Source organism: Porites lutea, chromosome 2 (assembly GCF_958299795.1).
Source record: "Porites lutea chromosome 2, jaPorLute2.1, whole genome shotgun sequence".
Classification (NCBI taxonomy): domain Eukaryota; kingdom Metazoa; phylum Cnidaria; class Anthozoa; order Scleractinia; family Poritidae; genus Porites; species Porites lutea.
In genome coordinates this window covers 10,971,446-11,043,534 of record NC_133202.1, presented here as the reverse complement: position 1 = coordinate 11,043,534, position 72,089 = coordinate 10,971,446, and the positions used below count along the sequence as shown (strand labels likewise).

The following is a 72,089-nucleotide window of genomic DNA, read 5'->3' as shown; positions in this document are numbered from 1 at the left end:
ACGCTATCCAGAGTGGAGACTTTTGAAAATGCCGTTTTGCTGTACACGAGTGGATGAATGAAAACAGAGGTTTTTTAATACGATTACGCCACGGGCTCAGATACAGGTAAATACGCATGCTCAAATCAAAGATGGTTCCGTTTTCAGCCACCATTGCGTTTTCGTGCGGACGGGCTAAAACGATTCAAAATCGTAACGCGAGGACGCGAATTTTTTGAAAACGGAGCAAAAGATCTCCGTTTTCAAACAGAAACGGATACGTATAGACGGCACCCGAGTTCAAGGCATGGCTAATTATTATCGCTGTGCGAATGATGGACTATTTTAGACAATAGGTAGTTTTATTTTCTGACATCAGAGATAACGTATCTTTCGAAAAAACTCTCTGAATATACTGAACGGTGGATGCGGCGATCAAACAGCCGATAAAAGGATCTCAAAAACAAACTGACATAGCATTCACCTGATTTCAGCTTCTAATTTGGCATTGTTACCTTCCAGCAACTTTACTTCATTTCGATGAATTTCCACTTCCTGTAAAAAAAAAAATCTTGTCATCATTTTTGACAGAAGAAAAAGTACTTAAAATGTCCCTTACAATTCAAATAACGATTATGCGCCGATCGACTCGAAACTTATCCCTCCGGGTAAACCCCGGGCATTTGACTATCACTTGTGCCAGGGGAGTCGGGAACCATGGGAATTTGAACAGGCCTGTCTTAAAAAGTTCAAATGCCCGAGGGGAGTGGAGGGGGTGGGGGAGACTTGCCCGGGGAATGTTGACGTTTCATATTGATCGGCGCATTAAATAATTCCATTTCACAAAATCCGGCAAGGAGAACAGAGGAGATCATGACGCATAACTCCACTCTCGCGATAGACTGCGAGCAGTCTCTTATTTTTCTCTGCAAAGTTACTGCACGCGAAACCCAAGCACGCGAGCCGCGATAAACGAGGTCCCAATCCCTTATTGTAACATGACGCCGTGGTTTGCAATCGCACTGGCTGAGATAAGAACTACACAGATTTTTTAAGAGAAAAGGCGGACTGTAGGAAGTGTATTCTCGGAAGTACCTACCTTTTTCATGATCATATTTTGCAAAGCCATCTCTTTAATATCATCCCCCATGGCATTTATTGTATCCTAGAAAAATCGAGAATGGAATATGCAAAGAAATTATGAGGATTACATATCATATAGTCAATGGAGAGATTTAGTATCACGTTTTAGGCAAACGACCAGCGTCAATCCGTAGCACCTGGCTAACTTTTCCCTTTAACTTTCGTTTCCTGTTTACTGTTTATTATATCTACAAAAAATTAGTAGCTTCACGCCGTAGTATTATAAAAAGGTTAGGGATTGTATGAAGTTTGGTATCTTTGGGACCAAGATGAGAGGAGTTCATATCAGAGGTATCTGTACGGATAGGTTCGAATATACTGCTCAGACCGGTAAAACAGTAAAATTTTTAAAAAAGTAAAATTAGTAAAATTGCGAGAATTCTCACCTGTGAAATTTTATTAGTATGACAGAGTGTTAACTAAAAAGCTAAGCATCTTTGCAACAACTTAGGATCAATTCCAATTCAAGTTTCATTTTCTTTCAAGTCCCACTTCATTTTGAACAAGACGCTACGGAGCGTACACTTCGGCGTCGTGGTTGTGGAACTAATTAATTGTAAATGCGGAGGAATAGTAAGAAATCAAATATGGTAAGAGTAAGGTGTTAATTTGTGAAATTATGGGATTTGTCAGGATATTCTGAAAAGAGCAACATCCAAGAAACCTACTTGCCAAAAACTAGCATTTCGGGACAAATTGTCTCCGAGGTATTAGCCCAGTTATGCTCTGATGACTCCATACAAATCCTTTTCAAAAAACAATTCTCTATTTTTCTTAGTCACATCAGGCTTCAAAAACAGCATAGCAGTTTCATGTCCTGATTAAAGATATGTAAGGCATGGGTAAGGAGTCAATTACGTTGAGCATGGAATTGGCTAAAACTCAAAGTCACGAGTTCGAATGTTTTGAGGATAATTATTCGATCACTGACTATCAGCACGCAGGGATGTCGGATTAACACAAGGAAGTTTAAGACCAAAGGAACATAGCCTTTACAGAGCTTTAAAACACAGCATTCACCAACACAAACTTGACTTGAACTTTGAGTAAAACTAAACAGCCTCTACCAATAATAACAAACTCTCACTTGAACTTCAGATATCTTACGGCTTCCACGAACTTGTAAACACAGAATCTGAAAATCGACCTTCGTCACACTTGACAAAACACAGCAGTCCAGCTCGTGGAAAAAAACTTAGATCGTCAAAAGAACTCGCTTGGAACTTGCATACCGTTTGACATAAGGCTCTAGAAAATACTAAACAGGCGAATAGTAGTAGCTTTTCGACATATTTTATGATTTCAGTAACTGATACAAATCTGCTGACTCATGCTGAAATGCAAACAGGCCCTAATTAATTATTCATGTATAATCCAAAAGCGTAGAGAACGTTCAAGAAAGTCACGCAACGCATGAAAGCAATTTTACTACGTAACACTCAACAAAGACAAAATGTCTTTGTGCAGCATTTTGTAACTTTAAATTCATCATAAAACAGTTCGAAAGGAGGGCTCACTCGTGAAATGTTTTTCAACACTCGAAGAGAAATTTCGTGTCTCTGCGCGGCCACGAAATATCCTCTATTTATTCCTCGAGTAATTAAAGACTAAACTCGAAGTGATCTCAAGATATCACGAAGTAGTCCGGTCTCGTTTCGTGAAATAGTTGAAACAAGCCGAAAAGTCACGAACTTGCACGCCCAATCTTGTCCCGAGACTAGTGCATCATTTCATAACTATTTTTCATATCCCAAGCTACCTTGGGTCGCAGTAGCGCAATCGGCTAATCCCTCAACTTAGAGTCTCCTCTGATCTGATGGGTCACACAGGTGAGTCGGTTCAAACCCCGGGAAAGCCAAAACAATATTTCTTTCTTCCTCGAAAAAGTTAAAGAATAAATCAAAGAAATCGAAGTGATCTCGAGATATCTCGAACTAATTCAGCTCTCACTTCGTCAAATAGCCGAATAGAACCGAAAACCTACAGACTTTACTTGCCCAATCTTGTCAAAAAATTGTAACTTTGATACATTCCTGAGCGTCGCGAATCCTTTACTTCGCGCTCCGCCGAAGTAAAAAGAAGAGTAGATCACTTTGAGAAGAACAAAATGGCGAATTATCAGAGGGAAGAAAATGTGGAAAATTGGAGGGGGAGGGGGGGGGGGGTTGGAAAACTAGCTCATTGCTGTCACAGTGTGTACAAACTGGTGATAGAAATGTCTTGAAGTGGGCTAAAAATTAGACAAATTGTACCTCAGTTACTCGTGTTGTAATTTCTCTTTGAACAGTTTTTCTCTGATGACTAAATTTTTCCCTCTCAGCGTCAACTACAGCCTGTAACTCTTCCAGTTCTTCCTGAGAAAGAAGCAAACTAAAATCATGATCCCAGAGCTATTTTGAAATTAATAATAATAAACACTTTCAAAAAGGCCTTTTCTGAGTCGCCCCTGACAACAGGGATTAGAGGAGTTTATGTGTCAGACACAAATGAATGTGATATTAACATCATGCAATGTGTTATGTGTCTGGTAAATTATAATCATTGAATGATACTATCACTGGTTTTCTAGGTAAAGGTGATGTTACATTTTACAATTCGCAGCGACGATTTTTAGCACAACACAGTGTTGCAATGTTGGAACAATGTTGTAACTACTCAAACCAATGTCGCAACAATGTTGGAATGCTGTGTTGTGCTAAAAATCGTTGTTGCGAATTAGCCTGCAAGCAAGTTGTCCATTTGGGGGAGTCGCAAGAAGTCATGCGAGAGCAGCACGCGAAAGGAGATGTGAGTGTGATGGATGCATTCTCTGACTCGCGATTTGCTTCACGTGCCATAAATGGGGAGCTTGCTAACAGGTTAGTTGAGAATCATCCTATGTAACATCACCTTAAGAATGATTGTCATCTGAGGAGTGTCTTGGTGATCTTACAAGCCATCATCATCACATCATTTCTTGTTGCACCAGTAGGTGTATAAGGCCTTGGGGCAGTTTGCATGCCTTAATAACCCCTAGAGCTACATTGGCTGGAGTCTTGGACTCCCAGTAGGGCCACCTATGCTGAACAAGGTGAAGTGTAGAGACCACACAAACTGTGACCCTCTGGTCCTTCCTCCAGGTTGAGGACTGGACATAGGTCTAACGACCCTGTCACATTTAAAAAAACTGTTACAGAAACCAGAGGAATTACAAGCCATCATCCTTTTGATTAAAAAAATAGGTGGCAGGTAGACTGTTCGCAGTCCCCTATTATTCCGTAAGATTGTGCAGATCAAGTGCTTACTGTTATGGGCAGCCATCTTGATTTGAAATGTACCGAGGAGATGAGCCAGTGGAACAGTAAGGTTTATAGTGATGGGGGGAGGGAGGTGAGAAAAACAGCATCCCTCCAAACTGCCCCCTGCCCCCTTAGTACATTTTATACTCATCCCCAAGTTAGAGTCAATACCAATCCTGACTATCTTCCATGAATGTTCAGAAAAACAGGAAACTGTGAACAGTCTAGCTGGCAGCTATGTACAGCACTAACCTTAAAAGCTGATGCTAAAATTTCTTGTTGTCTCTTCAACTTTGCAATCTGAAGTGCTTTGGCAGGATATTCCTTGTCCTGTCAATGAAACGGGAGCAGATGGCCGAGCATTTAGCGCGATGGACTTATAATTTGGAGTCCCTAAGCCTGGAGGGGAGAATACTCCCCAAACAAATGACAGGGTGCTCATTGGAAAATTTCGAGAACACCCCTAAAAGGTACCAGAATCTTGTTTTATGGGCGTGTCCCAAATTCATCTCCAGCCCCTAGGAGGTCCCAATAATCAACAGCAACAAATTATATAACTGGCACTCATTTTAGGTTCTAGCACCCTGAGTGGTACCAATCCGCAGATTTAAACGCCTAGAAGGTACGACGAGCACTAACGTCATTTTTATAGGAGAGTACCCCTCCCCCCCCCCACCGGGCTCCCAAGTTCAAGTTCTGCCCTGACCACTAGCTGGATTTGTTCTCCGTCATTCCGGATAAAAATCCTCGCCCATGCTTTAATATTATAAATGTATTTTAATGGTTGCTGTCCTTATAACTAAAAAACACATGAAATTGAAATTCTCATCATATTCACATCGACATGATGCATCAATCAGCAGCTTCCCCTTGGGGGATTTGTCCAAACGCCCATTCAAACCTCATCAAATCCCCCTGGGTATAAGGCAGAGGAATTCTGACAAATCCCCTGCCTCCTTGGTGCAACAATACAGACCAGAGTTCCCTTTAACACACAAATGTACGAAAACCAGCTATTTGCTTCGCTTAGACCCTCATTTAAAGTTTGTTGTATTTCAGTGCAGTTGGCTCCACTTGACCAAATAGTTGTATTGTGTATATTTTTTTAAACTTTCTTTTAAGGTTTTGAGGGTTGTTATGTTAACTACCGGGTTACCGGTAATAATGTAGTTTACCCTTGGTAAATAAAGTTTCTTTCTTTCTTTTCTTTTTCTTTCTAAGAATGGAAAAAAATGTCCGAAGCCTATGGGTGATAGGCTCCTGAGGATGTATGGTTTTTGAGCGCTGTGAGTCCTTGGGATGTGCATGAAATTTGGTGACTGAGTACTACCCAGGATTGGACTCCTCAAAATAGAAACTTGTCGACAAAACTTGGTTAATTCAAGCCCTAAATCTCATGCGACAACGGCATGAAGTGAACACCTTAAACAACATCTGGGAATTGTCAATGGGGTATACCGTTGACCAGCAAATCCCCAGGGTCTGCCCCCTGGGTTGCAAGCTCTTTGAACAAAAGCAATATTTTCCCCTACACCCTGGGGCAACAAATAGCTGACAACCTCGACAAATGCCCCTGGATTCCCGTGGGTGGTCCCCAGGGGGAAGCCGCTCATTGATGCATAATATCATTTAGAAATAAATACTGTGAAACAAGCTACTTTTTTAGTTAAAACAACAGATCATTAATTTTTTTCTTCATTTGAATGCTAACAATAGTAATGTTTAAGACAGTATGCTAACGATAGTATGTTTAAGAGCTTAAAAGTCATAAATTATCTTATTTAGATACTTTGTACAAAGAAATAATTCAAATCTCTCGACTTGAAAACCATTTCCCCCCCTTTTGACTTACCTTGTAGTTTAATAAGATATTCATTTCTTCATTTTTCTGCGTTAGTTTTTTATCCATAACATTCAGTTGGAGCTGCAATTCTGAAAAGAAAAATAATATTGAAACCTTAGAGAATTGACATGATGCACATGCATGAACTTAGAAAAAAACCTTCAAAATTAACTTCTTATATAAGCCACAATAAAAGAAATAACTATGCTGTCAGGAAATGCGGGCATTTCCATGAATTATCTTGTTCATATTGTTTTGAATGGTCCAGAAAATCCTTACATAAATCAAGACACAAAGATTGATTGATTCCAAAGGAACTCCCCCCACCCTCTGGGACAGAGCACAGCTTCAAGAATATAGCTGCTAATATTAAATATATGGTACATTTGGGGGTGGGGAAATAAGTCACAGACATGTTACATGTAACTCTTATAGAACATTGTCACATAATGTCACGTCTGCCATATTCATTATTGGTGTCCTGTGATACAGGGGCCCATGTTGTCGTCCCAAATCAATCCTGAGGGAGTTAGACCGTTTTTTCTTATGCAAAAACTTTCTTTTGCTTCAATAGTTTTGCATTGCTGCTGGCCACGTGAGTGAAAAGAATCATGAAAAGGGTATTCAGTTTGTGAGCAAGCTCTGGTAGTAAAAATGTAGTGACAAAATCTGGACTTTTCAGTGATTTGAATTTCTTTTCTACAGGATGAAACTATTTCAAATTAATTTTAATGCACCTGCAATTTCCTTATTGACCAGCATCCTTGTTTCTTCAAGTCTCCTCTTTGTAACAACAAGATCCTCCCCAAACTTCTCATTTAGTGTTGACATGGCACCCTGGAGACAAGATATACAATATTTGATGAAGGATAGACATTTCCACGGTTTTTTCAACTTTTGACTTGAATCAGTTAGATAAAATCCACTAACATGGCGGGAAAGAACACCTTAAAATAATTAGTAAAGTTGCCAAGTTTGAAAGTGATTTGTTGAAAACTAATGAAGATACAGCTCCGTAAAAATATTTCTCAGATCAGATAGTTAAACATCTAAGTATTGACTTTCGCATGGCATTTTATTGGTTGATTGAGTTCATTTGGTAGCTTCCTATAATTAGTATCGGTCGTAATTTTTATGTATATCGAAAAAGTCAAACTGCTGATGATGCTAATTGACCTTCCATTTTCATAAGTTATCTTAAAAATAATCCGATATTGTTTCAGAAGTAACAGCTATTTGGATTTCCAAAATTTAGAGAAAGAAAGGACTGTATCTAAGTTTATAGATACAGAAAAAAAAATTGTGATGTGTTCACCTAATCCATAAAACGGGCGCATGAAATTAGAAAGTTTCATGTCGTAGTCGCGCAACTATGGCTGCGCGATGCACATTGTTTTTCTAATTTTTTGTTTTCTTGTTGCTGTTGCATAGTTGCTTAAGCTCCCTTTGTTGTGATCTAGAGAGTTTGCTACCATTGGTAATGTGACATCATGTCTTTAACCCAGATATTCTAGTCTGAAATCAAATACTGCTGAGCATTCAAGCAGGCAAAAAAGAGGCATTGCTGGAAACGTCAACAAATATACTTACTCTAAATCTTTCATATTTTTGAAGCAATGTTTTAACATCTCCATGCTGTAACATAAAATATAATGTAGGTAAGTTTTAACACCAGGAAGCTTTAACTAAATGTAGGTAACTTGTTATTGTATAAGTTTATAGTGTAAAGTATGGTCATTTTAGAAAAATAATTTATACTTAATTTTTTGGCTGCTTTGTTCTTATTATCATTTTAACTTCTTTCAATTTGGTTTAAATTTCCCTTATTGATTTTCCTTGAAGAAAGATTCAGGGCTGTCAAAAAGTAGCCAGGGATTGTACATTTTCTAACCAGAACTAAGCTTTTTAATAATTAACGAAGCAGAATACCAGGGCAGTGGGCCCGGTTCCTGAAAGGCCAATTAGCGCTATCCAGGATTAAGATATTCTTGCTCCACTTTTGTTATTTAATTTCCTATGCATTGCTTAGAGAAACATTTTGGGTAAATCATTGTGTCTCAGAGTAGAGGCTCAACAGTATTTTGTAAGCTTGAGTTACATGCTTTAAGCAAGAAAACCGTGCTTAAAATTTTGCTTAATCCTGGGTTAAAATTTACCATCTTCCCAGGAACCAGGCCCTGGACATTAAATTAAAAGAAATGGGCATTAATTATGTTCCTTGAATGCCACAATCATACACCTAAGATTTACATAAGTCTTCAATCCAGGAATTTATTTAGCAATCATGTTTTACATCCTTTTTAAACTTACAATCTGATTTTCAGAAGATTCCATTTGATCAACCACTTTCATGTTCTCTAACAATCTATTTTCACAGTCAAGGACTCGCGCATAAACAGTGCTTATGTCAGCAATTGACACAAACAGTTCAAACGTTTGTCGTTTGTGCAAAGAAATAATATTAGTTACATGTCTACATGCACATAATTGTGTTAAGTTCTATGATGGTATCAGAAAACTTAACTTAAGTTTACATTTCTTTGACTTGCACAAGGGTGAACATCAATATGACGTAGCATTCTTAAAGAGAGATTTTTGCGATCATACTCTATGATCAATTTGGATGGGTTATAAAATCAGATTATTTCTGATACAGTTACACTGTTCCAGGATGTATGTGTGTGTGCATTTGAGGGGGGGGGGGGTTATCCCCCTATTTTGCCTTAATGGGTCTGTGCCACAGAACAGGGTGTGAATTTTAGAGTCTTGACTCTTAAACAGGGTATATAATAATAATAATATTATTATTATTTCACTATTTAGTGTCTTGAATAGGGTGTCTTCTTGGAATATAGAAGCCTTTAAAAGAGTATGAAGGTTGTTGATGGGTAGTCTATATGCCTGGTGCCTACAATGTTTTCTTTTTTCAAATAAAACTAATTCCATGATGTAAGTTTAAAGAAAAATAATAATTAATTTTGTGTTCAAAAGGAAATGACTCAGGGAAATGAAATTACGTCTCTTGCCCTGGCTGAAAAAAATGAAAGATTGTTGTCCTAAAAAGGGACAGGATTTGAGAGCCTCAGTGTCATAGCTCCACCAAAGCTTCTCTTGAGTGCCCCCACCCTTCGGGCACTTACTGTAATATTATTTTTTAATATCATTCAGAAAGGATACAGTTCTCTCTTCCTGTTTTCATATTCTGCTATGGACTTCTGTCTTGTTTTTATCTGAATCTGATGTAGAAAAAATTCAACACTATTTTTGTTAAGACAAAAGTCACTTTATAATGCTGTTATAGAAGGCTGTTGCTTTACGAGTCTCCTTTAATATGTAGATTTACCCAAGGTTTAAAGTAAAGCTTCCATTTATAAATTTAGAATTCACTTCAAACAGTGAACTTGTAACCACTGCAAAGAAATCCACTTGGAGTTTGGTCTGCGATCAGTTAAAAACTAGGAACTAGTCAGGGAATAACTTCAAAAAACCACGTAACCTTGGTTTGGTTTGGTTTGATGGTTTGATACCTGAGCCAGTGATATCTTCACGTGAAACTGGGTCGGTGGATACCCTGTTTTGACAGCTTTCAATTAACCACAACATGGATGTGCAGTATCAGGTTGCAGGCTCCAACATTAGCTAAAAAGTGTGAAATTTCATATTGGTATCCCTGTGGTGTGAACTGATGGGTGGACATCACCTCGTCCCTGTACGGCATCTTTCCAGGCCCTCTCGGTCAATGCATTTTGGTGACATATACGAGACGAAGGGACCACGTGACCCAAAATGCATCGGCCACACATAATAATGAGGCAAAGGGACTAGGCAAGGGTGGACGCACAGATGGACGCTCAGACGGATGTTAACAGGCATGTGACTACCAAAATGTCTCAAATGGATAGAGAACCACATTTTCTTAGCTGTGGGGCTCAGATGTCGACCCATCAAGGTTACATGTTTTTTAAAGCTCTCAGCAAACAAGTTACAGTGGAACCCAGCTATAACGAAGACCCTATTTTAATGAAAAACAACTGAAAGCCTGGCAGAATTACAGTAAAATATGTGGACACGAACCCCCCTATAACAAAATCCCCACTACAACGAATAGATTTTGACAGTCCCAAAGCACAATTTACCCTGCTGTAATGAATATTTTGTCCAGTCGCTCCCAGCAGTCAGTAAAAACAATATATTAAATGAGTAGAAATCACAGCTTGCTTTATTTCGGTTTTGACAAGTATGTGCACTGCACTATTGTAGTGTTGAATTTCTGCTTCAGTGTGCTGGCACGTCTTCCTTAAGGCTAGTTTTCACTAGCGATGGAGTCGTAAGCGCAGTCGTAAGAGTGCTTATGACCCAGTGAAAATCAAAAAATCGGAATCGTAAGCAGAGTCATAAGCACGACAGAATCGGAGTCAGAAGAATCAGAACGTTTCCATTTCTTCCAACTCCACTTACAACTCTGTAGCTTACATTCCGCTTATGATATAGTGAAAACCAGATTATCAGAGTGGGAAGCACAAGCGGAAGGATAAGCCAATCACAAAGCACATTCCCATGCTTTGTGATTAGTTTGATTCTTTTGCTTCTGCTTCCGACTCCGACAACCTGGTTTTCACTAGATCATAAGTGGAGGGTAAGCGATGGAGTCGTAAGCGGAATCAGAATGCTGTTTTCACTAGATCATAAGCTCTACTCTTCCGATTGCGACTCCGACGCCAACTCCGTCGCTAGTGAAAACCAGCCTTTATCTTGTAATTGCAGTATTGAATTTCTGGTAATTGTAATTTTACTAAATTTTTAACCCACCATAACTAATATCTTTGCTGTTAACCAGATAATTCGTAGTGAAGACCCCACAATAACGAACAATTTTTTTGGTACTGTGGCACTTCGTTATGGCGGGGTTCCACTGTACTAGTTTTCTACTGATTTGCAGGCTGGAAAGGGTGGTGGGGGTGGAATAAAACATAATTATTAATAAATTGGTTTACTAAGTTTCATCTGAGACGAAGCAGAGGACCTGAACTTAAGATGCCATCACCTTTAATATCGCTAATAAATTCTGCTTCCTTTTCTCCTCAGCATCGTCCACTTGAGGCGGTTTCTTTGTCCATGGGTGATTACAAACCGTTGAACAAGCCGTGCTTGTAGCAGCACTGAAAGGCCGAACTGGCATCTTCATACTTTCTTCCCTTGCAAAAGCAGGACCACTTCCAACGGACGCTGTAGTCAGTCCAGATAAAGGGCGACTAGAGCTTCTCTTCTTACCTGTGGGTTCCCTGGGAAATTTTGACAAATTTGTCCGTTGCCATGGCTTGTAGTCACCGAAATTGACAGCAATTTTTCCTTCCAAAGTTCGAAGAAGAGGGTCGTTTTTGAATTGATCCTTTGTGTTCAGTCTTTGAGCTGCTTGCTTTCCCCATCCACGAGAGCTTGAGAGTGAAATTTGTTCCGTTCTTTGGTAGCTACTCGTGGCAGAGCGATCAGAACGATGCGACAAAAATCCGTCTGTCGCCATCTTGTTGACCGAACGTCACAAATGAAGGCGAGAAATTGTGTGATGTTACACGACGTAGTCATCGTGTCTTAGGGGTTCGTCACGCGTTGGTAGGAACGCGTGACGAACCCCCAAGAACGTCTGTGGGAGGCCATATCATGCTCTTATCTAAGCTCTTATCATGCTCTAATCATGCGCCCATTTGCTCCCATTGAAACGTGATCGAAAACATGGGCGCCAGTGTTCCAGCTTTTGGTACTGTTTTCCTCCTCATTTGCTGCTTGCAAAGTGTTCAAGGCAAACCACCGCATATTGTGTTTATTCTAGCAGATGACTATGGTTTTAACGACGTAGGCTATCACAATCCGCGTTTCAAAACACCAGTCCTCGACAGCTTAGCAGCCGATGGCGTGCGACTGGAAAATTATTACGTGCAACCAATTTGTACCCCGACCAGAAGTCAGCTGTTTTCGGGAAGATATCAGATCCACACTGGTTTGCAGCACGGAATAATTTGGCCTTCTCAGGCGAATGCAGTACCCAAGAATGACACCATTATTGCCGAAAAGATGAAAGAGAGTGGTTATAGCACCCATATGGTTGGCAAATGGCATATTGGATTTTATAAAAGAGAGTTCATTCCAACTGAGCGAGGCTTTGATTCGTTCTTTGGTTATTTGACCGGAGGAGAAGATTACTACACGCACAAAAATAGCGAAGGATATCCCGGGAAAAAGCATTTTGTGAATCTTAATGGTTATGACCTTAGAAGAAATGAAGAAGTTGCTAGAGATGCTGCTGGGAAGTATTCCACATTTTTGTTTACAGATGAAGCAGTGGAGATTATATCTGCTCATAATGCTAGTACACCTTTGTTTTTGTTTGTGGCTTACCAAGCAGTCCATAGCCCGATGGAGGTCCCTGAACAATACACAGAACAGTACAAAAATATAACTGACTCTAATCGCCGCACTTATGCTGGTATGGTCTCATGCATGGATGAAGGTATTGGCAACATAACTAAAGCCCTGCAAAAGTATGGTTTGTGGGATGACACAGTGCTCTTTTTCAGTACAGATAATGGTGGGCAGATTTATGCTGGCGGCAATAACTATCCTTTACGCGGCTGGAAAGGATCACTTTGGGAGGGTGGAATGAGAGGGGTGGGACTTGTCTACAGTAAATTATTATCTAAAACAGGTCAGGTGAGCTCAGAATTGATCCATGTTACTGACTGGTACCCAACGATTGTTCATTTAGCTGGTGGTTCAGTTGCTGGCATGCCTCTTGATGGTTACAATGTTTGGGACACTTTGAGCAATGGTGCACCATCACCGAGGAAGGAGATCCTGCATAATATTGACCCCATGGATACTGACTGGAACACTGACCATGGTCACTACAAATTCTGCCGACAAGCTGCCATACGAGTAGGTGACTGGAAACTCTTGACTGGTTGTCCAGGCAATGGAAGTTGGGTTCCTCCTCCTGAAAGTTTCAACCCAATTGTTGATATTTCACCAAATCTACAAGACAACATCAACAGCACATTTCTGTTCAACATACGTGAAGATCCGGAAGAGAGAAATGAACTGTCTGGGATATATCCAGATATGGTGTCTTCTTTGATTCAAAGGCTCAAGGATTATAATGCTACTGCAGTTCCTGTGCGTTACCCAGACCCAGATCCTGCATCAAATCCTGAGCTGTATGGAAATGTCTGGACACCTTGGGTCCAAGATGACTAAAACAATAATATACCAGTATTAAATAAGCAATCCCACGGACTGAAATGGTGTGACTATAAATATCTAAGTTGAATGAAGACGGTCCCCAAGGGATCCTTCATTTTTGCTCGCATGACAGAATTAGCCTTAAAAATATAAATATCCAAGGAATTTTCTTTTGAAATTAAGCATCAGGTTTTTTATATATTCAATTCAGAGAGAACAGATGGCAAATTGTTGTTACTCGAAATATCGAAAATTCATAACTGTTAATCAGTAGAATGCCTAAAATGTGTGCAATTCCACAATTGGTGTTGGCTCCATTAAATCCTATACCATTGTAGAACATTTTTATAGGAGCCACCCACAAATTATGTAAGCACAGTTACTGAATGTGGTTAAATGTAATTTAAGCTAAGTTAAAAGTGAAACCATGCTAGTTAGCGACCTCCCCTGTCATGGGCATACAGAGTGGTCAGGGGTCTGCAGGGGGTTGCATGATTTTACAGCTCTGCTTTTGAGGTCAACTCATTCTCAAGTGCGCCTTGCCTGTTTCGGTTAACTCCCTGCCCTCCCTCCCTCCCTGTGGTAAGTATGAGGTAAGTATCATTGTTCCACTGTTTTTCAGTGTGGCGGTGTCTGGTGGTTGCTGCTCACCAGGTTGTCATGGTTACCCTGCTCGCTTGACTCTTGTGCTTGTGGCTCCACCATCTTTCCTGGCACCTTTCACAGGCTCATGTATTGTTGATGAGTTTAACAAGGTATATGAATAGGAAAACAACCCTAAGAAAATGTAATAAACTAAATGCACACCTCAAATACACAACAGAGCACTCGCATATAATTCTAAATAACATGAGGGCACACAACCTACACTAGCTGAAAGGATAATAAGAGGATTAAGTTAACAAAGGATATGGCAGCACCATTTAGCCATTGATGGCCAGTCTCATATCCTGCAGTGTAGTTTGATTCTTGTTGATGATAACCCCGTGGTGCTTGAAGAATTTATTTAAGGATTTGAGAAGTAGATTGGATTTAAAGCCTTGTTGATTTAGACGCAAAGAAAGTCGACAAAGTCTATTAACAACGTCCACCTTTGACATGCAAATCCTAGCATGTATATCTCACCAGTTGAAATATATAAACACCATAGGCCCGTTTGGTGGGGATGTTGCTGTCCATATGTGGAAAATTCACGATCTGGAATGCAAAGTCATCTTTTTTATTGTAGGTGCTTACATGGAAAGGTAAGTTGTTGTCACCAAGCTTGATCCTTGCATCAAGGTAACACGTTTAGTTCCAATATAATATATAAAATTGCCTGTGTAGGGATTTTGTAATGTTTTTATACTTTTTATCAACAGTTTTGAAACTAGTTTTTATTACGCTCATTATCAACTAAGGGATTTAAGAGTCAAATATGAAACGTACTTCCGATGTACACTCTATATGAATATCATTTTGTCTAACAAAGTACAGCATAGTTGTCTCTTAGACGAACCTGTTTGTAGATGTGATAATTAACCTATATTTTGTATATCAATAATATTATTTGAAGTATATGATATTTACCAGACTCAATTCTCAGATCATTGTGATTGCCTGATCTTAGTAAATGACAAACATTTTATAGCCTGCAAGGAAGCTCCATTTCAAGTTGTAAGCAACATGAGTGGTGAGAGAATGCATGAGAGAGTGACAGAGTCATGGCGGGCTGTTGCATCTCTTTTTGCATGCCCATGATATCCATTCTAGAGAGCTTGCTTAGATGGCTATTAACTTTGCAACTGCACTAAATGTATTTTTAAAAATAAGCAATAAAACATTTTTTTCCTTTTTAACGAATAATGCCTCTTTTTCTTTAGAGCTGGTTTTGTGTAAAGAAACTTACATTATAGACGTAATCTGATCTCAGCAAGAAGCACAAAGATCTCTGGTTCACAGCAGTCTGTCTGTGAACAAGACAACCATCCCCCCCCCCCCCACCTCCCAAGATACCAAGAGGGAGTGCTTTAGGAATTTTTGCGTGGCAATGTGTCACCAGGACCCTGGAACCCTTAGTCTGCAGCAAAACCTAGTTTAGCTGAATTTTTCTTTGCTTTACTGGTCCAAACTCTTAAAATCCCTCCTTATCCTTATAGAGTCCCTGTATTCCAGAAAATATTGAGGTTGATGCTTTCTTTGGCTATTAACTAGATTTTGGGTAAATTCTAATTTGCTGATTTTATTTTTTGAGAGTCTATTCCAATTTACCCCGACCTAGACTAACTCTTCAACCAATTGAGCAGTTGCATGGCAAATGATACCCTATTCTAGACCCAAACTTTCTAACTTCTTTCATTTGTATTTATTTATTAAAGACCCTGAAAAAGAAAGGCGGTGCCTTTCAAAATATTGGTGACAAAAAATATACCGTAAAATTCCGAAAATAAGCCCCGGGGCTTATATTTTTCAAAGGCCCTTCTTGAGGGGCTTATTTTTGGAGGGGCTTATATTCGGAGGGGCTTATCTATGGATGGAAATTTGCGTTTCAAAACCCATTGGGCTAGCCTTATAGTTGGAAGTAAATTTACTGTTTTTGCTTTGTTTTACTTTGTATTTGAGGGCAATTTTCCAAGTACAAGCCCCCGGGGGCTTATTTTTGGAGGGGCGATTTAACGGAGGGTTTTTTAATTGCGTTACCAGTTTGGGGGGCTTATATTTGGAGGGGCTTGTACATGGAGGGGCTTATTTTCGGAATTTTACGGTATATTCCTGACCCTAAAATCAGCCTTGCTTCTCTTGCTTGAAAACCATACCCTTCATAAGGGTACATAGCTTTACAGCCCACAAAAAAAAGAACAGGCTACCGTTTTTCAGATGTTCATCTTCGACCGGAAACACCCAAAAAGCCACAACTTTCAACCGGATGTTCCCTGTTTATTTCCGGTATTAAAGGGGGTTGCAAAGTATGCTGGGTAATAGCAATTTCCCTAATATATTTTCCACAGTTCAGTAGTCACAGCCAGCTTTCACTGTCTTTGCGCCAGAATGAGTGAGAAAACATGGCGATTTACTTGAATTCTTTGTTCCAATATGGGCTCTTATATTCAGGTTAAGAACGAGAACAGCCTGGAAGATTTAAAAGCATCAGAAACAATGTCCACCGTGATCTCTTCGGGCAAAGCTTCGTCGCTTTCAGTACCGGACGTTTTGAAGCAATTTCATACGGATCCTGTTCGCGGCTTGAGCTATGATGAGGTTGAAAGACGGCGCAAATTTCACGGTTTAAATGAATTCGATGTTGTCGAGGATGTTCCTCTTTGGAGAAAATATATCGAACAGGTACAGCTTGGAGTTTTATTTACTTAACCTATCGTATTTTACATCAGTGCTGGTAGACACAGTCACTGGCAGAAATTTTTCGTTCAGCTGGACTTATGATTTTATAAACTGTTTTGGCCTGTTGTACGTACTATACTTTTAAGTTTACTTATTCATCAGCCTTTTCCGTTGCATTGATTTAAAATGCATAATTTCTAGGGCCGGTCAAACACTTCCTAACTCGAATTTACCTGTTCCCCAAAATAGAAAAATGCCCTCATGCATTAATAACTTTCACGAGAAAATCTAACATTACATCGCGTAATTATCTGAGTTTTTAGTTCAATAGATCTCACATTTAACAAACGATATTTCCTAATTTTACTTATTAAAATTTTGCTTGTAACAACTTATTATGTTATTTGGACAGGTTGTAATTTTTTTATTCAAATTTAGTATAACACATTGGCCCGTAGATAATGAGGTTAATAATACAGGGAACTTAATAGGGGTATGGTTGGGGCTTGTATCTTGCAATCTTTTTATAAGATTTGGAAAGGGAACCAGTTGTACTCTACTTCTCCTACTGAAATGCTCAGCTGTGAGGGCCATTGCCTTCTTAGTTGTAAATAATATAATGATGCTATGATACTGTCATCAGAGCTATACTCAATATCGCATTTTCCCTCTTCCCCTGACATCTTAAGAAAAATTAAACCACCAGTAATGAAGTAAATCAAAATAATATAAAAAACCTGGATTGTTTTCTCTTGAAAAGCCATGCAGATTGTATAAAGTATATATGTTCCTCATTCTCGCTTCAAAAGAAGTAATACATTCCATAAATTGAAGCCACTGAGCCATAGTTACCAAAACAAGTTAGCTACGATACAGCTGTTGAATGTTTAAAGAGTAACCTTGTGGGTTTAACGTTTAAAAAAATTATTTTCACCCAATTTATTGGAAAGTCAAGGCATACAAGTTAAAGTTGACTTTTCGTCACAGTTGTCCAGTTTGTAGTTTTGAAAGTAGCATACATATTTTCTTTCAAACAATTAGTTAATTTTGCATAACAATACAAGTGCTGGGTCACCTGTGTTTAATCTGAGCCATGACAACCTTTCAAAAGGCTTTTTACCTCAGAGATACTTGTTATTTACTGTCGGTGTTGATTTTTATTCTTGTTTTTTGGGTTCATTTGTCTAATATTTTTATCTGTTATTAATCTTAGTAACAATATACTGGTAATAATACAAAGGATGTCTCCTTTTTAGTGATAATAAAGGTAGTCCTAACAAATAGCTTGGATCTAACCCTAAGAAATTATAATATTACTATTGCAAAATAATAATACTATAATTTTTTAAGGTTGTGTTGAAACAGAAAGGTGACCATTGATCTAATGTTTAACTGATTGAGTTTACCTCTTGAGTTGTTTCATGAGTAAATTCAAAGGGGCAATATGCTTTCCTCAAATAGAATGTCTTTATTTTTATGCACAGAGAGTGCATTAACCAGTATAGAAGTGTAGTTGACAAAGAAAGAAAAAAATTCAACTCTATTTTGAAAGAGTGTTTCCTTGAGTTGAAAGAAATAATAATATATAGAAATAATATTACTATTCAGAAATAATGTTATTGTTAATTTTTAAAGGTTGTGTTGAAGATGACCACTGATCTATTGTTCAACCCATTGAATTTACCTCTTTAATTGTTTCATGAGTAAATTCTAAGGGGCAATACGCTTTCCTCAAATGGAATGTCTTTATTTTTAGGCACAGAGAATGCGTTAACCAGTATAGAAAGGCAGTTGACGAAAAAAGAAAAAAAATAACTCTATTTTGAAAGAGTGTTTCTTTGTGTTGTAAGGTTTCGACCAGTTCCAAGAGTGGAAAACAACAGCCAAGAAGAGTTCACAATCATGTTCCTTTAATAGGATTTCTTTTTTTTTAGACTTAGATGAGCTTTTGTTAAAAGAAAGTTGATTGAAAAACTCAGGATTAATAAACATACTGCTTTGAGAAATATTTGTGAATATAGCTGTTTAAAGCATTATCATAAGTATAGTACAGACAGTGGTTAAGTTAGCAATGTTTTTTTTGCATTCCAACATGTTCCTTGCTGTTGTTGCTCTCTTTCTTGTCTGGACCTGTAGGCACAGTTCAAATGTCAAACTTTTCATGTACATGTAATGAGCCTAATCCCTTTAATTAAGTACATGAAAAGATTGATGTTTGAATCAATATTATATCTGACAAATCTAATTTAGGTCCACTCATGAATAAGGTTTGAGGGAGCGACCTCGTTTCAAACATCAAACTTTTCATGTGCCAAATCCAATGCACAAATTGCTGAAATTTGTTTTGATTGGTAAGCATTGTAGATCATTGTACACTTGTGAAAATGAATTGAATCCGACCACTAAAATTAGATGTTTAAATAAGCCATCAAATTTATAACATTTGGGTCAACCCAAATAGGTATGAGTTTGGTACATGTAAAGTTTGACATCTGAACTGGGCCTTACTTTATAACCTTGCCATAATGTGGGTTAGGAGTGAATATTTTACAACAAAAACATGGACAGCTAGTACTAGATGGTTTCTTTAATATTGTGTTGAAAAATGGCTGAAATGTGAAGGATGAGGATAGGAAATGATTAGTCTTAATAATTATCATTATGAAAGTTTACATATACTTGTGTTAATTTTTTCTTTCAGTTCAAAGAGCCGATGATAGTGTTACTGCTTGCATCAGGCGTTGTTAGTATAATAATGGGGCAATTTGATGATGCTTTCAGTATAACAGTGGTGAGTAACTGTGGTAACTGTTTGATTAAATTGGATTTGGTATCTTTGACTAGAAATCTAGCTGTATGCGGTCAGTTTTACAATAGCGTCTTTCTAAGCACAATATTTATTCATTTATTTATTTTCATTTTAAAATTTGCCTTTCTATACAAGTATAATGACATACACGAATATCCTTTGCGTTTGGCTTGGTTTGTCTAGTGGCTTTACACCCCAAGTTCATCTATTGTTGATGGGTTTAAAATAGAACAACCAGTGGCGAGGAAACCTAAATGAAACCACAGGGCTTATATCACAGTGTAACAGATCTAAAGCCGAAATTGTGCTCTGAAAAGTAGTGTATTTTATAAGTCAAGATGAGTCTATTTTTGAAGGATTGGGAGGGATGGAGAGTTAGTGATATCACTGCAAAGGAAATTAAAAACACTTTGAGCCTTAGAAGGAGATCACCAATAGCCAGTAAAAATGAAGCTGCCTCTCATTGCTCCTCACCACTGGAGATGTTTCCGTGAAGAGGGGATACTACCTAGTAATAGGCTAATGGGGTATGTGCTGCTGGATGGGGCTGCATTTTCACTACTGGATTGACTATGATGGGGTTGCATTTTCAATAGAGTTCCTAAAATGGAATCGCATATTTTTGGGGTAAGAAAATTTAGAATGGGGTAGGGGTTGTGAGAGGCCAGCACTTCATTTTTATTTACCCAGGAAAAATTTAATCAAGTAACCCCCCGCAAGAAATTTCATTAAGAGACATCTGCATTCTGGCCTCAAATATTTTTTGCTGATGATAAAGGCGGAAAAGTAGCATAATGATTGCAAAAATAATATCAGAAACTCATACATTTTGTTAAACTGGCTTTGTAAACTTTAGATTTTATTTTAAATTTTTGGGCTAAATATTATTATTTTGAACTGTTTGTTTTCAGGCTATAATGATTGTTGTCACGGTAGCATTTGTCCAGGTATGTTTTTTTGCTTACTCGTCCTAAAGTTGAGGCTCTGTTGTGCATGAGAAGTAAAATTGACTAATCTTTACTTTTTGTTTCATCCATTTTTTTTTTAAAGGAATACCGATCTGACAAATCAGTAGAGGCTATCAAGAAACTTGTTCCTCCTGGATGTCACTGGTAATAAAATAATTTTAAACCTGCTCTTATAATGCAATGTCAAAATAAATAGTCTACTAAACATGCTATTTGCCACTTTAGAAACAAGAAGAAAGTGGACTGAGTTAACTTCAAACGACAAGGACCAACAAGCAAAAATCTGTCAATACAGCTAAAAAAACCACCTTAAAATTAGTAAAGATGCCAAGTTTGATTGTGATTTGGTGAAAACTAATGAATATATAGCCACACAAAGTAACTGAATTTTACAGACCTTTGCATGGTGCCCCGCAAACGTCTGTAAAATTTTGCAACTTTGTGAAGCAATATATCTTTACTCACTTCATCATATCACCTTTAAACTTGGTAAGTTTCCTAATTTTAAGTCACTCTTTCCGACGGTGTTGATGGATATAAGCTCACTGGTTTTTATCAAAACTTGAAAAAACCATGGAAGATCGAGTCAATTTTTGTTGCCCCTTCAAGGCTGTGCTCTAAGGAAAATTGATAGGCACCCAGTGCTCTGAACCTGTAAAATCCAGGGTGCCCAGCATATGATTTGTATGAAAAATCTGAGATTTTCTAGTCGCCCAGGAGCAAAAGTTGGGTGCCAGGGGCTACCGGGCTCTGCTAGAGCACAGCCCTGCCCTTAATTCATCTCATTTTACACACTGAACAGTTGTAAGGTTATAAAAGACCACCTATTAGCCTGCGAAAGCATCCGTTTCTCCTTCGCGCTTTCGCCACTGGGGATGCAAATCGTCCCTAGCGGCGAAGAGCAAAGGAGAAATGGATGCTTTCGCAGGCTAACCACCTATCTAAACAGTCAAAAGTTTTATATTTTTAGGAAAACTTGAAACCAGATAATGCTTTGAATCTTTACTGTGGCTCATTCTAGTTATAGCCCCTGCTTTTATAAAATAGCTTTAAGTTTTCTATGAGATTACCGGCACAGTAAACCATAGTTTTTTAACCAAACAGAATGCGCGTACTATCTTAGATATTTTATAAAAGCCAATAAATACAAAGTGCTTTTTGATTAGCACTGCTATAGCTTGTTTTGATACACTTTTGTTATTCCAGTTATGAACCCCTGTTGGATATAAGCCCCCACCGTTTATAAGCCCTCTTCAAACTGCAGATGTATTTAGCCCAGGGCTTATAAGCCACAGTTTACAGTAAGGCAAGTATTTGACAGAGAAAGAAGATGATTTCATGAGTGTGGTCAAGGGATTAATTTGCAGAATTCTTAACCCTGAGGCTTGGGTTTAAGTCCTGTTCTGACCAATGTTGTTAGCAGATTCCAACTGTGTTGCCAGCAATAAAAAATCGAATGGTGACAGCTCTGTTTTCATTGCATTGTTATTTTCTTATGCAGCGTACGTGAAGGCCAACAATCAGATTTTTTGGCTCGCAGTTTAGTTCCTGGAGATCTTGTTACTATATCAGTGGGAGATAGAGTTCCAGCAGATTTAAGGCTAATTGAGGTGAAGTACATGTATATAATAAATATTTGCTGTTTGGTATCTTAATGGACACTCTTGTAAACGGACAGCTCTACTTATGACTACCATGAGAAACCCAAAAAATTCTGAAGGTTGACATGTTTATAAGTGACCATTCCAGCTGTACATGGATGTGGACACCTTCTAGCAAAATTCTATTAATTTTACCTTGATTTTAATGCTATGTGCACAAGGCACTAGATGAATTTTTGACCAGTTGAAAATTTGTGCATTTAGGTGTGCCGTTTCCACAGAACCCTGCTATTTGAACAAATATTTAGATGTTTAGTGCTTTAAAAATTACTGTATTTCCTCAAATAATAGCCGGGGATGATTATTTCTTTTTTTGCGTCAAAAGGGGGTGAATGGGCTGATTTAGCAACAGAACAGGAATTTCATTTCACAACGGGAAAGTGTGCAGAAAGGATTAAGCTCGACTTCTGGTGCCTGGTTTGCCGCTCTGCCATTGGTCAAGCCAGTTGTTTGATTTGCATGTGCTGTCATCAACTTACATTGCCGTGCTGTTGCTAAATCAGCCTATTATTCAAGGGAGGCGATTATTCATGTAGCTCACTGTAAGTCATGCCCTCAATATTTTGTATTATTAATCCCATTAAATAAAAAAGAATTATCACATCAAAGAAACTGAACATGGGCTTCCAAATTTGTTCCAAATTTGGTTCCTTGATTACTTTTCAGAGCTTGAATTATTACAGATCAGTTTTGCTGTCCAGATCAAGTGACATGGAGGGGATAAAAGAAAGAGAAGATGGGGAGAGGGGTGGGGGCTAAATATGTCCATCAAAGGGGGGCGATTATTCGAGGGAGGTGATTAATCGAGGGACTGCTATTATTCGAGGAAATACGGTATGTATTTTTATTGCACATGTGAGTGGTGGAAGCTCCTATAACAGGGTATTGGCCTACAGGAACAATGTTGTTTTCACCTGAAAATGATAAACTGTGGTTTGACTTCTTTTTTATAGGCTGTAGATTTAAAAATAGATGAATCAAGTTTTACTGGTGAGACAGAGCCAGCAAGTAAAACAACTGAGGTGATCTCTCAATCGAAATCAAGTGGTGGCATCTCACAGAGGAAAAATATAGCATTTATGGGTACGTTGGTTCGTTGTGGCCGTGGCAAGGTAGGTAAAATTAAAAATAAATAAATGATGCAGTATTTTATAGTTACCAACTTTATTTTCACTTACACGGATAATGTGTAATTGTAATTGGCTTTAGCTGTTGCGGTGTCCCTGCCCAAACTATTAAGTTATTATTAGTGTATCGTTACATTCTTATTACTAGTATTTGCATATCTTCAGTTTTTTTTGTATTTATCAGGGCAAAGCTAATAAAATAAAAAATAAAATAATATAAAATAGATGATCATATACTAACTTACATGTACCTTTGAAGTGAATCCCGGGCTCAAACCTTTCCGTGCCCAACTTCTTTTTCGGAGAACATAATTTGTAAACATGTTACAGTCAAGGCAGGTCAAGTGTACCCCTTAGGATTCTATTAATTAATTGATTATTTAAAACTAAGAATCGGTTAGTCGTTCCTATCACTAGTGTCAAATTCAAATCAGCATTCTTGCTTGTGTAATGAGCAGTGAATATTTTAAGAGCACGTCTCTGTATTTGGTCAGGTTGAAAATCTTTCAATAGATAAAGTTGCTTCAAAGACTTTTACATCAAATTCTGGGAAACTCAGCTGGTAGAAATTCATAACTGCCTCCTTACACTTGAAAGAACACAGAGATGAATCTGAAATCTACAGCTGCCAATGGATTCAACTTTCAAATAATAAATTCATAAATGGCATCTTGGGAGGTATGCATGACCTGGCGTGACTGCACTGTTTATGTTTCTTGGTTTGATTGTGGGAGTTGTAGCAGCTGAGCAGTAACACCTCCAACCTTGGATCTGTAGGTTCCAGCCTTAGATGAGAGACTTCATCATGCCTAGCCTTTCTTCGCCTTGGTGTATGAATGGGTACCACTGACATACTCTTGGGGCCAGGGGCAACCCAGCAATGGACTACAATCTTGCACAAAATAGATGGAAAATTTAAAACCTCCCTTCCCCCTGAAACCAAGGAAGGGAAAATGAAAATGGGAGATTTTGGCTTCTGCACAGTTAACAGTTTGCATTTTTTTCTATGTTTATTGCACGAGGGGCTGTTCACATAGTATGGTTGCAACTTTCTGGTACAAGTTCATCCTGATTCCCCTTCACATGTATTTGTACATATCAACTTGATCACTCTTTACCATAAGTGTTATGAATTTTATACCAGTATGAAAGTCATTCAACTTTATCGGTACAAAACTGTACTGTTATATCATGTTGATGTGTATTAAATTAATACTGCTATTTTTCAGGGTATTGTCACTGGTACTGGTGAGAATTCTGAATTTGGTGAGGTTTTTAAACTGATGAAAGCAGAAGAGGTAAGTGCGTTTATCAACATTAATGACCCTTTAAGCCCCAACAGCCACATGTAAATTCTCCAAACTGGTCTCTATGCATTTTGATAAAGGGTTAGTTGAGAGAATATGCTAGGCGATTACTTCATTATTTGTGGCAACTTTTTCTCTTGATTGTGTATTGAATTTTTTAAAATTGATGTTTGTCACTGTTGGGACTTAAACAAAAACTCATCAACAGAGATGAGCATCAGGGCAGGTGTCTGTTAAGGCTGGTGAAGCGCCAAACTGCAGGTGAATGCAATGCATAACCTTGACAACCCTTTGAGTGGCATCCACTCAGGCAGGCACCCTCACAGTGCTAACCAGAGGAACCTACTTTCCATGGGGTGCAGGGGGGTGGTAGGGAGCAGAAAAACACTTTGCAAGCACAAACAACAACAGGCAACGACACAGATGTAATGGCCTGACCTGAGGAGAAAGTCTGTTAAAAGCCCAGTTTATTACAATTTGTTACAAATAGGTAGTTTAAAACCTCAAATCCTTTTTTCATTGATCATTCAAATTAATATAAAAGATTTAAGGTGTTTATTGAGCTTAAAGAACCACACCTAGTTGGATGGCAAGTCTGTGTATAATATGATATAATGCTATACATGTTACATGTGAGCACTACTTAATCTTCCTGTAGAATCAGCCAGGAACTTGTTTACTTCTGCGTAATATTCACTTGATGCTTAATCTACTGATAATTTATTTTTTTCATGTTCCAGCCTCCAAAAACACCTTTGCAGAAAAGCATGGACATCTTAGGAAAACAATTATCTTTTTATTCTCTTTGTATTATAGGTAAGGCTTTATTTTAGTCTAGGATTCTATTGATTGTTCTTTAACAAATTTTTAAGTTAAGTGATAGATACAAGTGATTGTACCGATCATTGATTAAGATCAATCATTGATCGAAAACCTGAAGCAACTCAATAATCAATATTATGCAAACTGTGAAATCGGTTATCAGGGAAAAATAAAAATATATATATATTGTTGACAGATAAAAGCAATAAAGCTTGTGTTTTCCTTTTTGATGGACTCATTATGCAGCTACAATCCTTTGAGGTAGCTCTTTTCTAATACATTCCATATGTTTTTGTCTAGCCTGTTCCTAGCCTGCGAGCAAACTCTTCTATTTGGGCAACCGCACGTTCTCGTGAGACTCGTTTCACTCGCCCAAATAGGAGAGCTTGCTCGCAGGCTAGCCTGTTCCAGGCAGTAGACCCATTCCAGGTGTTAGATAGTGGGGATGGGGAAAAGACAAGTGAGCTGGAAATATCAGCAAGGGGGTGGGGGTAAGGGGAGAGGATTCCAACTCCTCTCTTCCTCTTCCTTTCTTCCCGAGTGCTTTTTTTCCGCCGCTCTTCATTTCTTGCCCTTTTCAACTATCTGGTTCCTTGGAGAAGGCTAGTCTTTGCTGCATGACAAAATGATTGTCATTAATAAAAGTGGCCCTCAGTCAAAAAACTCAAAAGCTTGCATTTCTTTGACTTGCGCCTCGGTGGAAAATAAGGGAAATTTGCACAAGAAGATTCTCCATTTTGTTATTATAATTGATGATCGATCATTTTATGTCAATCCAATTATTTCTGATGATCAATTATTTAAACTCAGCTGATTCCCAACACTAATAGATATGTATCAGTCTCATGTGGTTGCCACCTTCTCTTTTTTGCTTTCAAAGCTCTCATTATTCTTCTTGGATGGCTTCAGAAGAGACCTGTCTTAGAAATGTTTACTATTGGTGTCAGGTTAGTGCAGTTCAGTGTACAGCTATTTAGCCTGCGTAGCTGGCGGGATTAACGTGAGAGTGCCAAGAAAGTGCCCCGGGCACAAGAATCCCGCCAGCTACGCAGACTAATGTTCAGCTATTTCGAAAAAGGTTGTTGGAAAAAATGTGCACGCGGCAATCCTGAAAGGTAATTAAGGTTAATTAAAGGTTAATTTGGAACTGCCCTAAACCTTATTTTTCTGTTGGGATATCTTAGCGGAACTTAAATTCTCTCGAAAGTTTTAGGCACGTCTTTCTTGTCTCGTGGCGAATTTTGTTAGCTACCTTGATGGGTCCGGTCGAAAGTTCCAGGACTGAAATGGAGCAGCCGTTATTTCTAGAAAATTATAGGGGACGTCTTGTCTTTATATCGAAATTGTCTCGATAATGAAATGTGAAAAACGCATCCACCATCAATCGTAGGAAGGAGAGTAGAAAAACTCCGAGTATTTGAGACAAATGGAACGGTATCCAGAATTTTTTTTAGCCTTTCTTGAACTTAAGTACCCTGCGAGCAGAGGCCCTTCGATCTTCCTAGATAATTCTAGGAAGATCGAAGGGCCTTTGCTCGCAGGGTAGAACTTAAGAAATTTTAAGGCAACATTTGCACCTTCGAACAGTTATGTCACAAAAAAAAGTCGTCGTGTTCCCGGTAACCGGTCATTTCGCCCCGGTTATTCGAGTCATTTAGCGCGCTTCAAATGTAACATTCCTTGCTCTAAAATAGGGGGCGAAGTAACCGGGGCGAAATGACCGTAAATTGTGTTCGGTATTCCCCTGAGCTCTCATCACTAAACAACAGTTTTGCAATTTCTTATCTTCAGTTTGGCTGTAGCAGCCATACCAGAAGGTCTTCCCATTGTTGTAACTGTCACACTAGCCTTGGGTGTAATGAGAATGGCTCGAAGAAATGCCATCGTAAAGAAGCTTCCTATTGTGGAGACGCTTGGCTGTGCTAGTGTGATTTGCTCCGATAAAACTGGCACTCTGACCAAGAATGAGATGACAGCAACACAGATATTCACTGCAGATGGACATTATGCTGAGGTAAGTTAATTTACAGTTGTTTGATGTTAGCTAAAGCTTAGCCTGTTCACAGACACTCTGTTAGAGAGCTTTAGAGTCGAGGATGAAGACGGCGACGAGTACGAGATTAAACTTTAAGTTATTGTCAAAAAATCAACGCCTCGGAAGCTTCATCATACCTTTTTTCCCCCAAAAAGTTAGCGCGTTTATTTTTATTAAGGGGCTTAAACCCTCTCTAAAGTGCAAAGTGATAAAACTCCTAACATTTTTGGATAACTAGTTTCTGACACTCATACTATACAATGAAGACGGCTATCACTTTTTCCCGCCAAAATGACGCTGGTTTACGCGCGCCCACCACTTGGTCGTCCTTGTTTTAGAATCTAAAGGTCTGTAATAAAAATCATTTGTCGGGAAAAAAAGGAAAAAGAAGAGACGTCTGTGGAGAGGCTACCTAAAGCCCAGAACAGAAAGTTTCTCTTTCCTTCTAGGCTTACATTCCATGGATAATCCTATTTTTCTGATGACTGAATGCAGTCAGCATAGTTTTTGGTGTTTTAGTGTATGGTTTGATTCACCACTTTGATAATAACTTTTGTAGATATCTCGAAAGACACGAAAACTTATAAGTTTGAATGTTATGATTTCCACAAATTAAAATACTGAGAAACGTATTGTTGTTAAAGAAGGCTGAGGCTAGGTACATGTAGCATTGGGTCATGGTAATTTTGCATAATTTTTTGAAGTGTGTGTGTGGGATGGGGTTTCTTTGTGTTGTGCAAGTTTAAAACGTTAAAACCGATGATGTTACTAGTAGTTCAAGGGATGTGGCACTTCAAGACGCAGTTTTATGCAGTAGATGTGATTGGGTACAGTGCCTTAAGGACTTCAAAATTGAGAATGTTTTTTATTGCCTTTTTGATACTTTGTAGATGGCAAAAGCTTATTTTCTTTTAACTTTTTTTCTAGGTTTCAGGAGTAGGATACACTGGGTCAGGCAACGTGTATATTGCAGGCCAGGCGCTTACACCAAACTGCAACTTATCCATTACTAAAGTCCTTGAGGTCAGGTTAACTTGATTTTTCTTATTATTAAGGCCACAATTCAGTGCTTTAGATAAAAGCATACTGTCAATGGCCTATTAGCAAATGTCCCTTAAAAAGGATCACCTTCCTAAAACCGTCTTAGCCTGCAAAGCCGGCGCACCAGAAATCTAGGTAGGAAAGTGAGAACGGCGGTGCTCGGTGACCGCGAGGCACGAGAACGCGTGCGTGTACTTCTCTCTCTGTGCATCACTCGTGCGCCCCAAATTTCTCACGTGCCTACCACGGAGGCTACTATCGCCTTTGCAAGACAGTCCTCTAATATTATTTCCACTCGTTTCCGTCTTTGATCTAGTCGATATTGTTTTATCGGTAACTTTCATTTACAAGCACTGCCAATTCAGGCTTTTTTCAATTAAGGAAATTTCACGTATGTATTGCAATACTTGACCATGTAACAATTTAGCCTGCGAGAAATTTCTCCATTTCGAGTGGCGAGCAAGGGTGATCCACGAGAGAACGCTCGAACGAGCGAGGGCCCCTCTCGTGTCTCTTTGCCTTCCGAGCGCGTGCGACTTCTTACGATATCCCCCAAATGAAGACAAAAACAGACTGTTACAAATACCGTCTTCTTATCCCTATTGTATTTCAGGTTGGTTATTTGTGTAACAATGCACACATCCAAAATGGATCACTGTTTGGTCAGCCAACAGAAGGTGCTCTCATAGCCGTAGCACAGAAGGTAGAATCTTACTAGTAACATATTCTTACTCCCTATGATAATGCAGGTGAGGTACAAAGGGGTTAAAACGATCGCTGACCACAGGTGTGGACAGCAGTACATTCACATGCATTGAAGGCAGTGCACCGCATCATGCCTGGGGGGGGGGGAGGGGGTGGGAGGGTGGGTCGCTGAACGCCCTCTGAGATGTTATCAGACAAATGCACACAATTGGAAGAATGGTGGTAATATATACAACGCTAGGAATTGTGGGATTTCTTAATTTTATGAAAATATCCTTATTTTATTTCCAGTGCTGAGTATAGTAGAGAAAGTTTCAGGGAGTTTTTTCACAAATTTTAACCCTATTCAGACATGCGAAATTGACCACCAAAACAAGCAAAAAAAACCCGCTTAACATCGCCTATAAAATAGGCCCTTTAAGTTCCTTAGTGAGTAGAGGAGAGTACGTGTACTTGGCGACATTAAGTAAAATGAACCAAACCTTGACGACAGTCCCTTTAAAACCAATCAGTAAACTTTGTATTACATTTCGAGTCTGAAATAGCAGCATTAGATCAACAATTAGGAGCACTATTCAGTGCTGATTAGAGCTCCAATTTAATGTATTTTTCCTTACTGCTGTAGCTCTTTTTTGTGTGTTTTTGTTCTTTCTAGATCACCCGGATCATTATACTTTTTTGGGAAACTGCTCACCTACCCCTCCCCTATAAAGCCAACATTAACACGTACTTCTCACCTAGGGCAAAATGTTGGCTTAGGGGAGGGGTAGGTAGACAGATCGCCCCATGTTAAGTAATCCAAGACAGTCTTGGATCCTGGATTCCAGGTACTGGATTTCGGATTCCTTGTCAGTGGGATTTGTATACCGGATTCCAATCGTTAGCAGGATTTCGGATTCCTTGAGCTGTATTCCAGATTCCAAGGTTCAGGATTCTGGATTCCACAAGCAAAAGTTCCTGGATCCCGGAATCCAGATTAGCTTACATGGGGCGGCTTGGAGATTCTAAGTTCTCTAAATATTGCTTTCTTTACAGCTTGGTATTGATGATCCAAGGGATGTGTATACACGCGTGGATGAGCTTCCATTTAGTTCAGAGAAGAAATGGATGGCTGTGAGGTACAGAAAACAGGTAAGTAATACATAACTTAGTTATCAGGGAACGGTTTCTTTTAAGCTTTTAAAAAAGGGTTATCAGGGAACGGTTTCTTTTAAGCTTTTAAAAAAGGGTTATGTTACGCTATTTGTTTTATTTTTAAAAATTTGTGCATTTATCAATTCAATTCGAAAAATAATGGTCCAGTTTTGTTTTGTAAGATCATATTTAGGCATTGAAACCGTTTCCTTTCATCTGTTGCTACGAATGGCAAGGATGAACATGGGTTAGAACCTGAGCCAGCTTAGGCTATGTTCACACAAATCCGGATTTTTTTTAAAACCGTATACATTTTTAAACGAATCGTTCCTCTGTCCACACGAAACCAGTGAATCTGGACACCGAACCTGCATTGTTTTGAAACCACTCTCCAGACGGGTTTAAGGCCCCGTCCACACGATTAAAAAAAAAATATGGGGCTTCAGCGGTGTTGGATCCAGGGGAGGGATCCGGGGGGCACGGTCCCCCTTATTTTTAGACCGAACTGAGGCCCGAAGGGCGGAAAAATTTTTTTGAGACCACCCCCCTTATCTCAGGGTCTGGATGACCGAGCCTCCCCCCCTCCTTTATCTGATTGAGGGTCTGGATCCGACCGCGCGGAATATTAGGACCTGGGGACTAGGCAAATGTACCATCACGAGTGTTCTCACCACTGCGCCACCCTTGTTGGCCATCGCACCAGGGCACATTTATGTGGAGCAAATAAAGGCTCATTTGAGCAGCAACCTGGTGAATGTCATAAATCCAAGCTAATTTCATCATATGAGGTTACCAAACTGACACGTTGGTACACTATTACCAAATAATATGTGATACAACTAACTTTGCATACGGAGAGATAGACAAACCAACCTGTAGGACTTAAATCTTAAGGGTCAGTTATATCGGAAACGGAGTTTAGCCAGTGTTTAACAAAACCGCGTTCTAAGCCATTTTCGGTTTTCCGAACTCTTTTATATAAACACCATTTATCGCGAACAGTTTCATGAAAGCATATAGCGTAGACTGGAACAGCATTTCTTAAAATAACCCATCAGAAAAGAGATCTGGAGGTTCAAAGGTTTCTTAAACCGCTGTCTAATTAAATCCTGACCGACCTTAAGTCTTCATTCCTCTTGCAGGATTCTTCAGAGATGTATTACATGAAGGGGGCGCCTGAAAAGGTGTTCCAACAGTGTACATCCTACTACAAACAGGGTTCAATTGTTCCTCTTGTTGCCAAGGACTGGGAAATGTTTTCTGATGCTGTGGCAGCCATGTCATCCAAGGGACTTAGAGGTATGTTCTTAAGGGTTTTATTGCAGTAGTCTTGATTTTATCGTGTGTGGGGGTTTGTAAAGAGGGTAAGAAGGGGAATTAGTAGAAGCATTATGTACACCGCGTTGTCGAGAAGCGCGGGAAAATGAGACACTCCATGACTGGTTATATTTTCCGATTGGTTGAGAAAGTGGCGCGAAATTTATTGGCCAATCACAAAGCGTACCAATACAACGTCAGTTATGTTTAGTGCTTATCTGAAAGGCATTGTTTTCATTGCGGTTTGTTTTACAGTAATAGCATTGGCTATGGGGCAGGAGTTACATCAGCTGTCTTTCCTGGGTATAGTAGGGTTAATGGACCCTCCCAGGCCTGGGGTGCGCGAAGCTGTACACACATTGTTAAACAGTGGAGTACAGGTCAAAATGCTAACAGGAGATGCACGTGAGACTGCTGTTACCATTGGTGAGTGATTTTGCATAACTTACTGTGAATCAAAAAGGCATGGTCATTCCTCAGAAATAGAACCCGCAGTGAAGGTTTTGTCAAATTTTACGTACTGGCTGTGTTAAGAACTTATAGGAACTTCAACTTTAAAATAACAACGGAGAGTCCCTTATTCTCGTTTAGGAGCAGATGCACCTTTTACATACACGGTATCAATGATGACATTTTAGCAAACGTGTCTCAACCTTTTTCAAGAAGATGTAGATTCGTGATGCTAGACTATCGCCATATCCGTTGGAGTTTTTTTTTTTTTGATTTCCACGTTTTCAGTTTGAACAGAATTCACTTTCACGTCCAGCTTTTTTTGTTGTTGTTTCTTGTCAACCAGTTATGCCGCTAAGCTTTTGTCAAGGTACTCACCTCCACAAGGATACTCTTCAAAGACCTAGCTGTTAGGCTCGATTATCAGCCGCTGTTCTGGAATCTGCTGGAGAGGGACGGAAATCGAGCCTATTTAGCAGTTTGATGTCGAAAAGCTATCGAAAACCCTTCTCTCTCTATTTTTTTATTTGTTGCAGCGGAAATCCTCGGTCTTGTTGTTAATGGGCGACAAGCCTTGTCTGGAGAGGAGCTAGAGGCGATGGATAGTTTTCAGTTAGGAGACGTTGTACATGAGGTAACAAACTTTTTCCTTCATCTTACGAGTTCATAGTTATGCAAAAGTAATTTTCTTTACTTAGAGCGTTCACAGATTTTGGCTACTTAAAACGTACCGTTTTGTCGTCTAGAGTAGGAGCCACGTTCTGGCCAAAAGTTGTCTTATTTTGTGAGAAACGTGCAGCACAACGGGTGGATGTAGGAAAAACTGGAGTTGAGTTGATGCCAGAGTAAAAAACAAAAATATGATACCAATAGACTTGTTTCTCAAGCGCTGAGGCCGAGAAAACGCTCCCCGCATGAATCAAGCCTTGAGGGTCCAGTTAGATGAAGCAGTTCTTTAGGATCTTGTGTATACAGCTATTTCGAGAAAGGTTGTTGGAGAAACATGTGCACGCGACAATCCGAAAGGTAATATGGGATATGATGAATACACTGTTCCTGACACTGTAGCTGTCGAACTTAGTTTTGTTGCTTTCCTTTAGCACTTTCAAACATAAGTCCATGGCCTCTCGTGCCATTTTTCAAAATTTCTTTGAAGAACAGTGAAGTCTAAACCACCCACAATACCTTTCGGGATTGTCGCGTGCACTTTTTCGGACAACCTTTCTCGAAACAGCTGTATAGCCTTTGTTACTGGACTTTCAAACTCGAAAGCGAGAATGTGAGTTATTTCTGAACTCAAATGCTAATGATTTAATCATCTCAACAGACATCAGTATTCTATCGAGTCAGCCCAAAGCACAAAGTAGCTATTGTTAAGGTAGGTGCTTTTTAAAATCATTTATGGCGTTCACCATTTTCACATAGGCCATAATGCACCTTGTTTACCCCCCCCCCCCCCCGAAATTTTGCAGAATCATTGTCTTCGATTTCTCTTGGGACGACTGTAATATGGTTATGCAATTTAATTTTTTTTTGTGGGGGGGGGGGGGGTGGGTGGGTAAATAAGATACATTAGGGTCTATGCAAAAATGGTGAATTCGCTACTTTAGAAACGAGAAGGGAACTAGGCCGAGTTAAGTTCGCAAAGACTTCTGGGATTGTTACTAGGGACAGGGTATAACAGTTGGCCAATAGCTGACCGGCGCGTCCACTGTAAGTTTTATTTCGGCTTCAATTCCCTTCTCGTTTCTTAAGTTGCGAATGTACTTTTTACACCCCACCTTGCACATCAGACCATTTTGGAGTTCACAAACGGTCAGCGCGTTCGCCCATTGGGAGCGTTGTCGTGGGAGGGGGAAACCGACACAGCAGTTGTCTGGCATTTCACGGCTCTCGCGCACACTAGAAGTTCAGCCCTGTTCTTACGCGAACAGCGCAGTCCCAGAGGGCAGGCACTCAAGGGAAATTTGGGTTAAGGTTTGCCGCCGTGTGGCCTTCAATCCCTGACCCTGTTTAAAATTAAAATAGTTCATTTCACCACCCTATTTAAGACAAGAGACTTAATTGTATAATATAGTTTATTTCATTTCGTTTCGCGCACAGAATTAAGTATTTTTTTAAAACCAATGTCAGAGAGTTAGATTTTTTTTCAAAAAAGATTATTTTAAGCACTAAAGTAGGCTGTTTATCGCCAACTTTCACACTCTTTGAAAGGCTTCCGGTCCAAAAAGACACGCTTTTCAAGACGTCAAATACAGTGAAGCTTTGTACCCTGTTTAAGACTCAAGACCCTAGAAGCCATACCCTGTTCACTAGCGTATACCCGTTAAGGCCAAATAAGGGAGTCCCCCCCCCCGCCCCCACCGGGAGCGCAATCTAGTGGGAAAATGGACTGGTACCAAAAGTTCTTCCATAAAGATTAGTGAGTTTACAGTGCAGTGGTACCTCGATATAACAAAGGGCTAAGGGACTGGCAAAATGTCTTCTCTATAAGGAGGTTTCGTTATATCGAGGTTCTTTTCCATACAATTTGCTATTACTAGGGTAAGAAAAATCGATCGTTATATCGAAGGCTTTGCTATATAAAGGTTCGTTATATCGAAGTTCCACTGTAGTAAGGAGCTATCAGTGCTCACTCAGTTTTCCTATCGACATTACCTTTATAGGAACCATCAACCAAGAAGGTTTTAAAACACTGTTAGCTGCACTAAGTATTTTTCATTTGCTTTGCAGGCTTTACAGCAGCGTGATCACGTGGTAGCTATGACTGGTGACGGCGTAAATGATGCTGTTGCTCTTCGCCGAGCCGATATAGGCGTGGCCATGGGACGAGCGGGGACTGATGTGAGTAAGGAAGCCGCTGACATGGTACTGGTGAATGACGACTTCTCTACCATCTTGGCCGCCATTGAAGAAGGCAAAGGAATTTTTTACAACATACGCAATTTCGTTCGGTTTCAATTAAGCACGTGAGTGAAGTTTAAATCTATTAACAGTCCGAGGCAGGGGAATGATGTGAATTGCGTTCATGAGAATCCAACGCATGATTAGGCGCTTGTATTTTGCTTTTCCTTGATCACGTCATAGACAAGAGAAGAAAGGGGTTATAAGAGATTTTTCTCTTGTTGGAACATGGTTTTCACTCTCTAATCAAGCTATGAAATAAGCAACTCCGAGTGTCGAAAGGTTATAACGAAAATAAGTAATAGATCTCTTAAAAATTGAACCGTTATGCTAGGTGTTCTCTCGAAAAGTCTATTTCGACACTGAACACTTCCAATTAAGTTTTACAAAAAATGTATGGTTCATTAGCGTTTTTGCTATTCAGTATTTCTGCAAATGTTGTTGACTCATATTTCCTAAATTTTTGCTTACGCGGGAGAGCGAAAAAATGCATAGTTTATACTTAGGGTAACTAGCTCTTTCAACTCTCTATTTCCTACTCATGGATACTGCAGCGTCTTCGATAGGTTAACTGTTATGCTAATGACCCAATAGGCAAACAGTGGTGTCCAACCTCAGTCCCAGGGTTCTCTCCACTTCACAGGGACGAGTAGGAGAGAAACCTGGGAGCGAGGTTGGGAATGGCGTCACGATGAATTCGTCCATATGAAGTGAATTTCTGTTTCTTAAAGTCCTGAGCTCACTGCATGCCAACAGTACAAACAGTTTTTTCCAGAGAAAGACAACATTGTATTTGTAATAGCCTGATAAAACAGCCGACATTACGGGCCGCCACCAACGGGTTCCCCCGGAAATGACGTGTGAGAAACGAGCGCAGAAATTCAATACTGATGACGCATCACTACCCTGATCTGGATAGTGCTTCCGATTGGTTGCACATTTGCTTTAACCGATCAGAAGCATTACCCATAACTGGGTAGTGAAGCATCCTCAGTATGGAATTTCTACGCTCTTTTCTCTGGTGTCATTTCGCGAGGAAACAGTTGGTTGAGTCGCAAAATGTCGGCTGTTTTCTCAGGCTACATTTGTGGCGGATCACCAAGCCAGTAAAAGTGTCTTAAAAATTTGACATGGAATCTTCAGGTTACTCACGATCTTCTTTGTTGTATGTTGTTTAGGAGCATTGCAGCAATATCACTTATCAGTATCTCCACGTTCTTAAAGCTTCCTAACCCGCTAAACGCCATGCAGATTTTATGGATCAACATTATAATGGATGGGCCTCCTGCCCAGAGGTAAGATAAACACGATAAAAAAAAAAGTTCTTACAGAGCAGTCTTGCCTTGTAATCTGATTGAGCAGTGATTTTCTTGAAAAAAATAGACGAAAGCCCCAGCCTGGGATTATTCTAAAAGTGAATAGATCTTCAGGTTTTTGAAGCCGTATAATAAAACCTTTGTTCGTGTTTTATCTAGCGTGAGTGGTAGGCGAAAAAGAGGAGAGGAAGAGGAGGGGGGTTAAAAGAAAACGCCAAAGGGAAAACGGGGAATGGCTACCTCGCCCCCCCCCCCCCCCCCCCCCAGCCCCTCTCTTACGCCTGCCACACAAAGACCTGCTCGTGTATGAAAGTATATTTCAACGAGTGGAGGGAGGAAGACTCACAGCATCGCATTTATCTGTTGTCCATGTCCTTTTTTGCAGTCTTGGTGTCGAACCGGTGGACCGTGACGTCATGAATAAACCCCCGCGAAACGTAAAGAACCCGATGATTACCAGGGTCCTTATTCTGAATGTTCTCCTGGCCGCCAGCTTAATCGTCACTGGTACATTGTGGGTCTTCTGGAGGGAGGTAAGGACGTACGATATAAGGTGCTGATATCCCGGGAAGGGTACTTCCGTGCAATAGGCTATTGGGGATGTGCCGCTGGATGGGGTCGCATTTTCACGACTAGATTGACTACGAAAAAGGAGATTTTCAAGAGGGGAATTAGAATGGGGTCATGCATTACTTCATTTTATAATTAGGATGACGGACGTAGTTAAAAGGCTTTATAAGATTGATGCATAAACAGACTAAAGGTGGCTATGTCAATTACATTTGCCTAAAAGTGACTAACATCGGGTCTATAATTGGCCACTAAATATACTATAATGGGGTAGGGGTTCTGAGAGACCAGCGGCACATACCCAGCAAAAATTGACCTCAGCAACCCCTCCCTCGGGATATTCCAGCTCCTGCAAATGGTCGATGGAAGAAAAATGTTTTGTGCGTACATTTTTTTTGCAGATGAGAGACAACATTATTACCCCACGTGACACTACTATGACATTCACGTGTTTTGTGTTCTTTGATATGTTCAACGCGCTTAGCTGTCGATCACAGGTCAGTAAGTCTTTTTCTTTGGTCAACAGTTTTAAGCGGCCTTTTTCAAGCCCATGATCTCCTTTACCATAAACACGTGACCAGCTTATCGCTCTACCCTGTTCTGTAATAAAAATGGTATATACTTCAGCTTAGTTGAAGTAAAATGTATTGGAAAGAACGTCGGCATAACAAAACCACTATATAGCGAACATATCTCGCCAGTCCCTTGCATGAGTCTTCGTTCTTTCAAGGTTCTAGTGTATTTAGAACTCGAGAGGGGGGTGGGGAGGGGGGGCACTCAAGGGAACTTTGGGTAGATGTGTGCCGGCAAGGCTTTCGAACTCTGACCCTATTCCATACAAAAATCTCACCCTTCAAACTATACCTTGTTCAGCGGCAAATACTCGTTTGGGCCAAGTAAGGGAGTGCCCCCACCCCCCAGGGATCTCCAGGCCTTTGATAGGAAGCCATTTAGGGCCTCTTTATACGAGGCGATCCAGGCTGGCCCGCTATACCGGGCTCCGCTGGTGCGGGATGCCTTATTAGCAAACTGTCATTGTCTTTATATGAGAAAGCAGGCTGACCCGCGTGCTGGGATTTCGGCTCGAGCAATCGGGATCTGGGCTATCGGGCCAGCTTGCCTTTTCACATAAACACAACGCCAAAAACAAGGCATGAGCCGAGCCAGGCGGGAAAGCGGGCCAGCTCAACTCATGTAAACAGCCCCCTTGCAACGACGACAACAACGACGTGCAACGTAAACATGTTTTGACACATTGTTTGTGCATCGATTACTCACAATTATTTAAAAATCCTTGTGAATGTCTTGTCTTTCAGGTTAAATCTATCTTTCAAGTGGGTTTCTTCACAAACCGTATGTTCCTGTATGCTGTAGGCGGCTCTCTCATGGGACAGATGCTCGTTATTTATTTTCCTCCGCTTCAAGCCGTTTTTCAAACCGAAGCTCTTTATTGTACGGACATTTTGTTATTGATATCGGTCGCTTCGTCCGTGTTTATTGTAGATGAGATCAGGAAATTCGCAGTAAGGACACGTTTAAAGCGAAAAGAACGTTCAAAGGAATTCCAATTCTCTGTATAGCACTGGATTCCACTGTAGTTCTAATCACGTGGCACGGATCGAGGGAAGGAACAACAACGTAGAGATTGCATTAGAGGCACAATGCACGGAGTGCATTGAAGTGACATCGCTATGTTAATGAATGAAAGAAAAATTATGGCGTATAAGAGCAGCAATTCATTGAGGAAGTTCCTACTGAGGATAACAAACAGACGGGGTAACTTTGCTTATTGAGGGTATGGTTTGGCTGAGGAAGGCTCGTGTTTTCCAAGAAGCAGTCGGGGAAGCCATGAACAGTCAACGATGAATGTGACTTAGTACTGGAATTCATGTGACTGGACTGAAAGAATAAGCATGACTTGATAACCCTTTCACTTCCAAAGTCAGTCGCAGAAACACGCAACAAAGATTTGAGTTTGTAGATGAAACACTTAGTGTGACCATTGAAGTGAAACCTCTTTGGCAGTACTTTCACATGGTACTATTTAGACCCTGTTTACATGGAGTGGGGGACCCCGGTCTAGTGGGGTAAGTTTCTTTTGTTTTGTGTCCCCCAGAGCGTGAAAACAAAAGAAACTTACCCCACTAGACCGGGGTCCCCCACTCCATGTAAACAGGGTCTTAGATAGTACAAAGTTCCAACAGTTTTAGTCTGGATGAAATCCTGTGGTGTTACAATTCAAATTAAACCTCTTCAGTTGTGCCTTTAGGTAATTGTGCTTATTCTCCAGTATTTTTTCAAAATAAAATTAAGGGTTTTTATCATTCTCAGAAATCTTGGAGGTGGAAGGGTTTATAAAGGAATAATGTTTTACATAAGGAACAGCGAGACTAGAAAATAAAGTATCTTGAGAATAAGAAGAAATACGAAATGATTCATGAGCTTTCATGCGCAAAATCAAATTTAATCAACTGTATTAGTTTGTAATTTGACGTGTAATCCAGGGTAATCTTTTTATCTTCGAATATTTATGTACGTTACATTGAGCGAATAGAAGGATTTTAAACCTTATCAATACAATGTCGAGTCTGTATTATATACTATGACAACAATCTACACCAATTTTTAGATGTCATACAGCCCACTGTGCTATCGTTTTCGCGATCAAGGGGAGCGCCAGGGGTGACGGGAAGGGGGATTTCCCTTCCGTTTTCGTCCTTCCCATCACCCCTTGCGGTCCGCCCCCCGCGTTCGACTCTCGTGTCTAAATAGATAGAGACGACTAGGGACGAGTCAATTCGCAGAGGATAAGGTAAGCGCATTTTATTCCGGAGGCGGAATGGAAAGGGTAGAACTAGGGCGCTCATTTATTTAATATCAGACAGTACATAACATTCCCGTGTAAAACAAAATAAAACCTCTTCGTAACGTGACGCTGATTTGTAAATAAACGTTAGCTTTACTCATGTATCGGAAAAGATTGATGACTGGCTTGTCGTAGTTTTCTGACACGCAAAGCCCCTCCCCTTCTAGTTTTGCTTGACGACACGAAACACCAGCAGTGAAGATTATGATCTTCGCTACTATTTACACTGAAAGCCGAAAATACTCCATCTTTGAGGCAAAATTTCCCGATTTTACGGCGAACAACGGTTAAACATTAAAAATGTTAATAAAACGAATTTTATTACATTTGCGTTACTTATCTTTGTACAAATGAACATTTCTTTGAGATCTGTATACAAGCTAGTGGTGTTCTCATAGGGAAAATGAAATTATTATTCGGTACAAGGTTTGTGGCGATACTCATGTCCTCGCTGAATCGTGTTGTATTTCTGTAAAATGCTGAAGTAAGTATCTTGAGCCGCTGTTGTTGGGTTCTCTTGGTCAGTGCGTTCTCTTGCAAAAGAATGCGCAACTCGTCCACTACTTCTTGAACCTGAAATCAGGACAGTAAGAACACCACTGGTCATGGGCTCCTGGCGGCGTAAATTAAATACACTGAATCTTTTCCAGTCAAAGGACCATAATTGAAACCTTAAGTTTAATTTGTCAATGTTTTGAGCCCCTTGTTAGCGACCACACTGCACTCACTTTCATCTCGGAAATTGCATATAATCGTTTTCGACCTGTTCCTGGTAAAGCCCTTTTTTGGTCCCCGCAACCCTCTTAAACGACCAGCTCTAGAATAGGCCACTACTGACGAGGTTCGACTGTATTATCCTAGCATCTTCGATGGCCCACAACTCAGTGTCACGGCAAATACAAAAGTTCATGGCAAAACAATTTTTACTCACAGCAGGCGCTCGAACAGGATGAGAAATGAGGGAATTTGAGCCGGTGATAATGCAAAGTTACATAAGCAAACATAGACAAAATAAAATTTCAGTTTGTGTCTCACCCTAACACCAGAGAGCCTCGTCTCTCCCTTCACCTTGCTGCTTTTCACCGGTTACTGTTGGAACTGATTTGTTGTTCGTAAAACTTGTCTTCCTATCTCTATACACCGGAACAGAAAAAGCAAAACAGAAGACCTCATTGTTTCGTCTAAACCAAATGATAGAATGTTTTGCCCGCTTTACAGCACACAATAGATAAGGGGGAGCGGTCTAAAAGAAAATTTTGGCCCCTCGAGCTTCGGTTTGGTCTAAAATAACGGAATCCACCGCTGCGTTATACTTGAGTACACATGAAAGTTAACCTTAAAGTGAGCTCATCATTTTACTCTCTCATTTCTAAGTAGCCCTGTTGATGAAAGGTGTATTCACAAGTTTGAACAGGAACTCGTACTTTAGAGACGTTTGCCTGGTTTACATTTTGTCGGTAAATCAGGAACACCGCTTCCTCTGTCAGCTGGCGAACGAAGTTTCAAAAATCCTATGGGGTTGAACGCAGGAGGTATTTTCTCTCTGCCTCAGTTCTTCCCCTCACCCCTCCCCCATCGTTTTCTCGTTTGACGCGGTGGGAGAACGACCCGCACAAAGCATATCTAAATCAGCTGAACAGACTATAAAGAGAAGAAACATTGCAACGCCTCAAAACACAATCCGTATTTTCTGAAGATTCCCATTGAGTCAAGGGATTTCGAATTCTACGTTGTGTAAACCTCGTTCCCAGGGTGCTTCAGAAAAGGACCTCAATAGAGGAGAAGAGACTTTTGCAGCCTTACTTGTGTGTATTATCTGAAGGCAAATAAATGCAAACCTTTTTTCAATATGAAGCTTATTTGTTTCTCTATATGTACTTAGTAGCCACTTAGTTAACTCAAGCAGTATTACATGCGATTTGGACTAAATAGTTCAAACATTCGAATACCTTAAACTACGTCGAGAAAAAACCATGATTACCGAAAATATAACGTAACTTGTAAAGCTAACCTTCTTAGCTTTATTCCATCTACTGCTCTGTATCTTCAAACCAGTTTTAATGCCATTTCGTCGACTTCATTTCAACTGAGTACTGAACTGGAAAAAAGGAAGTGCTTGTGTGACTGGTTTCGTGACATTTTTCAAATATCCTGACATAGCGCATATGTATCACGAACATAGTGGAGATGGCGCAAATTGTTGGAAATGTAAGTACAAAAGTGACTTCAGACTAAATAGATACTTGGAAACTATAGCTTAACATGTCTTTAAAAAGAACAAAGCCTGTAAAAGGCAAACACTCGAACGTCCGATAAACAACCACCCGAAAAGCGAAGAGTCGCTTACACAGGGGGGTCTCTTCCGAGAAGATCTCCGGACACATCTACTTTACGGAAGATAATAATTATCTTATTATTGATTGCATGTAATTTCTAAGTTACGATATGCGCAGTTCCAAGTTGTTGCGAAAGTTCTTTGATTATTCTTCGAGGTCTAGGTAGCATAGTACGAACAGCGAACATAGAACGTGGACGTTTAAAGAGACTAACTACAGTTCTTTGACTGGAAAAGATTTGGTGTTTTCGATAGGTGGTCGCTTACGAGAAGTTGTCGCATTTAAAGGTTCGACTGTAGTTAAATAAAGCAGGTCATCAAAAAATCTATGAAACAGAGGCTCTTGTTAGCACTAAACGGTTCAGTGACGATAGTCCCTAACTATGTTTATTTAGCAACACTGGTGTAAAAGATAACTAACCAGGGAAAATAAACATCCATGCAGAAAATATACGCCCTTCCAAAGGCACAGTTTTATGATTGGCTAATTATTGTGTGAAACTCGAAACTCTAATAATAATATTGGTTTGTTCATTGTCTCATAGCCTGCTCCTGACAACAATGGAAACATGTAAGTCAAACTATTGAAAACTGACTCATTGGATAATATAATTTCTGTAAAATCCTCTATTAAGCCCCACGGAGGGGTTATTTATTTCAAGCCCAATTGGGGGAAGGGGGGGGGCTTATTTAATTAAGAAATGATAATGCTATCATAAACAACTACAATTTAAAGTGAAAAAGCTCAGGTACAAGAAGTTGGAGGTCATGCAGCTGAGGATCAGAATCAAATCTGAACTTCCAGTTGGTAAATAAACCATCCCGGATCAGTCTGCATGAAGTTTAAGAGTTGTGATTGATAAATATACAGTCAATCATTTATTAATGAAGAATACTTATTAGAGGAGTGGGGGGGGGGGGGGGGGGGCTTCATAAAAGAGGGGTACTTTCTTCCCTTGAAAAGGGGACACTTATTCTAGGGAGAGGGCATATTTGATAGGGGGGCTTAATAGAGGATTTATATACTGTAGAGGTTTGATTGGCTGAGTCATCATGGTATATGAGCTACTTAATTTAGGTGTATGACAGTATATTCATAGCATCGTAATATTTATAGGTCTGTCCAATATACCTTGTAACTTCTTTCATTATTGTTCTTCACAGCAACCCGGCTCTGCAAATAGTAAGTAATAGTTTAGTTTACCTTCAGTTAACCGTAAAGAATCATAACATATTTGAAAATATGTCCTAAGATCTACTCAGGTTTAAGCAAATGAAAGTGCAGGGATTTCACTAGTTGAAAAATATAAAATGGTAGGGGAAATCCGTTATTTTGGTCTGCAAAAGAACCTAAAAAAGCTAAAAGACACATTTTATGACTGTAAAAATGACAAGAAAAACTTCCTGGTTTAGTGATGTATTCATATTTAAAAACAGCTCATTTACAGCAATTGATTTATCCTGTCCTCCAAGTGTTAGAGTACAAGATTACTGCGATAAACAACATTGGGAGGGAGAGGGGACGGGTAAGAAGTAAAAAAAAAGCATTTACAGGGTACAAAGAAAGTCAGTTTCACAGCCCGCTATTGGGGTAGGCTGCAGCTAGCATTTGCAAGCCCAAAAGTCGTTTTAACAGCCCAAGAAAGGTTTTTTGATGATCAAGATTGATTACAGTTCTTCTGTGAATTGAATGTCCCAAAACATATCACTTGCCCATTGGGCAAGTTAAGAAAAGTATTCACCAGCCTGATAGCAAAATACACCAGCCCCCAGCTATTGGACACAAATTTCTTTGCACTCTAGCTGATACAGTGGACGAAACGTTTTTTGTTTGATACTTTAGGCAAGTGAAGAGGCACCATTTTTTAATAGAAGACAAAAGGGGCAACTTTTTTAGTCCAAAAAAGTATCTAATAGGGTAAGCAGTTGGACTTTTTTCGATAGAGGGGCAACGTTAATCTTAATTGGGATGAAAAAATGATATTCATATTTAGCAATGTAACGTTTCAGCTAATAGTGCATTCCTCTTTTTACTGCTGTAATAGGAGCCACAAATATTTATTAATGAATCAGAAAATGCCAACCCAGTCTGTCAATGCACAGAGATCAACACGCAGCCCCTAAATGTTGTTTAGTAAGTGTTAAAACTTTAATAAATATATGTTGTGGTTCAATTTTATCCTTGGTTTAAATTTTATTTCCCTTTGTTTTAGGGTACGGTAATGTGTGATAAGGAGATTAAAACAAAAGGGAAATAAAATTTCAACCAAGAATAAAATTGAACCACAACATAGAAGTTAGGTGACCAACTCAATCTGCTTAAACAACACCAGTAACTAATTTAAAGTGTACATGATATTTACGTCCTCAAGCAACCTGACTAGGGTATTAATGCAATATAGTATTATTATGAAAGTGACCATGAATTCATTTCATTTTTCATATAGTATTTTTGCTTCTCAGAAACTATTTCATGAACATCCTGGGGTTACTGTTTTGAGCTGTAGTACACATATGAAACAAACATTTTCTTGTTTTCAGTGCAAGAGAGCCTGTACTTGTAATTGAATTTGAAAGACTCCAAAATCTAGAGGCAGTTGGCGAGGAGGTAAGCATTTTGGTTTTTCAAATTTCCACTGTATATGTAACACACAGTTTAGGCAAAAACACCGGGAAAATCACAAACATGGTTATTAAAGACCAGCTTGTACTGATGCATATTGTACCATTATCAAGGCTGCTGCATAAGAAAATTTTTTGGGAGCCCTTTGGTCTCCTAAAATAAAAAGTTAGGAGCCCGAGTCTCATTTCTAGGGGTCCATTAAAAAAAATCCGTAACTTTATTAACGAGTCAAACTTGTAGCACACGACAACTGGTGCACTAATCGGTTGATCGATCAGCTTCAAATTTATCATTTATCCAACTCTATGGCACAAATAGTATCATAGTAAGGGATCAACTAACATTCAAGGGCCAATCTCCTTTATTTCTAGCCTGCAGTGCAGGCGTATTTTGGGTGGCCAAACCTTGTTATGCTCGTATTGTGTTGTAGCAACCATCTTTGATTTTACGACAGAGGAAGATTGGGGAGAGAAGAAATAGTAACCCTTAGGGTAGGTGCGAGGGCGAAAGAAAGAAAGGGGGAGAGGGAGGGGACAGGTCATGACACGCTTATTGATTTTCTGTGGTTTTTGAATTGCAAGAGCGTTTTCTTTGACCTCTTTTGAAGCGTAAAGCTCTTTATTGTGGCTAAATAAGGCTTTTAGGTTCTTTATTTTTGTCCAAAGTGCCTCAGGATCTGAACAGATCTGAACAACTAAGCGATTTTCTTTCTAGTCCGAGAATGTGATGTTTTCCTGCCATGGGCCCAGCTCGTTAGTTTTTTTTAAATTTGTCTGCAGGGTGTTAAATTCTCACGGATAGCGATTTACATATATGAATTTAGAAGAATGAATTGCAGCGTAAACTGAAGCTTCATCAGCTGTGGAGAATTGCATTGTGACTCAGTCACGGATAAAAACAATGATAAACTCCAGCTTGTTTTTCATACGACAATGTGAGTCTTTGGACTGGAGCGACGGTTCGGTTCTCCACGCAAACCTCATCAGTTGCCGCGTTGGCTTTGTACTTAGTTGCTTCTACAAGAGCAACTTTAGTTCTTCTGTGTCGTGGCGAGAACGGTACAACCGTTCTGTCTAGCTGAGCTTTGACCATGAAAATTAATACCCGCGTGGCCGATCGAAAATTAGTGTAAAAAGGGATCGGTAGCCCTACACGACTTTTACCTCATGCCAAAATGCTGCTTATTCCAATACGCTTTTTTCTCTGGCGGGTAGATTATGTTTTAACTGAGCAAATGTGATCTTATCCGCTTGTTTCACACTGAGAGGTCTTTATTGCGGCTAAATAAGGCTTTTAGGTACTTTAATTTTCTCCAAACGAGAAAAGGAGAGACTTTCTTGATTTGCCTTTAGTAGCCTACGTGGAACCTTCGATTGAGGGTGACTTCGCTGCCCGCGAATTGACAGGAACGGATTTTGATTTTCTCCATGCTGGGCTGGCTTTGTCCGGCTTGAGTTTTGGACCGGGGTACTTGCCGTGGATGTAATTGCAGCTTTAATGAACTGGTAAAACTGGCCTAAGTTGCAAATTTTGCGGCCACATGAGTTACAGATCCGATCAAAATATTGCGTGGAATCTTGAACTAACGGCAATCCAACTTCTTTACAAACCAGCCAACACAACCCAGAAGCACTACTTTCGTTTTGATGGTCTGAAGAGATTTTCTGAAGAAGAATGGCCTTGCTTTCGAAGATTACTTCCAAATTTTAAACGAAATCGTTCATAACCTACAATAATCACTGACACTCAAATCAGACGACATTATTTTCATTCCCGTAAACAACGAATGCTAGCGGCATGTGCTAAAACCCAGACGATGGATTCTGGACCATAGACGATAGACGGTGGACGATGGACGATAGACGATGGGTGATACCATTTTTACAGACATTTTTACGAGAGTCATAGTTACTACAAACTATGCGACACTTGTTACACGAGCGTTAATTAATTGTTAATTCAAATTTGCCACCCAATGGCGGGCAAAAACGAATAGATATTTTTATCGGTATTGACGTGTTGCCAACTAATTTTCGCGCATTAAAAAAAATACCGTTTACAAAATAGAGTCCGTGGAAGAAAAAAGCACAACATTTAATAGAATTTAGATCCACACCTTTGTTAAGGTGTTTCGATATAGTTTTTCAGAGGCCATACCGATATTTTTCAATCACTTTAAAAGTGATTTTATCCTTGTCTGATCGCTATAAAATTTTCAGCAATGATCGATCATACGTTGAAATTTGTCAAAGTGTAGGTTTTAGTAAAATCGATGTTACTCTGACAACAATAAACAAAAAACTTTGAAATTGATACACGCCTAATTTTGCGCGATCTAGACCAGCTACTGAAAATCCAACCCTGGGAACTTAAAGTTTGGTTTTTAGCGAATAACCTCCGTAAGAAGTAAAAAATTTTGTATGTTTGAATTCGACTAAAACGAAAACATATTTCAGACCTCAAATTTTCAATAGCCGTGATAGATTATTAAATAAAAAGGTTATAAATGACTCAAATTATTCTTAAGTAGCGTCAGACTGCTGCTTAGTATCATATTTCGACGTACACTGTATAAGACGGGTTTGTTCAAAATCAGTAACTTCCAGTCGAAATTACGTCAGAGTGTTTTGACCACAATCCTGGTCAAAAGTGAATAGAACACTTGACCAAATATGAACTCTTTATGCTGAAAATCCTGGAGTCCATCAGGTGTTGCCTATGAAGAGGTGTTAATAGTTGTCTTACGTGACTTCGAACAGTTAGAAGGGATGGCAGAAAATGTGCTTGCTTATTCTTTATACATGATATGTTTGGGTGGAAATACACATCTCCCATCTTTCCTTATATACCTCCTCTCACCCGCAACTGTATACTCATGACGCATTTTAGAGACTACGACCAGATCTGCTGATGGCATGGGCTCCTTAGAGGAGTTACCTCTGCTAGTCCCCGAGGAGGGTCTTTGGTGAAAAAGTCTTTGAAAATTTGGTATCGCCCATTGTCTGGGTTTTAGCACATGCCAATGCTAGCAGCTTGCAGAATGATGTGTTTATTTTTATTTCATCGGAAGTGAAGGGAGCTTCCGGTGCGATAGTTCTTCGTTGTTGATTGGTCGGCTACTCATTTCCGGAAGAGCGGTCACGCGCGACTGCTCTAGGTAGCATAGTACGAACACACAGCGAACATAGGAACCTACAGGAGGTGGACATTTAAGAGACTAACTACAGTTCTTTGACTGGAAAAGATTTGGTGTTTTTGATAGGTGGTCGCTTACGAGAGGTTGTCGCATTTAAATAACTAATAACTTTTTATAACTAACCGGGGAAAATAAACACCCACGCAGAATATATATGCCCTTCCAAAGGCACAGTTTTTATGATTGCCTAATTATTGTGTGAAACTCGAAACTCTAATAATTGGTTTGCTTATTGTCTTACAGCCTGTTCCTGACAACAATGGAAACATGTAAGTCAAACTACTGAAAACTGACTCATTGGATAATGCAATTTTAGTTAATCCTCTATTATTATTTCAAGCCCATTTGGGAGGGGGGGGGGGGCTTATTCAATTAAGAAACGATGATGGTATCAGTTCTTCATAAAGAACTAGAATATAAAGTAGAAAAGCCCAGGTACAAGAAGTTGGAGGTCATGCAGCTGAGGATCAGAATCAAATCTGAACTTCCATTTGGTAAATAAACCATCCCGGATCAGTCTGCATGAAGTTTCAGAGTTGTGATTGATAAATATACAGTCAATCATTTATTAATGAAGAATAATTATGAGAGGAGCGGGGGGCGGGGGGGCTTAACAGAGAGGGGTACTTTCTTCCCTTGAAAAGGGGGAACATTAGATGGAATGGGCTTAATAGAGGATTTATATACTGTAGAGGTTTGATTGGCTGAGTCATCATGGTATATGAGCTACTTAATTGACATGTATGACAGTATATTCATAGCATCATCATATTTATAGGTTTGTCCAATATACCTTGTAACTTCTTTAATAATATTATTGTTCTTCACAGTAACCCGGCTCTGCAAATAGTAAGTAATAGTTTAGTTTACCTTCAGTTAACTATAAAGAATCATAACATATTTGAAAATATGTCCTAGCATATACTCAGGTTTGGGCATATGAACGTGCAGGGATTTCACCAGTTGAAAAATATAAAATGGTAGGGGAAATCTGTTATTTTGGTCTGCAAAAGGACCAAAAAATGCTAAAAGGCACATTTTATGACTGTAAAAATGACAAGAGAAACTTCTGGGTTTAGTGATGCATTCATATTTAAAGACAGCACATTTGCAGCAGTTGATTTATTCTGTCCTCCAAGAGTTGGTGTACAAGATTACTGCGATAAACAACATTGGGAGGGAGAGGGGACAGGCAAGAAGCAAAAAAAAGCATTCACAGGCTGTCAGTTTTACAGCTCGCCATTGGGGTAAACTGTAGTTACAATCTTGGACAACTGTTGAGAAAATTGCATACTTGGGGAGCATTTTTCTAAACATTGTAGCTGTACCGGTTCTTCCCTCTCCCCCTTCCCCTGAAAGCAATGTTGTTGTGTATTCAAAAGAAAGCCTGATCCTTGGGCGTTTGTAGCAAGCAACATTGAATTGGGGGAAGGGGTTTTCTTTATGCAAAGGCATCGTTTTGGAAGTAGTTTTGTTGGGTAGGAAAGTGGACATGATGGGGAAAACTTTCTCCAGTAGTTTTGTCTGGGATTCCCGGGGGGGGGGGTACTTTGGGAATTTCTGGGTGGGGATGTGCCGCTGGGACCTTGGAACCCTTAACCTATACCAGAGTTAGTTCAGCTGAATTTTGCTACCCTATACTAGAGTAAACTCTCCAAATCCCCCCTATCCTAGAGTAGCTGTTTTCCTAGTCTAGATAAAATCTTCAACCAACTGATCAGTTTCCTGAAAAATGATACCCTATTCTTGACCCAAACGCTCTGATTTATATACCCTATCCTAGAGTAAACTGCTTGAAAACCATACCCTTCACAGCGGCACATACCTATATAGCCCATATATGGCAGTACCCCCCCCCCCCCCGCCCCCCCCGGGCCGGGATTGTAGCATTTACAAGCCGAAGAGTCATTTTAACTAGCCCAAAAAATTTTTTTTGATGACCAAGATTGATTACAGTTCTTCTGTGAATTGAATGTCCCAAAATACTTCACTTGCCCATTGGGCAAGTTAAGAAAAGTATTCACCAGCCTGATAGCAAAATCCACCAGCCACCAGCTATTGGATACAAATTTCTTTGCACTCTAGCTGATACAGTGGACAAAACCTTTTTTGTCTGATACATGTACTTTAGATCAGTGAAAGAGGCACCATTTTTTAAAAGAAAAACAAAAGGGGTAACTTTTTTAGTCGCAAAAGGTATCTAATAGGGTAAGTGGTCTAACTTGTTTTCTATAGAGGGGTAATGTTAAACTTAATTGGTCTGAAAAAATAATATTCATATTTTGCAATGTAACAGTAAAGCTAACAATGCATTCCTCTTTTTACTGCTGTAATAGGAGCCACAAATAATTATTAACGAATCTGAAAATGGAAACCCAGTCGGTCAATGCACAGAGATCAACATGGAGCCCCTAAATGTTATTTAGTAAGTGTTAAAACATTAATAAATATATGTTGTGGTTCAATTTTATCTTTGGTTTAAAATTTATTTCCCTTTGTTTTAGGGTATGGTAATGTATGATAATGAGTTAAAAACTCAAAGGGAAATGAAATTTAAACCAAGAATAAAATTGAACCACAACAAATATGTTAGGTGACCAACTCAATTAGCTTAAATCCACAATAACTGATTAAAAGTGTACATGATATTTACGTCCTCAAGCAACCTGACTAGGGTATTAATGCAATATAGTATTATTATGAAAGTAACCATGATTCATTTCATTTTTCATATAGTATAATTGCCTCTCAGAAATTATTTCATCGATATCCTGGGATTACTTTTTTGAGCTCTAGTAGACATATGAAACAACTACTTTCTTGTTTTCAGTGCAAGACAGCCTGTACGTGTAGTAGACTTGGAAAGACTCCGAAATCTAGAAGCAGTTGTTGAAAACGTAAGCATTTTTGTTTTTCAATTTTCCACTGTACATGTTAAAACAGTTTAGACAAAAACACCAGGAAAATCACAAACATGGTTATTATAGACCCGCTTGATGCATATCGCACCATTATCGGTATCCTGCACTCAGAGGAAATTAAACCTTCAGCAGGAAAAAATGCACTTTATTTGAGTGTCAACATATTTAGCATTGAAAGTTACAGGGACACTATCTGGAGAAGGGACTGCCATTTTACATGTACATTGACATCCAAGCCATGTGCAGGTCTAGCAATTGGCAGGACAAAGGCATTACATGTACCTTCATTTCTCAGTTATTTCAAGACCCTGAGTATTGGTCTAGCCCAGAGAATTGAAACCCACGGCCTCCATGAGCTAATCCTACCCAATGATGATGGATTAACCCTTTAAGCCCCAATATCCACATACAAATTCTCAAAACTGATATTCATACATTTCCTTCGAGATAAGTTGAGAGAGTTTAATAAAAGAACAAAGCACTATTTATCTGTTAATTTGGTGATCATTAATTTGATTGATTCTCATAACCGTATCTCTTGACAATGTATGGATATCATTAGGAGAAACTGATGTTGGTCACTATTGGGACTTAAAGGGTTACAACCACCATTCAAGTGCTAAATAAACACACTCACTCCTCCCCCATCCACAAAACAGGGTGAATAACAGCACATAAATATTATAATACAACAATAGAGTTTATGTTCAAGGGGAATAAAAATGTTTTGGACCTGCTAGCTGAGGGTTAAAATGAGCTCTGAGAATTAGGGCCCAAAACATATTCACGCCCAAGAACATAATACTATTATTATCACTTTGGAGGGCACTGAGAAAGTAAAGACTTCAGAAAATGACAAGACAATCTGAATCAAATCATGTGAGCATTAAAATAATGTTGAAAGGTTTTCATTTTTGCCTGAAACTGGCTAGAAATTACAATAATGTAAACTTATAATGGAGATGAAAGCTCATTTTTAAGTGTTAAAATTGAATGTACATGTGTACAAATGTTAGACCAACAGCTTGGCATAATTATTGGTTGATCTAAGTGCATTTGGCTTGAAGCCACAAAACGTACATGCACTTTTTGCCAGCTATGGAGCTACTACAGGTGTTATTTACATCAGAAGCTTCTCTAGCTTTTGTACATCTTTGTCTTCTAACTTAGGAGATTGAGAATTTACAAATTGGTTTTTGTTTTTTCAGCCATGATTTTGACCTTTGAAAATGGCAGCGTGATTTCTTTGACAAATGAAGCAATACAACTGCAGCGCAAACATTGCAGTGGCTTCTCAATTTTGATTGGCTGCTCATATTGTATAACTGTTGCATCCTCTCTTTTCATTAGTTTTTTTCAGCATATTATAACAAGCCAAATTCTTCATTTCGGCCTGCAAAATGTGTCACAATGCCCCAAAGAGTGATAATAATACTTTTCATTTACAAAAACACCCCTCAAAATAATATGACAAAACAGCTCACATTTCGTGATGCCACCACTGGTTTCCCTGCAAAATGACATCTGAGAAACAAGCACGCAAATTCCACACTGACTATACTTCCATACGGACTAGTCTTCTGTTGCTTGTTCTTTAAGTTCTTTTAAAGTTGTCCTTTACAGTTATTACAAACAAGCTCTTGTCACTTCCTACATCCCTGATGACCCTCGTTCTTTCAAATCTATATGCTTCACCTGTTACGCTGCTTATAATTTAGGACGGAATATCACCTGTTGTTTTAATATAGAATTCTAGTTTTCACATTTTCTAGTGATCTGTGTCTTGGGCCCACAGTAATTGGTGCTCATTGTTGCAGTGTCCCCGCCTGTTTTACTGTGAATATATGTACACTTTTTTTTGTGGTGTCACTTATCTTATCATTTGGCAATCAATAAAATAATATAAAATTAAAAAAAGGCAGGTACAAAAGTCGGACCGGATCAACTCGGACCGCCAGTCCGGGTCGGATCAACTCGGATCGACTCGGACTAGCTCAGATCGAATAAAAAAGTAAAAATAAAATAAAATTGGACTCGGTTCAACTCGGAGCAATCAAAAAAATTAAATTAAATCAGCAAAACTGAAAGTTTAACCCATTTGGAGGGTAAAAAAGGCCAGATCATCCTTTTTTTCTCCGTTCCTTTCAGGCGCCATTTTGTTTTACTAGTGCCAGTTCCTCTCGGATCATGTTATAGGTTGCGTTACACGACGCGCTCTGCTTCACAGATATGGCTTCTGAAACTTAATTTTAATGATACACTAGTGAGCAGCACACATACGTTTCCAGTGAACATTTTCAACTTGGAAGGAGGAGAAACCATGCTCGCCTGGGACAAAGGAAATTTCCATGCCCAGGCAAGAATCGAACTCGCGACCCTCCGGTTCAGTGGCTGGAACGTCCGATAAACATGTAGTATTCGGAGGGTCGTGAGTTCAATCCTCGCCTAGGGTACGAAAATTGTCGTTGTCCCGGGCGAGCATGATTTCTTCTCCTTCCAAGTTGAAAATGTTCACTGGAAGTGTATATGTGCTGCTCACTAGCGTATCATTAAAATTGATAAAAATAAAAATAAAATTAATTTACGCAACCACGAGTTCGTAGCAACAAAACAAAAGGGCGGGTGAAAGTTGAGTGATACCGACTGATTTTATATTTCTTTTTATAATCCGAGTTTTTTTTTATGATCCGAGTTGATCCGAGTCCAATTGTATTTTATTTTTATTTTTTTATTCGATCCGAGTTGGTCCGAGTCGATCCGAGTTGATCCGACCCGGACTAGCGGTCCGAGTTGATCCGGTCCGACTTTTGTACCTGCCTATAAAAAAATAACACATCACTACCCAGATCTGATTGGTTGAAGCAAATTTTCAACCAATCATAAGCACTACCCAGATATAGGTAGTAATGCGTCATCAGTATAGAATTTCTACGCTCATTCCTCAGATGTCATTTTGTGGGGAAACCAGTGGTGGCGTCGCAAAATGAAGGCTGTTTTCTCAGGCTATAAAATATGTAGATATAAAGTGTCTGTTAATTATGTGTAGGGAGGCGATCCTCTGTGATGACAAAGGAATATGGACAGACTCAAACAGCTACATAGAATATTATTTTTGTAAAAAATAAAATAGTTGTAACTGTAAGGCTGATCTTTTGTTTTGTAAAAAAATTGTATTAAATACATGTATGACATTTTGTATTTTTTCATTGATTCACCAGCAACTTTTACACTTTTTAAATACCACTTTGCTGCAGTGCACAATGAATAAAGTTTATAAAATGTAGCATATCTGTTTTAGTAAAGATCAAAGTGAGTCTGTATTACTAATTTTTTGTTACTTCAGTAAATGAGAATAACCACACCAACCTGTTCTCAAATGCTGTGTTGTCTGTTGGGTAAAATTTCGTCTCATCACCAACTTACATGTCTTGATTAATTCACAAGAGTACATATACATGTATCCCCCATCTAAAAGGAAAAATAAAACCATCCTGAGACCAAATTAAATGGTATCAACAAAGCCAATTAAGTAGACAAAGAGTGAAACAAAAAGAATCGTTACATACATTAGCTAAGGAAGTACCAGGGCAGTGTGACCTAGGCCAGGTGTCCTAGTTGATTGTATTTGAGTGGATTGACTGGAATGTGCAGAGTAAATTCGCATCACAAAAATAATTTTCAAGGCAAATTTTTTACAATTCACAGATAAGAAAATATCTTTTTACCAAGGCTGCATAATTATACTACTAAAAATGATAAACAAGCATACATGTAGACCAGAGGTTACCAATCGTAAGTAAAATACTATGAGCAGAAAATTAATGATGAACTTACCAACACATTTTGCCAATTACATACAGACCCTTTTACTGGGTTAAGTAAAGGTAACTAGAGGAAATCATTGGCTACAGATCCGCATTCGTCACTTACAGAAAAATTACAGAAATTATTGAGTCGAAAATTGAGTCGAAAGGAGTCCAGTTTCCCGGCCAAGGTGCCCCTGATAAAATTAATATCGTCGGCTAATTTGCAGTCGCCTCTGATAGCTCGAAAATTTCTGCCTTAGTACCACAGGAACACCACATTAGAATGTGCTCTGACAAATGCAATAATTGTAGGATAAAGGACTACAAGAGACTCCTACAGTCACAAGTTCTTTGTGATTTGGGTATTTATTGGTCAGTTTACAGTCACAAAAATAATTTGAATCTTCTTGCAGGCACCACAATGAGTAAAACTTGGGGCAATAAGAATGACAGAAGAAGAGTGTATGATTTGAAATTAAGTTACAGGGCTGCAAGTAACAGTCGGTCATAAGACATTGGCCAACCAAAATTTGCTAGTTTCCAACAAAATCATACTTGTGTCACAACAAAAACTATGAGATTGCTTAAACATGAGTTTTTTTTAGGAAGTTGTGGTGTTTCTTTGTGTTCTATTGTTAGCCATCGACAACACAAGAACACTAAGCTACTAAAAACTACTACTAAAAAAAATGCAATAATTATAAATCTAAAGTGAAAATTTCCAATGATGTTAAGTCATAGATATCTCAAGTATTTACAAAGTGCAATGCCACCTCATACCTTAACAACTGCCAAAATCTATCAATTAAAGACATACAGCAAAGTGAATCTGCCGTAAAACCTTGATTCACGGGAATTTAAATTCACCTGCTTTCATACTCTTCACCTTTGCAACAAAAAGAAACCTGGCTTCCTACACAAAACAGGATATCATTACCTTGCCATATGTTTTTCATGCTCTTTTTAAATCGTTTTTGGTGAAATGTAATCAACATGCTTACAAGAATGTACATTAGACACCCTAAACAACTGACTTTATAACAACAGCTGTTTTCCATCGAAAATAGTGCAAGTTCAATCATTTTGCAAAATATCCACATTTTGCTATTGGCTTCTTGTTTACTTATCAACTTCTTCAAAATGCAGTCTCAGACAACTTAATCCCGGCCAGAGACTTAGGCCTCTGGCCTGGTTTGGTCCGTTTCCTCATTGGGTTGCACCTCTCTGTAAAAAAAAAAACCTGGCTACAGGCCTGCAGAAGAAGAATGGTTGCTTATATTTCCTGAAGGAAAAAATGGTGTATTGAAACATAAAAAGTTTTTAACAAGGGACCTGTCCCCTGTTTGTGGCACATTATCCGCACTTGGTAGGGGTTTTTTCAGCCATATGTTCTTATAATACAATGAAGTGCATTTAAGTTTGGCTTTTAAGCATCAAAACCCTGCTTATTTTCCTCAACTATATCTTTGAATTCATGTTTGACACAGCTTGACCAGCTTTAACAGTGTTTACCCACGGAATTTCTGGGGGAAACATTTTAAGGTGGCTCACACACCCATTTTTAAAGGTCTCACCCCTTCAGGTTTGATGCTTCATAATTTATTTTTGCTGTAGTGCATGTATGAAAAAGCCACAAACGAAAAAAACATATCTAACATTGAACTTAATTTTAGAGTATGTTCTGTTGACAGCGCCACTTCGACAGAGACAGAATAATGATCACATGAAATCTACAAATTAGGAATTTTCTGGAATCTGTTAAAATCCTCTGGTGGGCTAATATTATTAATAGTTTAGATTGTTGTCCTTACCTTAGCAAGATTTGAAAAAAATTTATGAGAGAATTTTTGAAATACAGTCGAACCTCTCCACAACGGCCACCTCAGGGACAGAAGAAAGAAGCTGTTGTGGAGGGGGGTCCGTTATGGGGAGGTACAATGTTCGGATGTAATACAACAATTTTTTTGGAGGGAGTACAACATGCTTCTTGTGCTATCTTTATGCTTAATGTCTCCCACAATAGCAATAATCCAATCATAAAATATGCAAAAAGTTTTAATTATGTTTTGAATCAAAATGTGGTTAATGTCAAAAAACGAGAAAAGCTTGCAACATTCACTATGGGTGTCATAGACAATAGGTCCTTTGCATGACTGTGATCAGGTAAAAACTTTCAGTAAACACGAAAACAGTTCACTTTTGAAAAATTTTGTTAGCACATTAGCTGAAAGATCATATTAAAGTTAGGTAACCTGAGAATTTTCAGCTGTATAGGTGAATCCTTGTTTACATTTTTTGCCTCATTAGCATACAGTGTAGGCTTATCATCATTTGATGAAGCTAATAAAATAAAATTTCTGAATATTGAAAGAGCATAACAATTTCAGTTGTCTGTGAAAATTTGAGCCCGATATACCAAATAGTTTTGGAGAAATTGTCTTTGAAAATCTCCAAAATTAACAAAGAATGTACGAGCTCATCAACGTTTTGCCAAAGAGCTGAAACTTGAACAAACTGCATAAAATAACCAGATCTTTTAATTTTGGAACCTAATTGGTATATACAGCTACATCTTCTATGGGTTAACTTGTATGCCGATGAGCAAAAATGTAAACAGTGACATCACGATGAATCTGCCCATATCTCTAAAGTAGCCATTACAACGCCCACCAAAAGTTAGGAGCATTTGAATAAGAAAAACAACTTTGCCACCCAGTCACGCCTGCATGGTTTTCCATACAAATCCTTGTAAATTTCAAAATTTTCAAAACTTTCATGAAATATTTCCTTAAGCAATACAGGGATCAAATCTCCCTTTAATTCATAACAGGCAGTTTGAGCCCTTAAATGCATAAGGGAAAGATTTATCAACAGTTTAAAAATTTTAGAATTTACAAGGATTTGTATGGAAAACCACTCAAATGTGACTAGGTGGCAAAAGTTGTTTTTCTCATACAATTCCTTCTAATTTTCGGCGGCCATTGCAATCACTACTTTTGAGATACATGGCTGAAAATTTACAGGTTACCTAATTTTAAAAGGATCTTTCAGCTTGTGCTACTAAAATTGATCAAAAGTGGAGTGTTTTCATGTAATATAGAGTGTATCCACATAATGTCACAGTGTTCCAAAACAAAGAAACAGTGGCCATATTGGTCTTTCAAACAAATCGCGTGGGAGTTAGACTCTTTTCTTATGTAAAAAATTTCTTTTATTCCCATAACTGTTCATAGACAATGGCCACGTGAGTAAATTTGCATACTGCAGCGGTACAAAAAAACAAAATCAAAAAACGATTGCCATGATTTATCATCAACATGTCATACCAACCAAATTTCATGACTTTTCATCGGTCACTAAAAAACTGGCCATTGTCGAGACGTTATTTTGGCAGTTAATAATAATAATAATAATATTTATCCAAGGAGCCCACTCGCCTTGGTGGTTTTTAGTGGGGCACGCTTTAGTGGCCGCCGCCGTTGCGGTGAGGTGACAAAAGAGGTTTATTGAGTCACTGAATGGGCTGTCTGCTGGGACAAAAATAATAAAGTAGCCGTTGTAGAGATTTGGATTTTCCTTAAAATCTCTTTTTCTAATCATCTAAAAGTATTCTATCTTCATTTAGAATTACCAAATGATTAAGAAAACAGCAGTGGCTTCGCAGTTGAGCACCTATGGTTCCTTGGGCATAGATAGTAGATTTCGACACTTAGAAAAATTTCGTGAATTCACACAGGCTAAATAGCCAGCAGTCCAAAAGCCACCTGGAAAGTTGGAAAGCCTATTATTAAACCAAAGAATACACACTAGCCTCGATTAATTTCCCAAAGCAATAACAAAAATACAGTGTTTTCATTTTGAAACTTCATTTTGCAAGGCGTCTAGCCTGTGTGTGATGTACCCCTTGATAGCGAAAATGTCTTACAACCGGTGCTTTTTTGACTTTCATCACTAAGACTTGAATTTAGGCAACTTACAAGTTTCATGCGACGAAAGTGACAATCTCATATTTTCTGTTAATCGGCGTTTGAATGTCCACAGCTTGTGAACATAAGCTTAAGACGGAATCCATCAGGAAATTGAGTAATTTTAGTTTTCAGTGGACAAAATTCTTGTACAAGAATAATTTAAATGGTATCGCATTCTTTTTAACATTTTGCAAGGGCTATAGATGTAATTAGCTGTCTGTAATAACACCAAAGAAAATTTCTTATGAGAGCCCAAGAAAATAAATGTCAAATTTCACAAAAGGACATCTAACACATGAAATTTTCAGAATTTTACCTGTGTATTAACAACTTTTGTGCAGTTTTAAAGGATGCGAAGTCCGTTTCATCGAGGTCGCTCTTGAGCGACTTCGTCATGCCCGCTTGGCTGCTGCTACGTATGACCGAGGTTGACCGCAGGCGTGCATGACGTCATCAAATTGCAGAGTCCGAAAAGCGAGGTTTCGGTTGAAGTAGCCGTCCCCCATTTTTCCTCAGGCATAGTAGAGCGAGCGAAACGCGAGCGCGTGTGAAAATCACCCCACGCCAGAAAAGGCGTGATTTTCACGCGCGCTCGCGTTTCGCTCACTCTTCTATCCCTGAGGAAAAATGGGGGACTACTCGTGGTCTAAGGTTGAAGATAAATAGAAAAATAATATTTGTACAAGTTTCCAGCCCCGAAGCATGTTTCATTTCGAAAATACAGCAATTTAATCTTCCGAGTTTTCACAGTGCGTGACACCAAAATAGGAATGCTGCCTCATTGAAAAAAGTCTCTCCTCTTGATTTTCAGCAGTTTAGCCATTTAGTTCAGCTGCAATTAAGATCGGCGTCTGAATCAATTCAGCCGGTCTAAATAATCTGGGTCGGCCTTAATTCGAATTAGGTTTAGCCTGCGCGAAACGTCCCCAGTGGCGAAGAGTGAGGAGAAACGGATGTTTACGCAGGCTAAATTAGGTTCGGCTCATGAAAAGTTCGGCGTCTGAAACGGTCCTAAGACCTAAGACCTAAGACCCGTCTTAGTTTTCGAGATTACGAAAACTAAGACCCCTTAAAATCGAATCTGTCGAAATGTGAAGTCAAATTGTAAACGAGATAGGTCTAATCACAGGTAGCTCAAGCTCGAAGTATTTGCGTAACATTCGAAATATAAGGATTTGTATGGGAAAAAAAACCTATCGTTTCTGTAACCTACGAAAATGAAAGGATTTCAATAAAAAAAACAGCTTACCATAATGAAAATGTGTGTTTCGTCTCTCCTGTGTGGTCCGCGGGCCGATTTATGGCCGTTTTATGGGTTTTTTGGAAACGGTTTACTCTCTATATAAAGGTTTACCGTTTACATAAAAAACCATAAAACGGCCATAAATCGCACGGGTCACTTTTTAAGACTTGACTGAAACCGGAAACCGCGCGTAAAAAGCCTCTGGCACCCAGGGTACGTACCGTATTTATTCGAATAAGCGCCCAACCTCGAATTAGCGCCCACCTCGAATAAGGGGCCATCCTAAAGGCAGAAAAAGTTAATAAGCGCCCACCCCCTCCTCCTCCCAATCAAACTCAAATAAGCGCTCACCCCCACCCCACCCACTTGAGTGAATAAATTCTAATAAGAGACTTCCCCGAGGACGGAGGTTTCTTCAGAGTATTTTACTGAGAAACCTTGCTTTGTTACTTCTTCGCGTTTTGTTATTAGCATTTATTGTTTTGTTGCAAAATAAACATACTTCACTAGCTGAAAATGGTGAAAATTCAATAAGCGCCCAGCCTCGAATAAGCGCCCATTCTGAAGGTCCAAAAATTTAATAAGCGCCCAGAACGGTTAATCGAATAAATACAGTACAATGTATCTAACATAGGGCTAACCTCTCAACTCCCTTTTCAAGATGTCTTTTATTATTATGTTTTTCCTGTAAGTAAGCTTGTTTACATCTTGAATAAAGTTAATATGTGTGCATGTATGTATGTATGTACCTTCAGAGGTAGCCCAAGCTCGAAATATGACATCGGCGAGCATCGGCATTGTTGCGTAACATTCGAAATATAAGGATTTGTATGGGGGAAAAACCTATCGTTTCTGTGACCTACGAAAATGAAAGGATTTCAATAAAAAACAGCCAGCTTACCTTACTTAAAATGTGTGTTACCTCTCTCCTGTGTGGTCCACGGGCCATTTATGGCCGTTTTATGGGTTTTTATGTAAACGATTTTCTGTCATTCTGTAGCTCGTTTCGTTTTAAAACAGTGATTTGTCTACGCACAATGTTGTATGCTACGAGTAGGCAGGCCACCAAGACACTAATTTGTCTTATTTTCTCGCTTACCCTTCCCAGCGTCCTTTGCGTCACCGCTAAACGTACTCCGGCCATGGTCTTTCTTTCTTTTGCTCGCAACCCCACGAGCAACTAACTGTTAAAACAACTGACGAAGGAAACCATTTTAGATTTCCGAAACCGGTCTTGCTATTTAAAACAGTTCTTAAATTAACCGACCCCTGGTTGGCTCAGTTGGGAGAGCGCCGGTCTGCTGAGCGGGATGTCACGGGTTCGAACCCTACCCGGACCAATACTCGGGGTCTTTAAGTAACTGAGAAGAAAGTGCCGCCTTTGTAATAACATCTGCAAACGGTTAGACTTTCTAGTCTTCTCGGATAAGGACGAAAAACTGTAGGTCCCGTCTCACAGCACTTACATTTATCTGGCTCTTGTGGTACATAAAAGAACCCACACCACTGCTGGAAAATAGTAGGGAACGTAGACCCTGGTGATGTGGTCAACCTACACACATCACATCATTCACATCATGAGTTGGGTGGGTACAGTAAGATCATAAATGGACTGAGAGCGGCTGCCAGTGGCGCCTTTGTATGCTGACGTCCGAACTTACTGTTCACATGTTTATAAAATGTATTGTAAGAGGGCACGTCTGTTGTTCTCTCATACACGACTCTTCATTCTTTCACTCATTCATTCATTCATTCATTCCTGCGATACTATTGCCCTCAGTCGCGTTTTCAGTTCTCCAAACACACTTGAGACGCGTAGGAACGAGGCAGTTTATCTAATTTCATCGAGTACTGACAGCTGTATAAGACTAAAAGAAAACTACTAAGCATATCTTAACAGGCTCGCCTTAAAAACGTGAAAAAATGACGCCTCTGCTCTGCAGGCTTCTTTATATTCAGTTTCCCTCTCCAATTCAATAGGATTTACTTTACACTAGACATATTTTAACTAAACTAAGGCCGAATACTTGTAGGACATAACTATGCAAAACAGTCCGTTATGCTTCATCCGTAGAGAAGATTATAGAGTTTCGATGGTAAACGAACAATCAGAACATAAAGCTTATGGCTTTTGAGTTGTTTTTGAAACGTTTAACAAAGATCTAAAGAGAGTTAACGTCAAAAAGTTACTTCTATGTGCGCAATAGTTCTTTTGTACTGGCTCTACGTTATTGCCGCAGTGCGAAGCTTGTTTTCACTTCATTTTGCTTCCAGACCGTTCCAAAACCAGAGCTTACTTCGGCAGCTCGAATAATGGACCGAAACAGTCAAAAATGGTCACAAAACGGACTATCATTCATTACTATTTGCTGGAAAGGTCTCCGTTCGACCTTCTTTAATTTCTAAACAGTCTCATAGTTTGAATAACCGACATGGAAGCTTTCGGCATCATTCAATCCTACCCTGATGTAACTGAACATGCCATTTTTTTATACAAAGTAAAGGTTTTTTGACCGCGTGTAGAAATACGGCAGCTGATTGCATCATTTTTCTTACCGTTTGGAACTCCTGACTCAGGAAGCAAACTTCGAAGATATTAAGTCTTTATAAGGTATCATGCGGCTTCCGCTGGAATGACGAAGGAAACCAGGCTGTGAAAATTAAAGCGAATGTTTTAAGGCGTGACGACTATATTTATTTTCATCATTATTCCTTTCAAATATGCATTACTTACCAAGCGTGAAGTCAATACGACTGGATCGATCCATGGCCAAATTCCGTTTTTTCCATTTTGTTAGACTTTTCTAAAAGCCCTTTATTTTTTTCCTGGTTGGAGCCTTTGTATGCTGACGTCCGAACTTACTGTTGACGTTAAATTGTATTCTAAGAGGGCAAGTCTATTGTACTCTTATACACGACTCTTTCATTTATTCACTCATTAATTCATTTGTTTATGGTCCACCTTGCATATACTATCGCACGCTGTCGCGTTTTCCGTTTTTCCAAACACAATTGAGACGCCTAGGAACGAGGCAGTTTATTACAGAAATCTACTAAGCATATCTTCACTCGCCTAAAAAATCGTGAAAAAATGAAGCCTGTTCTGCAAGCTACTTTACATTCAGTTTCGTTCTACAGTTCAATAGGATTTACTTTACACTAGACATATTTTAACTAAACTTAGGCCGAATACTTGTAGGACATAACTATGCAAGACAGTGCGTCATGTTTCACCTGTAGACTGACTCGATGAAGATTACAGAGTTCCGATGGTAAACGAACGTTCAGAACATAGAGCTTATGACCCCGGTGATGTGGTCAACCTACACACATCACATCATTCACATCATGAGTTGGGTGGGTACAGTAAGATCATAAATGGACTGAGAGCGGCTGCCAGTGGCGCCTTTGTATGCTGACGTCCGAACTTACTGTTCACATGTTTATAAAATGTATTGTAAGAGAGCACGTCTGTTGTTCTCTCATACACGACTCTTCATTCTTTCACTCATTCATTCATTCATTCATTTCTGCGATACTATTGCCCTCAGTCGCGTTTTCAGTTCTCCAAACACACTTGAGACGCGTAGGAACGAGGCAGTTTATCTAATTTCATCGAGTACTGACAGCTGTATAAGACTAAAAGAAAACTACTAAGCATATCTTAACAGGCTCGCCTTAAAAACGTGAAAAAATGACGCCTCTGCTCTGCAGGCTTCTTTATATTCAGTTTCCCTCTCCAATTCAATAGGATTTACTTTACACTAGACATATTTTAACTAAACTAAGGCCGAATACTTGTAGGACATAACTATGCAAAACAGTCCGTTATGCTTCATCCGTAGAGAAGATTATAGAGTTTCGATGGTAAACGAACAATCAGAACATAAAGCTTATGGCTTTTGAGTTGTTTTTGAAACGTTTAACAAAGATCTAAAGAGAGTTAACGTCAAAAAGTTACTTCTATGTGCGCAATAGTTCTTTTGTACTGGCTCTACGTTATTGCCGCAGTGCGAAGCTTGTTTTCACTTCATTTTGCTTCCAGACCGTTCCAAAACCAGAGCTTACTTCGGCAGCTCGAATAATGGACCGAAACAGTCAAAAATGGTCACAAAACGGACTATCATTCATTACTATTTGCTGGAAAGGTCTCCGTTCGACCTTCTTTAATTTCTAAACAGTCTCATAGTTTGAATAACCGACATGGAAGCTTTCGGCATCATTCAATCCTACCCTGATGTAACTGAACATGCCATTTTTTTATACAAAGTAAAGGTTTTTTGACCGCGTGTAGAAATACGGCAGCTGATTGCATCATTTTTCTTACCGTTTGGAACTCCTGACTCAGGAAGCAAACTTCGAAGATATTAAGTCTTTATAAGGTATCATGCGGCTTCCGCTGGAATGACGAAGGAAACCAGGCTGTGAAAATTAAAGCGAATGTTTTAAGGCGTGACGACTATATTTATTTTCATCATTATTCCTTTCAAATATGCATTACTTACCAAGCGTGAAGTCAATACGACTGGATCGATCCATGGCCAAATTCCGTTTTTTCCATTTTGTTAGACTTTTCTAAAAGCCCTTTATTTTTTTCCTGGTTGGAGCCTTTGTATGCTGCCGTCCGAACTTACTGTTGACGTTAAATTGTATTCTAAGAGGGCAAGTCTATTGTACTCTTATACACGACTCTTTCATTTATTCACTCATTAATTCATTTGTTTATGGTCCACCTTGCATATACTATCGCACGCTGTCGCGTTTTCCGTTTTTCCAAACACAATTGAGACGCCTAGGAACGAGGCAGTTTATCTAATTATATCTAAAAAACGTGAAAAAATGACGCCTGTTCTGCAGGCTTCTTTATATTCAGTTCCCCTTTTCAATTCAATAAGATTTACTTTACACTAGGAATATTTTTATAACTAAACTGAGGCCGAATACTTGTAGGACATAACTATGCAAAACAGTCCGTCATGCTTCATCTGTAGAGACTCGATGAAGATCACAGATCATAGAGTTTCGATGGGAAACGAACGTCCACAACTTAAAGCTTCACTGAAGCTTCTGGCTTTTGGTTTCTTTTTGACTGTTTTGCTGTCGAAACAAAAGTGGAATGTTCTAAGACGTGACGACTATTGTTATTTTCATCATTATTCCTTTCAAATATGCATTACTGACAAGCGTGAAGTCAATACGACTGGATCGATCCATAGCCAAACTCCTTTTTTTTTTTTGCATTTTGTTAGACTTTCTTAAAGTCCTTTATTTTTTCCTGGTTGGTTATGCCACGAGGCTTTTTCGTTTGCTCGGTCGCTGCGCGACCTCACGTATTGAAGCTCGCTTCGCTCACTTTAATTTTAAGAGCTTATGAGAGGTCGACTTGTAGCAAGTCTAGCATTGTGTTTCCCGATACAAAGTCGTGGCCAATGAAAAAAAGAACGAAGCCAATATACCCCACTTGCACATCTTAAGATGCATTATGGGAGATGAGCAAGTGGCGAATCCAGCTATCTTGACCGAACATACTTGGTCAAGAAAGTATTTATTTTATGGCCAAATTATCGTGGTTTTGATTCACAACGGTTTGTCTTGCTGTTATTTAGTATTCTACGAGTAGGCAGACCACCAAGACCAGGGACCGCGGAGACCATTTTAAGGTGGTAGGGCTAAAAAGCTCTGGCGGTGTTTCGCCATTTATCGTACATTTATCTCCATCTTATTCACCACCTTAACAAATATAACATAAACGTCCACACGTGTTGTACTACCCAATATAGGCAATATGCTAAATAAACCTCCTAAGTGCAGAAGCTTCTCTTACGATTCTTATTGCGGGAATCAAACTCCTGTGTAGCTATAGGGACACTGTCTGTTCTCCGGCCGCTTGTGACCATTCAAAACGGCTAGGTCACCCATCCTAGATAGAAGCCACGTCTTCAGACGCCGTGCAGATGAGAATGAACGCTCACCAGCAGCGCTGGTTCAGGTTTTACAGTAGGCAGCTTACAGATAGTTTGGGCTTTCTGAATTAGCTTCTTTTCTGGTTCTGGAAACTTTGACACCGCCAACGGGATTTCGCCAAAAAACACTGAAAGCCATCTTCTATAACATAAGTTCCAAAATACTCAGCTGCATGCCCAGATAGCGCCCCTGTATCAACACCTTCTCTGTATGATGCTTCAAGAAACTTGACGATAAGATCAATAGCCTCATAACAGACCCTTCTAAAGTGATCTTTGGCAGTTTGGGGGTAGCTTGGTGCACCAGCACTAACTTCCAGTCAGTACCTGAAGATCCTTAGATAGATTATTGGTGTGGGACCGTCCTCCAAGATGGAAACCAAAGAAAAAGTCAGATCGTTCCATTTAGGTCTAACCTCTTATTATCCTTGCACGCACATCGGGTTGTCATCGTTCGGACAAGCAAACATCCCACTCTTCCATAAGAACTGCATAGTTCTCAAGTATTCGTCGAAAACAACTGGCTCTAACCGTCCATCTTTAAGGGAAAAGTCCAATAATTCCACAGGTAATTTTTTCCATGTCAACTAGAGCCCTAGAAAATAAATCCCAGCAAAAAAGTGGTAGGGCTATAGCCCTACCAGCTCCTCCCCCTCCGCGGTCCCTGAAAAAGGGAAAGGTCTTCGTTCGACGTTCTTTAATTTTTAAACAGTCTCATAGTTTGAATAACCGACATGGAAGCTTTCAGCATCATTCAATCCTACCATGTAACTGAACATGCCATTTTTTATACAAAGTAAAGGTTTTTTGACCGCGTGTAGAAATACGGCAGCTGATTGCATCATTTTTCTTTCCGTTTGGAACTCCTGACTCAGGCACCAAACTTCAAAGATATTAAGTCTTTATAAGGTATCACTGAGCTTCCGCTGGAATGACGAAGAGAAACAGGCTGTCAAAACTAAAGCGGAATGTTTTAAGGCGTGACGACTATTTTTATTTTCATCATTATTCCTTTCAAATATGCATTACTGACCAAGCGTGAAGTCAATACGACTAGATCGATCCAAGGCCAAATTCCTTTTTTTGCCTGTTGTAAATCACCTCTGAAACAAACATAAACACTGTTCCAAAAGAAATATAGAAGCTGCTTATATGTAAAAAATAAAACAGTAACATCAGGAGTTATGGATTTTTTTTAGTATGAGATGAGTGGATGAGGGATTGAAAAAATATGACATATGAAAACAAAATTCATACCCCCAAAAAAGTACAGGTATATGTTTTATTAATTTGATTTAGAATATATCTTGGTAAGGTTTATCATCTACAGGTACATTGTTGCTTTGGATCTCTAAAAAAGCGAATACAATGATAGTGCTAATCAAGTCCATCTTTGGTTGGAAAAACAATGTGTTTCAGAGAAGAACACTAACCAACTTAAACACATGACTCTATAGCTAATACAAGTATTGACCCTCAAACACAGCTAATTTGTCCCTCTCACAAAGAAGTAATAAATACACTTCAGAAATGACAAATAAAGCTTCTTATCATAAGTAATTTAGATGCCACCTTCTGGCTCTCATGCTTGACCAAACTTTTATGTCTTCATTGACTATGTGTGTTCAGCAAATCCTACAATAAAGACAAACAAAAGGAAAACTAAAACACTGTTTAAAAAATAACAACAATACTTAGGAGCCTAAACGGAGGACAAAAAATGTCAGTAGGTGTTTTCCCATTGATGCATAGCCTGAATTTCATCCGATTGCTTTGAGTCGTTTTTCTCCTCTCAGCAACGTTATTGAGTCTGTAACTATGCCTATGCCACAATTCCATCCTTAAAACATCTGTCAATCGCAGTTAAGAATACAAATAAGAAACCTTCATAACGAAGGCGTTCCAAAACAGTCGCCAAGTGTACTAAATATGGGTCTGGTAAGGTCAATTTTTGGGACGCAATTTTCTCAAAGACAAGGACAAACAACACAAAACAACAACAAGAAGTGCTTACCTCGAAAGTTCAAGTGTGGCTTTGAAGGATTGCCATCGCCGTAAGACAACAAACGAAGGGAAAAACACACACCAAAAATTAAAGAACCACTAAAAAATCCTAAAAAGAACAACATGCAGGCAAAGAAACCCCACAGTTCGACTGGTTTGCGCCACATTTTTGCCATCGTTTCGTTACAAATTTCCGAACCAGCCATCACGGGTGGAACTAACCAATCGGAGATAGGAAATCAGCCCACGTGACATAAGTTTCCTATCCAGTCTTTCTATTATCCATGGAAAGTTCACAATAATATATAGATTTAGCCAAGCCTAAAAGCGGAGTTCCCGATTTCATTACAATAATAATAACGATAATAATAATGATGATGATGAAGATCGTTTTATTCACACTGGTACACAATACGATATAACCTCGTTGCAAATACTGATACCCCCCAGTCAGTATCGGGATGTAGTCTAGCCTACGTGTAGCCGCAACCCACTCCCGACAAAGGAAGAAGATGAGTCAAAGAAAACTACGAAAAAAGTACAACGTAGTTAGATAAGGTTTAAAGAGCAGGAAAGAAAAAGGTCTTAAAAGTTGAAACTAAAACTAAAACTCTATAACTTTAAAACAGCACAAGAAAAGATTAACTTATCCAAGGTGAATTCACACAACAAAGTTATATATGGTATAATAAATACATTAATTTCATATACTGGAAATGCAGAATGAAGAAATAAATTCAGGGAAGATCACCACAGTTATCAATGCAACTTTGGCACTGTACCTAACGTACCTAACCATTCATATAGTCATTCTCCAATTTCCACAGCAGCTGGTCAATTAGCCTGACAATTCCTCAGAGATTGTGGTGGGAAACAGTTAGATGTCATGTGACCTCCAAGTAACTAATAAGAATGGTGCTGGGAAATATTTAGATTCTTGGAAAAAAAAATTAACTGTTTCCCATGGGCCAAGTCTTTAAGTGATTTGTGATGTTAATATTTTAAAAAAATTATAGCTGCATGGAAATTCATTAAACCTCCCTGGAATGTCAGTTGTTGGTCATTCATGGGTAATAGTGCACTGTTACCCTCTGATGTGAATGATTTTTGCGATGTTGCCTGCTTAAAGAATATTGGCACCAAAAAGTTTCATTGTTAGATGTCAGGTGACATTGAAATTACAATGAGTGTGCACATGGTTGGAAAGAAATTTCCAGCTATAATAACAATGTTTCTTAATATATCATTGTTGTTGGAGAGAAAAAGGCATAGACTGGATTCAAGTAAATAAAATTTTGGCATTAGCTACAACGTAAAAACAACCTAAAAGCTTTTATGTCTCCTCCCCGGTTTACTGAAACACTAACAATAAACCCCCCTTTACTGCCAACAGCCGAGCTTTGTTTGCTAGACGCCTAACTTAGAAACAAAGAAAACCGAGACTGTGGTCTGGGATTAAAAAACATGGCCAAGTTAATGGCCGGTTTTATTGAAATCTGTAAAATCATCTTATCAATGTTAAAATATGAAATAATGTTTACAAATTTATAGGTCTAGCAAAGGTGAGGGCCAGAAGAAAAAGGCCACGGGTCGCTCCTAAGCGGCCCAGCCCCACCCGAAGGCTGTTGGCGAAAAGGAGGACGAAAACACAACGCCTGTTTGTGTCTTCAAGTACTAGTATCTAAAGTTGTTCCTAAACTCGGAGTTCTAATATAACGAAGAAAAGCGCTGGATTGCCAGCGACCTAGCAAGCGAATTTGGGAGTCTGAAAACCCCTTGGCAGATGCCCAGCTGGCAGCGCCAATGCGAAAACTGTGCGCTTTATATAGCTTTGTGTCTAAGTTACAAAATGTAAGTGCTGCGTTAAGTCGCTCAACAAAATAGGATCTAGTAATCGGACTTCCGTCGGGCCAACAAAAAAGAGGGCCGGATACCGACCCTCGCACAGCTAAAAAGTTTAAGATCAACTGAACTGGACAGCATGACCTTTCAGGATAGATAAAAATAACAAAAGGTGGCCCAGAATTCTTATGCTTGTAGTTATGCAAGGTAAGTTGCAGTGCCTGAGGTTTGAGCCGTGCCTTGATCAGTTAGGATTACTATTAATCTTATGTAGGATTAATATTAATCAGATTAATATTAATCCTAATATTAGATCCAGTCATAGATTATTATAATCCATAACTGAGCTTTGAGATTAGGATTAATATTAATCTGATAAATATAATCCCACATAGCTCAAATTTGTACAAGTCTCAATAAAGAAAATATTCTATTCTAACCACGACGAATTTGCTACTTGTGCTAGTAGTTTGTGAACAAAACTCTTAATTACATTCAGTCAATAACCGCACTCCTTATTAGACGTTATTATATTTTAGTAGCAGAAGTCGGCAATTGTCTCAGCTCTGCTGGTAATACAGTTGCAACTGAATTTTTTGCAGGGCCATGAAGATTTTTAACGTAGAATAGAATACAGATCTTAAGTAATAAAAAAAATAACAAAGTGAAAGGGATGTCAGTGCGCACATCATCAAAGGAAATCCTTGAATCTTTTCCAGTTATTTCTGAAAGACTCAGTCTTTCTGAGTTTGATCCATAGAGATAGTTATTTCCCAGGGAGCATTTCATGATTTAGACCGTCTGCGTATATGCTGGACTTAAAGTAGGAGTTTGTGTTAGAGGACTGGGTTTCAGGATTGGTGTCATAAATTCAGAAATTCAGAAATTCATGTTCATAGTCGCCATCGTGATATGCCAGCTCCAAACCTCGAAACAGTTAGTGTCTTTGGGATTGTCGCGATTCCTACGCAGCTGGTAGTTATTCCCTTTCTTAAGGTCCCCTTTCATGTAAAAACACATGCCCACCGCACGGATTCGCTAGCCCAGAGGCGCTTGTTCCTTTTCATTTACTTCTAGGCTCAACATCGCTACCATCTCTAACATATGCAAGTGATCATGTGAATGATGTGATCAGTGTTATGTCCCGTCAGTCCCTTGTTCAGCGTGTAATGTCTGCAGTTTGTCTGTCATAGCTCTGATCTGGATTATTATAGAGATTAATATTAATCCGGATGATTATTATTAATAATAATCTAATCCTTCCAATTTTTGCCGTGCCTTAATCTATTACTGGATTATAATAATCTATTGCTGGATTATAATAATCTATTACTGGATTATAATAATCTATTACCGGATTATAATAACCATATTATAATCTATTATTATTATAATCCACGGATTAATACTAATCCGAGTTGTCCTGTTTAAATAAGATATTATTCTGCAAACATGATAGAACCAAGGCGCGAAGAAGAACCAACAGCTCCCTATCTTTAGTCGTCTTTTTATTAATTACTTCCGACAAGGGTTGATTGTCGGTGTGAAAGGTTATGCATTTGTTCGCCAGCTGAGTACCCCATATTTTTATACTGAGAACAATAGGAAACATTTCTAGCACAATAATATTCTTAGAGGTCCAGGATGGGGGCCACGGACCGTAAAACCAATTCTGACGAAACACCGCTCCATAGCCTAGAGAGCCAGAAGCATCAGTATAAAGATGCAAGTGAGGTGATGAAAGCCATTGAAAGTCTAAGAAGAATGATTTGCCATTGAATTGTGTTAAAAATTCTAACCAGAGCTTAAGATCGTCCTTGACTGTACGCGTTAATCTAATTAAATGAGTCGGGCGATTGACCCCAACTGTCAAATTAATCATTCGTCTAAGAAAGGTCCTGCCGGGTATAACGACTGAACAAGTGAAGTTCAGAAGACCAATAAGGGATTGCATCTCCTTAAGGGAGACTTTTTTACGCTTGAGAAATTCATAAATAAGAGGAACACATTTTCTTAGTTTTTCTTCTGGGAGGCGAGCCTCCATTTTGTCAGTGTCTAGTTCTATTCCGGCGAAACATAAAACACTACTGGGACCCATTGTCTTTTCAGGCGCCATGGGGACACCCAAGTCGTCACACATCGCTAAAAACCTAGACAGATTTTGTTCACAAGCTGAGAAAGTTTTAGACTACGAGTAGTCCCCATTTTTCCTCAGGGATAGTAGAGCGAGCGAAATGCGGGCGCGCGTAAAAATTACCCACGCGAGAAAAGGCGACACGCGGCGGGGAGAGAGAAAAATGAGGGACTACAGACAAAGCCCAAGCTTTTGACCCTTCACGGCCGACTTATTTTGGAGTGTGAA

General features: G+C 39.2%; 3 protein-coding genes and 1 long non-coding RNA gene across 6 annotated transcripts in view; 2 read left to right on the top strand and 2 right to left on the bottom strand.

Annotated features, from left to right (window-relative positions):
• LOC140926615 (uncharacterized protein C20orf96-like) overlaps positions 1-11,778 on the bottom strand; it is a 14,290-nt gene extending 2,512 nt beyond the window's left edge. Inside the window, exons 1-10 of one of the 2 annotated variants that reach the window (XM_073376336.1) lie at positions 11,288-11,778; positions 9,421-9,479; positions 8,554-8,608; positions 7,834-7,878; positions 6,981-7,080; positions 6,253-6,332; positions 4,653-4,730; positions 3,375-3,476; positions 1,079-1,144; positions 464-534 (exon numbers count right to left, since the gene is read on the bottom strand). In XM_073376336.1, coding sequence (XP_073232437.1) covers positions 464-534; positions 1,079-1,144; positions 3,375-3,476; positions 4,653-4,730; positions 6,253-6,332; positions 6,981-7,080; positions 7,834-7,878; positions 8,554-8,608; positions 9,421-9,479; positions 11,288-11,764 — 1,133 coding nt within the window. In that variant the 5' untranslated portion in view covers positions 11,765-11,778. The remainder of the gene's footprint in view (positions 1-463; positions 535-1,078; positions 1,145-3,374; positions 3,477-4,652; positions 4,731-6,252; positions 6,333-6,980; positions 7,081-7,833; positions 7,879-8,553; positions 8,609-9,420; positions 9,480-11,287) is intronic. The other variant, XM_073376337.1, reaches the window with a different exon arrangement.
• Positions 11,779-11,926: 148 nt separating this feature from the next.
• Positions 11,927-15,321, top strand: LOC140927717 (arylsulfatase J-like). The gene has a single exon (XM_073377396.1). The coding sequence runs from the start codon at positions 11,974-11,976 to the stop codon at positions 13,489-13,491; it is 1,518 nt and encodes a 505-aa protein (XP_073233497.1). The 5' UTR covers positions 11,927-11,973; the 3' UTR covers positions 13,492-15,321.
• Positions 15,322-16,496: 1,175 nt separating this feature from the next.
• On the top strand, positions 16,497-39,003 carry LOC140927716 (calcium-transporting ATPase type 2C member 1-like). Its single transcript, XM_073377395.1, has 22 exons — positions 16,497-16,797; positions 19,496-19,585; positions 20,515-20,550; positions 20,654-20,715; positions 22,073-22,181; positions 23,186-23,344; positions 24,589-24,657; positions 25,407-25,482; positions 26,369-26,435; positions 27,280-27,502; positions 28,451-28,546; positions 29,178-29,267; positions 30,305-30,400; positions 31,546-31,702; positions 31,976-32,146; positions 32,707-32,804; positions 33,498-33,548; positions 34,904-35,139; positions 36,253-36,369; positions 36,776-36,923; positions 37,362-37,457; positions 38,277-39,003. The coding sequence occupies exons 1-22, from the start codon at positions 16,549-16,551 to the stop codon at positions 38,538-38,540; spliced, it is 2,760 nt and encodes a 919-aa protein (XP_073233496.1). The 5' UTR covers positions 16,497-16,548; the 3' UTR covers positions 38,541-39,003.
• Positions 39,004-39,146: 143 nt separating this feature from the next.
• Positions 39,147-62,570, bottom strand: LOC140927715 (uncharacterized). Of its 2 annotated transcripts, none has more exons than XR_012164575.1 (7): positions 62,475-62,570; positions 54,268-54,369; positions 48,774-48,820; positions 43,294-43,335; positions 41,838-41,924; positions 40,862-40,959; positions 39,147-40,399 (listed from the first exon to the last, which is right to left on the bottom strand). It is a non-coding gene; the product is annotated as an uncharacterized lncRNA (long non-coding RNA). The 2 variants fall into 2 exon arrangements; XR_012164574.1 differs by lacking the exon at positions 62,475-62,570 and adding an exon at positions 58,992-59,085.
• Positions 62,571-72,089: the final 9,519 nt, after the last annotated feature.

What these genes read in the sequence shown, in the direction of transcription:
- LOC140927717 (XM_073377396.1), top strand. Translation starts at nt 11,974, where the DNA reads ATGGGCGCCAGTGTTCCAGCTTTTGGTACTGTTTTCCTCCTCATTTGC.
- LOC140927716 (XM_073377395.1), top strand. Translation starts at nt 16,549, where the DNA reads ATGGGCTCTTATATTCAGGTTAAGAACGAGAACAGCCTGGAAGATTTA. An exon ending in GGAGAAAATATATCGAACAG is followed by an intron (nt 16,798 to 19,495) that starts GTACAGCTTGGA and finishes TTTTTCTTTCAG; the next exon opens with TTCAAAGAGCCGATGATAGT. An exon ending in TTCGTTGTGGCCGTGGCAAG is followed by an intron (nt 23,345 to 24,588) that starts GTAGGTAAAATT and finishes GCTATTTTTCAG; the next exon opens with GGTATTGTCACTGGTACTGG.